This window comes from Salmo trutta, chromosome 21, assembly GCF_901001165.1.
Source record: "Salmo trutta chromosome 21, fSalTru1.1, whole genome shotgun sequence".
Lineage (NCBI taxonomy): Eukaryota > Metazoa > Chordata > Actinopteri > Salmoniformes > Salmonidae > Salmo > Salmo trutta.
This window is the reverse complement of record NC_042977.1, coordinates 25122909-25194997: the sequence shown is the minus strand read 5'-3', so window position 1 is coordinate 25194997 and position 72089 is coordinate 25122909. Positions and strand designations below refer to the sequence as shown.

General features: G+C 45.3%; 3 protein-coding genes across 5 annotated transcripts in view; 2 read left to right on the top strand and 1 right to left on the bottom strand.

The window, feature by feature from the left end:
- The window catches only part of lyn (LYN proto-oncogene, Src family tyrosine kinase), a 12526-nt gene extending 11596 nt beyond the window's left edge, over positions 1-930 (top strand). Inside the window, exon 13 of the mRNA XM_029704884.1 lies at positions 23-930. Coding sequence (XP_029560744.1) covers positions 23-225 — 203 coding nt within the window. The 3' untranslated portion in view covers positions 226-930. The remainder of the gene's footprint in view (positions 1-22) is intronic.
- A 343-nt stretch (positions 931-1273) lies between these two features.
- On the top strand, positions 1274-6373 carry LOC115157026 (uroporphyrinogen decarboxylase). The gene is made up of 10 exons (XM_029704885.1): positions 1274-1456; positions 2195-2307; positions 2461-2540; positions 2632-2694; positions 2928-3125; positions 3294-3455; positions 4296-4430; positions 4990-5090; positions 5345-5411; positions 6099-6373. The coding sequence occupies exons 1-10, from the start codon at positions 1434-1436 to the stop codon at positions 6258-6260; spliced, it is 1104 nt and encodes a 367-aa protein (XP_029560745.1). The 5' UTR covers positions 1274-1433; the 3' UTR covers positions 6261-6373.
- A 6141-nt stretch (positions 6374-12514) lies between these two features.
- Positions 12515-71699, bottom strand: LOC115157024 (zinc finger SWIM domain-containing protein 5). 3 transcript variants are annotated; one of them, XM_029704882.1, is made up of 13 exons: positions 71162-71699; positions 28040-28396; positions 26971-27119; positions 26247-26397; positions 24748-24873; positions 24272-24448; positions 23610-23801; positions 23247-23384; positions 19045-19302; positions 18187-18322; positions 16817-16974; positions 16475-16638; positions 12515-16350 (listed from the first exon to the last, which is right to left on the bottom strand). In XM_029704882.1, exons 1-13 carry the CDS (start codon positions 71658-71660, stop codon positions 15406-15408), a joined length of 3450 nt encoding a protein of 1149 aa, XP_029560742.1. In that variant the 5' UTR covers positions 71661-71699; the 3' UTR covers positions 12515-15405. The 3 variants fall into 3 exon arrangements, with proteins under 3 accessions (XP_029560742.1, XP_029560740.1, XP_029560741.1); XM_029704880.1 differs by having other exon boundaries at positions 24697-24873; positions 71162-71698; XM_029704881.1 differs by having other exon boundaries at positions 23655-23801; positions 24697-24873; positions 71162-71697.
- Positions 71700-72089: the final 390 nt, after the last annotated feature.

Below are 72089 nucleotides of genomic sequence, written 5' to 3'. Positions count from 1 at the left end.
TGTTCCCTTTTTCCTTTTCAAGGGATGAGTAATGGTGAGGTGATGACTTCAGTGCAGAGAGGTTATAGAATGCCCCGTCCTGAGAACTGTCCCAACGAGCTCTATGACATCATGACCAGCTGTTGGAAGAGCAAGCCAGATGACAGGCCTACATTTGACTACATCCAGAGTGTTCTAGATGACTTTTACACCGCCACAGAGGGCCAGTACCAACAGCAGCCATAGGAAGTCAATGTTTGAGTCCCAATAGGGCTCTGGCCAAAAGTAGTGCACTATGTAGGGGATAAAGTGTCATTTGGAATGCACATACATCTGCCAATGTGCTAGTTTCATTATGAAATAGTCAATCCACCAGCAACAATACCAGCTATTCAGCGGAAGTAGAGATATTGTCGGACAAGTTGACTGCTTGTTTATTTGTTAGGCAAGCTAAAGATGAATCTATGAATTCAACTTCATATTGAAGTATAGTCCTGCTTGTGCATTTCAGCATTTCACGGATAATGATCGAATAACAAATGGCTTACTGTTGACTGACTCTGATCAAACCTGTAGAATAATTATCACATTGAACAGCACAAAATAGACATTCTACCACATATTTATTATCACTTTAGCCATATCTGTTAGCCATGTTGAATTCAATCATACATTTTACCAGTACAGATGCTTACCTTTTCATCTATTACATTCCTATTTTTCTTTGTATTTCAAGGTACATTGATTTATTTTAGCAGCTGATCTTTTGGGTTATTTTCTGAATTACGGAAATAATGAGACTAATGATTTATTTCATGTATATTTGTTGTATTTTAGTTTTTTTTGCAATGAGATATTGACGTGTGACATCACGTGTTTGTGATTGTATTAACCCGAATAAATGCAAATGATCTGTATCAATAAAAATACTTATTTGCAGATATTTCATAATTTTGGCCTATAATAAGTCATTTGAAAAATGTCATCAGCACTAGAAAGTTATATTATATACGATCTATGCCAGAAATATAAGTATTTATCTTCAGACAAGACAAGTGGCGTTCCATGTCCTCTTTTTGTACTAGCGCTTTTCAATTAATTCACTTCTCCATGCGATGTGAGATCTGATTTAATATCAGATCATTTGAGTCAGTGAATTGACTTACAAAACATGAAAAATATAAATCAAAAGATGTTATAAACGACAACTACCGATATCACAGTGCGCAACATACAAGATTCGGGGATCGAGAGGCAAAAAGTTGAAACGTAACCGCCGTGGTCACGTGACTTTCTAAAGATGGCCGCGCCCTGTAGCCGAGGGGTGTGACATCATTTTAGTTGTACAACATTCTGGATGACAGTTAAGAAGCAGACCGCATTGTGCCACTGACATCTAGGACAAGTAAACATCATTTCTACACTTTCTCAACCATTGTATCATCTGTCCCATCATGGAAAATGACGATCTATTACTGTACGTATATTCTGTATACCTAGCTACTGTAAAGCAAGCAATTGTTAGCCGACTAGCTAGCTTACCATTTAGCTTGTATAGAATAATATACATTTTATTCGTAGCGTTACAAAACACTGAACCATTGGCTATCTATCTATTACGTCGACATTCAAGTGCATGTAGTGTTGTTTGTGTTCTTCTCATGCTTGATTGTAGCTAGCTAGTTCTTTTTTTAATTGTGTGCTAAGAAGCTAGCTAGTTAGCTACCCACCATTAACAGCTAACTGGTCCAGGCAACTTTGCCTCAGTCACTAAAGGAACACGATGAAGACTTGCAACATGTCACATTGAAGTATTGTCAGGGGTTAGGCTTGGTACATAAAGCATTTGTGACAGTGTCACTATGAAGTTGCATGAGAAAGAGAGAACCTGCATCATTTCATTCAACCGTTTCACAATGTGCAGCTGATAACAGAGAGGGGGAGACTTATCTTTTTCGATCACATGCTCCTACAGCACTCTATAGTGGGTGGCCAACACGATAGCTAGGATAAGGGGAGGAGTAGGCCTTGCCTCTGATAAGAATATGACCTCATTGTTAAAGTGGTGAAGAATATTACAAACTAAATGTGTCTGTACCTACCTATCTACCTGTTTGAGTGAATGGGTGGGTTGGGAGGGGGAAAACTTCATGTTCTGTTTACATTGCTTTGACTATGTCTCATTCCATCTTTGACATGATATTTCGTTTTTTAGCCCCAAAGACTTCCCTAAGTTGAAGAATGATGCATTCCTCCGAGCATGCCAAGGCCAGGAGACCAATCATGTGCCTGTGTGGTGTATGAGACAGGCTGGACGCTACCTGCCAGGTGGGCCTCACTACACCCTCATATTCACTTCACTGACATAAGAGACTAACATTAACAAGCACTAGGCTAAATCAAATATGAGTAGGTTGTTATTGTTTGAATGGAACCATCCATCTTCTAATGAGTTGCTGGTATTGACATGTCTGTTTGTAGAGTTCCGTGAGTTCAGAGCTGGGAAGGACTTCTTTGAAACGTGTCGGTCACCTGCAGCCTGCTGCGAACTCACTCTCCAGGTAGCTAAGCAATACAGGTATAAAACTATCTACAAAACATCTTAGCCTTGATTAATAACATTCACCTATTATTTTTTTTGTCTTCTCACAGCCATTGAGACGTTTCCCATTTGATGCTGCCATCATCTTCTCAGATATCCTGGTTATCCCACAGGTAAGAGTAGTCCTCGTCTGACAAATCATTTTATTTGCCATTACTTTACTCACTTCAATTACAAGTGTTCTTCCTCCTCTCTACATACTAGAGAAAGAGATGACCTTCTGAGGTACAGTAAGAAGGTCATCTCTTTGTGTAGTATGTTGAGAGGAGGAAGCACATAACTCAGATACAGTATGAGGAATGGAACTGCCCATTGAATGTCTGGGTGTATGTGTTCCTGCTACCAGGCCATGGGTATGGATGTCCAGATGGTGGCAGGAAAGGGCCCTACGTTCCCAGAGCCCCTAAAGGAGCCAGAAGACCTGCTGCTCCTGCAGCCCAAGGTGGACGTCAACAAGGAGCTGGGCTATGTCTTCAAGGCCATCACATTGACACGCCACAAACTGGATGGCAAGGTCCCTCTGATCGGCTTCACTGGTGCCCCGGTGAGATGGCTGGCATACACACACACACACAGAGAGAGACAATACTTTTCAATAAAGAATCCATTGGTTGCTTCAATAGTCAGAAGAAAAGAATGTGTTGTATTTTGGTGTTCTTAGACTAGTGGCTTCGGTAAAGTGGCCCATATCATCATCTGTTTTCCCCTGTAGTGGACCCTAATGGCCTATATGATTGAGGGGGGAGGCTCAACAACCCACTCCAAGGCTAAGCGCTGGCTGTACCGCCACCCTGAGGCCAGCCACAAGCTGCTAAAGATGCTGACTGATGTCATCGTAGAGTACCTGCTGGGACAGGTGGCTGCTGGGGCACAGGTAAGCAAGGCATCATGGGAGATTGAGTTCCAGCTGTATCTTACTATAGCTTATCCTCAGATGCACTGATAGCTCAGAGTTCTTGCACATGGGAAAATTATCAGGTGAATAGAGGGTAGATCATTTTATTTACAGCACTTAATTGGAGAAGATGTTACACTTGCCAGACGACCATTAATTATTTGATAGCTCAATATCTAGGAACTGATAGAATGTTGATTTTATTCATGTAGGTCTCTTATAGGGCTCCTGCCATAGGCACATTATACAAAAGACATACACTGAGTGTACCAAACATTATGAACACCTTCCTATTGCGTTGAACCCCCCAGCCTCAGTTCGTCAGGGCATGGACTCTACAAGTTGTTGAAAGCGTTCCACAGGGATGCTGGCCCATGTTGACTCCAATGCTTCCCACAGTTGTCAAGTTGGCTGGCTGTCCTTTGGGTGGTAGACCATTCTTGATACACACAGGAAGCTGTTGAGTGTGAAAAACCCAGCAGCGCTGTTTTTTTTAACACACTCAAACCGGTGCGCCTGGCAACTACTACCATACCCCGTTCAAAGGCAGTCAAATCTTTTGTCTTGCCCATTCACCCCCGGAATGGCACACAATCCATGTCTGTTGTCTCAAGGCTTAAAAATCCTTCTTTGACCTGTCTCCTCCTCTTCATCTACACTGATTGAAGTGGATTTAACAAGTGACATCAATAAGGGATCATAGCTTTCACCTGGGTTCACCTGGTCAGTTTGTGTCATGGAAAGAGCAGGTGTTCCTAATGTTTTGTACACTCACTGTAGTGCTATGCAGATACATCCCCAATCCCTGTGTTTCCCCAGGCCTTGCAGGTGTTTGAGTCCCATGCTGGCTGTCTGGGCCCAGTGGAGTTCCAGGAGTTCTCCCTGCCCTACCTCCGAGACATCGCCCGTAAGGTCAAAGACCAGCTGAAGGAGTCAGGCCAGGATGTCCCCATGGTGAGCCCACACAGACTATCATTCACACAACAACACAGACCTCCTTTTTGTGGATTTTATGTCACTAGATTTTCAAGACAAGCTTTTGTTTATCATCTCCTACATTGTCCTTATAGAAGGCTTGCCGTTATTGCAGTGAGATGTGTTGACCAGTGTGATGTGATATTTCACCAGTAGATGGAACTAAACTGTCAAAGATTTTTCTCTACAGACGTCATCTTGAATAATCCGAAATACATATGAGTTTTTTTTATTATGCCTTGAATCATTATATAGCATGTCATAGGTCTCATAATCAGCAGTGTAGTGGCGGGTAAATGCAAGTTAACACAGTTCACCCAACTTTTTCTTGCCCAACAGTTAACCCACTTTTTGCCGAAAAACGCATTGAAACAGTTACCCTTTTCTTTCACGCCGACCTGAAGTCTTTTTTACCTGTACATCACTGCTCATAATTAAATATTTCCCAATTGTTTTCTAATTTAGTTTTTCATTGGTGTCTTTTAAGTTCCCTGGACCATTCTGTAACCCCCCCCGTGTCCTGTATGTTCTGTTCCAGATTGTGTTTGCCAAGGACGGCCACTATGGTCTGGAGGACCTCTCTCAGTCCCACTATGAGGTTGTTGGTTTGGATTGGACCATCGATCCACGCTCAGCACGGTAATGGACATGAACCCTTTCCACAGAAAGCAATTGATGATTATGAATAATTCCCAGAGAGTTAGCTTCCTACACAGTCAATGGCCGAGCCAACGTTTGCAAAAGACGTTTTGTGTCATAAGTTTAAATTGTATTGGATTCACTCTTATAAAAGTGTATCCTGTCAACAATAAAAATGGGGATGCCTGGCTTTGTCCACTGAACTCCTTGTAAATGAACTCTTCTTGACGAGCCTATTGTCTCTGTGATTTCAGAGAGCGGACGGGAGGAAAGGTTAGTCTCCAGGGGAACATGGACCCCTGTGCACTCTATGCCCCCAAGGTAAGCACTGTGTTTTTTCTGGATCAAAATGGGGCTTAGGTGGTGGGCGTGGCCAATGGTGCAGTCGCCAACTGAACATTTAAGGGCCCTCCTCTTTGCCGCAGAGACAAACTTTTTGCTGTTTTAAAGCTAATTTCCTGCAATTTTACACATTTTGCCATGGGGTGAAGAGAACATTTTACAGTTTTAAAGCAAATTTCCTGCAATTATACACATCTTGCCATGACTAATGATGTGTTCTTACGCTATATGAGTGACTCAAAATCAATGGGGGCCCCATGACAAAAATACTTCTAAATGCATAATTTTTTTGAATTCTTGATTCTCCCTGACTCTAGTTTTTTGTTTTGGTGATTGTTAGTTCTCAAAGATTATCTTATTTAAAAATATATAAGTCCATTATCCTTTCTACATACTTCATATCTGGTTTTAGTCTTTTAAGTTTACACTGAAAACGTTTGACCATTCCGAAAATGATTATATTATTTACAAAATATACCTATAATATTGACAATAGAAAACACATGGTACAGAGAGATGTTTGAGTACAAAGGTACTGTACAGTACAAGCACATGACCCAGCAACCGTTGTGTTCTTGAGCCAGGCACTTGCTAACCCCAAAACCGCTGTTCTTACTTATACGGCACACTTTCAAAAGTGATGCTCATTTGTCTCTGTCTCTGCAGGAGCGTATATCAGAGATAGTGAAGAAAATGCTGGAAGGTTTTGGGACCAGAGGGTACATAGCCAACCTGGGCCACGGGCTGTACCCTGACATGGACCCAGAGAATGTGGGTGCCTTTGTTGAAGCTGTCCACACTCACTCTCGCCACCTCAACCTCAAGTAACACCCCCGTCACCCGGCAACACTGACCACAGTCATCATACTAGCAGAGAGCAGCGCCCAAAGAACAAAGCAACATTGCATTGGATTATAGAGACAATGTATCATGTATTCACAGAAATCCAATCTACCAACAGGTCTTATCAAGTACGTTATCCCAGGACAAATCCAGACTTACGCTACCGTTCAAAAGTTTGGGGTCACATAGAAATGTCCTCGTTTTTGAAAGAAAAGCAATTTTTTTTGTCCATTAAAATAACATCAAATTGATCAGAAATACAGTGCAGACATTGTTAATGTTGTAAATGATTAATGTAGCTGGAAACGGCAGATTTTTTTATGGAATATCTACATAGGTGTACAGAGGCCCATTATCAGCATCCATCACTCCGTTGTGTTACCTAATCCAAGTTTACGGGATGCTGGCCTTCTAGGCAGAGTTCCTCTGTCCAGTGTCTGTGTTCTTTTGCCCATCTTAATCTTTTCTTTTTATTGGCCAGGAATCGCCTCTTCACTGTTGAGACTGGTGTTTTGCAGGTACTATTTAATGAAGCTACCAGTTGAGGACTTGTGAGGCGTCTGTTTCTTAAACTAGACACTCTAATGTACTTGTCCTCTTGCTCAGTTGTGCATCGGGGCCTCCAACTCCTCTTTCTATTCTGGTTAGAGCCAGTTTGTTCTGTTCTGTGAAGGGAGTAGTACACAGTGTTGTACGAGATCTTCAGTTTCTTGGCAATTTCTCGCATGGAATAGCCTTCATTTCTCAGAACAAGAATAGACTGACGAATTTCAGAAGAAAGGTCTTTGTTTCTGGCCATTTTGAACCTGTAATCAAACCCACAAATGCTAATGCTCCAGATACTCAACTAGTCTAAAGAAGGCCAGTTTTATTGCTTCTTTAATCAGAACAGCAGTTTTCAGCTGTGCTAACATAATTGCAAAAGGGTTTTGTAATGATCAATTAGCCTTTTTAAAATGATAAAAAAAATGGATTAGCTAACACGTTGTGCCATTGGAACACAGGAGTGATGGTTGCTGATGATGGTCCTATGTAGATATTTCCAGCTACAATAGTCATTTACAACATTAACAATGTCTACACTGTATTTCTGATCAATTTGATGTTATTTTAATGGACAAAAAATATGCTTTTCTTTCAAAAACAAGGACATTTAAGTGACCCCAAACTTTTGAACGGTAGTGTATGTGATTTTTCCTTTGTAAATAATATTTTGGTTATGTTCTGTAGATAGTCCTTGGACAAAAGAAAAACATTGAAGTAGTGCACGACCGGGTAATATTCCCTATGTGTACCTCTGATCCGTTTTTTCATCTTACAACAACATGAAGGGTTTAATGTGATTATCTTGAAAGGTTGTGTGTTGGTCTCATGGCAAACACTGTTGTTTGACTGTGACAAATGTACTAAAGCATAAGCACTAGTGTTTATTTCGCTGTTTGTTTTTAATTCAGTCAAATTTAAGAATGATTGTATTTGGAAATGGATCTGTATTTGAAATGAGATCGTATAAAGTATATATTGGATTTATATTGGTTGTTTTTGCCTTGGTAAAGCCTTCAACCAGGACTGTTGGTTCAGCTTGTTGTGCTCCATAGATTTTGACCTCTGCAGTTCACCAACGCTCTCAAGGAAAGCTCCCAATTAGAGATGAATTAGCAATCCTATGTCCACACATCTACCACTATGCTTGATATTATCAGGGGAAACTGTTAAATTACAAATGAGATGTACAGTCATGGCCAAATGTTTTGAGAATGACACAAATATACATTTTCAGTCTGCTGCCTCAGTTTGTATGATGGCAATTTGCATATACTCCAGAATGTTATGAAGAGTGATCAGATGAATTGCAAGTCCCTCTTTGCCATGCAAATGAACTGAATTCCCAAAAAACATTTCCACTGCATTTCAGCCCTGCCGCAAAAGGACCAGCTGACATCATGTCAGTGATTCTCTCGTTAACACCGGTGTAAGTGTTGATGAGGACTTTTTGTGCAAAGCAAAAAAGTGATCTGCTGATTGAGTTCGAATAACAGACTGGAAGCTTCAAAAGGAGGGTGGTGCTTGGAATCATTGTTCTTCCTCTGTCAACCATGGTTACCTGCAAGGAAACACGTGCCATCATCATTGCTTTGCACAAAAAGGGCTTCACAGGCAAGGATATTGCTGCCAGTAAGATTGCACCCAAATCAACCATTTATCGGATCATCAAGAACTTCAAGGAGAGGGGTTCAATTGTTGTGAAGAAGGCTTCAGGGCACCCAAGAAAGTCCAGCAAGTGCCAGGACCGTCTCCTAAAGTTGTTTCAGCTGCGGGATCGGGGCACCACCAGTACAGAGCTTGCTCAGGAATGGCAGCAGGCAGGTGTGAGTGCATCTGCACGCACAGTGAGGTGAAGACTTTTGGAGGATGGCCTGGTGTCAAGATTGGCAGCAAAGAAGCCACTTCTCTCCAGGAAAAACATCAGGGACAGACTGATATTCTGCAAAAGGTACAGGGATTGGACTGCTGAGGACTGGGGTAAAGTCATTTTCTCTGAATCCCCTTTCCGGTTGTTTGGGGCATCCGGAAAAAAGCTTGTCCGGAGAAGACAAGGTAAGCGCTACCATCAGTCCTGTGTCATGCCAACAGTAATGCATCCTGAGACCATTCATGTGTGGGGTTGCTTCTCAGCCAAGGGAGTGGGCTCACTCTCAATTTTGCCTAAGAACACAGCCATGAATAAAGAATGGTACCAACACATCCTCCAAGAGCAACTTCTCCCAACCATCCAGGAACAGTTTGGTGACGAACAATGCCTTTTCCAGCATGATGGAGCACCTTGCCATAAGGCAAAAGTGATAACTAAGTGGCTCGGGGAACAAAACATCGATATTTTTGGTCCATGGCCAGAAACTCCCCAGACCTTAATCCCATTGAGAACTTGTGGTCAAGCCTCAAGAGGTGGGTGGACAAACAAAAACCCACAAATTCTGACAAACTCCAAGCATTGATTATGCAAGAATGGGTTGCCATCAGTCAGGATGTGGCCCAGAAGTTAATTGACAGCATGCCAGGGTGGATTGCAGAGGTCTTGAAAAAGAAGGGTCAACACTGCAAATATTGACTCTTTGCATCAACTTCATGTAATTGTCAATAAAAGTTTTTGACACTTGAAAAATGCTTGTAATTATACTTCAGTATTCCATAGTAATATCTGCCAAAAATATCTAAAGACACTGAGGCAGCAGACTTTGTGAAAATTAATATTTGTGTCAATCTCAAAACTTTTGGCCACGACTGTAGTGAGGGATTGGGAGTCGGGGATGTAGTGAGGGTCTGGGAGTCGGGGATGGGTATGGTTGGCATACTGTACATGATTTTGTTCAAACCAGTACCAGAACAAATCTATCCAGACTTCATTTGTTTCCATTTTGAACATACATATAAAAAATGGCATAATTGTATTACTTCTTTTGGCTTTAAAGAAAGTGATTATCATTACAGACTGATATTTACACGAGGAATAAAGACAGTTAATCCCAACGGGTGTTTTTCTCTGAAAGGAAGCTAAGCACTAGAGATAAGTAGAGCGGTATAAATCCAGTTGTTTTTGTTGTGGGAATTGTGGGAATTGGATTCAACAAAAATGCATCACGTTTTGGTTAGTTGTCCTTTACGGATGCTCCTTGATTTACGGTGTGAAACATTGATAGAGGAGGGAGGAAGTAGCTCTGCTTAGGAGTCTCCTGACTGGCTGGATGTCTGACCCTCAAGCCGCGGCGCACTCCTTTTCAGCTGGACCCAAACGGCAAATTGTTGTGACAATGCAGAATTAGCCCGATTTTGTGTTGTGAGGTGCTGTTCCCTGTAAGCCGATGTGAAAAAAGAAAAATTCAACATAAAAAAACAATTAATTTCTTGATTAGGGCTTTAGGTTTCTAAAGGTGCTGTCATTTTACACTTCGCTGTTTAAGGACCAAGTAGAGCAAGGCTATGTTTTCTTCTTTCTCCCCATGTGCCTGCGTTACGTCATGGGCTTTTCAGGCATTATTTTTAAATGCAACAATGAATCTGGTGCTTAAAAAAAACTCAGTGCCTCCTTACAAAGAGGACCAGGGGGATGGATTGTGGGGGTCTCAGGCACAATCTCTCAGCAAATCAGCAGGCCTGAAAATCCAATCTGCTCCTGGAGACAGCAGGCTGTACATCATTTGTCAGGGACTGGCACCATCAGCGCTTTATCGTATGGGCTGCCGTTGACTGTGATTGATTTGAAATATTAACATAGGGCAACGGAGAAACCCAAATCAGACTTCTCAGTGAGGAGTGGCTGGCTGGCTCCAATGTTTCATACTGTAGCCGCTATGGAAAAAGTGAAGACAATATTTTGTGGGAATGTGATATTGGCACTGTCGCTACACAGCCTTTGTGTGGATTCCATCTTGTGACCTGTACTTTAGAAAGCCACTGACATGTCCATGTCACTGTCCCTTAAACCTTAACCTGTTTAAAAGATTCACATTGTATGAGTTGTGCCATTACACAAAGGGGGTGTTGAAAAAAATATGCTTGTCAGTCCCCAACTAGGTCAGAGAGTAATGTGCTGTTTGTTCCAGTCACCTTATCGCTAGTTAACATGGAGCCAAATGATAGTGGAGCTGGATGACACAGATACTATCAGAGGGAGCCTAACTCCCTGTGGTCCAGCCTTGACTCATCCATCATCATCTCTATTGTTCCACAGCTAAGACCACAGTCATTCATCTCCCCAGTCCCCACACCCCAGCATTTCTCATTAAAGGATTCAATCCAATCCAAAATGTTTCAAAGAATCACTGCAGTTACTCCTTTTCATTAGCTCTCCCCCAAACTCCCTTCCTCCCTGATCCCTCCTTCACCCCACCCTCCCTGCCCAGCCCCTCACACACCCCAATTACTGAGGGATGTTAGAAAGCCAGAGCGGCAAGACAAAGCTCTCCAAATCAGCTCCCTGAAGAACGAGATGTTTGATAATGCTGACAGCACAACCTACCATCCAAGGTGTAGAGAGAGAGAACTTAAGACTCAACTGCCAAACGGTTCGTAGACAGACAGTCAGAGTGCTCTCGGAGCATGAGTCTGTGCCAATTTGAGGTGGACTTGACCACCGGAGGAATTTCCTCCACCTGTTGGTCCTTGCTGGGGTTTGACTGACCAATTGTCTACTAATAAACATACAGCGCAGCCCTAGTGTTCGAACGAAGCACCTGCCTTCAGGACCACATAAGCAATCTGGTGCTATGTCTGTGCAGCCCAGCGTTCGTCTCACATCGATGCCTGTTCTCTCCACTCTTTCCCCCAGCTGACAGCCTCAGCAGCCGACACAGGAACCACACAGCAAGGTGGGGGAGCCAATTACTCGTCTGTCTCTTCCCTACATGTCACTTCAGCTAAATCACCCCCCTCTACAGGAGCACAAACACTCCCCAGTGGAGCAGAGGGAGGGGGGGGGGGTGCCAGGCCCAGCCGCCATCCATATTTCAGCAGGCAAACTCTGTGCTCCCTGTCCAAAACACAATGACAGAGCCCATCTGTGAAGCACTCCCCCATGGATAGGCCAGGGGAGAAGCCGTGTAGTTTGTACAAGCAGGTCCAAAGAGTATTGGGCTTGTTGACAGCATCACCACCCAGCGCTACCAATCACTCTGACATTTGGTCTTCATGGTGTTTACAGTTGTAACAGATTGGCTCGTACAGCAGCAGCAAAAAAAAAAAAAAAACACCTCCCGCCTTTAACCCAGGATAAAATTAGAGCTATACCAACCTGTCAGTCAACATGCACGTGCAGCACGTTCAGTATCAGCCAACATATATACCGGTTTTTGGTCACCACTGAATCCCAAAAATCGATTCATAGAATTCACTGTCAGCCCAATCCCATGTGTGGGAGGTAACAGAACAAATTGAGGTGGTGTTATATTAAGAACAGAATGGGAATCAGACAGTTGTGAGCTGTCTGCTGCGATAATTAATAAGCTCATTTAGAGAGGCAATCAATCTGGGCCCAAGACGTGCTGCCTGCCTCTCACACACACTTAGGATTCTTTATGACCTGATTCACCGGTTTAGCTCCATGAATGCCCTAATGAATGAGAATTGCAATGAGATAGATAAGATAGAGTCATATTAGAGGAGAAATCACAACTACACCGACAGGAATAGAGTGGCACCTAAAGTGAGAGAAGACAGTTTTTAGAAAGTAGCAGGAGTCAATATACGTGTTTCACACTTTATTCATAGAAAAGCACTGAGATTCCAACACAAATGATATAAAATGGTAGTAGCGTTACATAAATAGTAATAAATTGTTTTATAGACATTAGCTCAAGAGGTTGCACAAACAAACTGTTGATAAACTATACTTCTGTGGCAACAAATACTGGATACCTTTTTTTTTTATAAATCAGTAGCACAAAGAGGCAACAAACACTTTCCCTTAAATAAAAAAAATAATCAAACCGTAGATGAACTAGTGAACAATCTACCAGCGATTATTATTACTTCCTTCTAAATTCTAGTGACGGGTCAAAACACTGGTACAGTTAACACAGACACAGAGTATGGGAGAGAGAAATTAAGCCAGAGGAGTTTCCCCCCCACTTTTTTTGCAATGCCGTAGAACCAACTAGTTTGACGTGTGTGTATAACAGGCAGGTTTACATTAAACTGCAATCTTGTTTTGTCCACTCGTTGTAACTCACAAATCTCAGATTCAAGTAGTGGTTAATATTTGTGGCAGCTAGTGAATGACAAAACAGAGGAGGCTGCCGTAGGTTGGTAGGTTGGTTGGGAAAGCAGGTGTTATGTCGTGGTGCATATGGCACTGGTACAGGCAGTGCTGCAGTCTTACTGAATCCTGTGACTAACGTTTGGAAGGAAGTTAACAAAATCTCTTTAAAAGAGAAGGAATAAAGACCAGCGATGGATGGAAGGAAGGAAGGAGCAGAATAACTCAACTGCTCCGTAGGGGTTGTAGAGAACGGTTAAGAGCATGGCCATGGTCGTTCAGGTGAACTGAATAGGCTTAAAAGCATGAAGAAATACAAGGGAGGACGATAGAGAGGACGATAGGGGTTGGCAAAACAGACTCCCCCCATTCATATTCTCTGCCAGTTCTTTATTTTGCGTGGGGCATGCAGGGTTTTTATTTTATTTTATTTTGGACCATTGCTCTCCTTAAACTCTCGTTGCCATGTCAAGCGCTGACACGGGTACTTTGAGAAGACACTAAAGGCTTAAGTCCAAAGAGAGAAATTGTACATTAAATTGGTCAAAGGCAACGTCTGTCCAAATTTGCAGCATGTGCAGGCTACTTACAAATACAAACATGCCGTGTCTTGCCTCGTCTGTTCTCTTTCGGATAGCGGCTAGCCCCCCTCAGACATTCGTCTGGGTGACTCCAGAGAAGGGGACCAAACCACTAAGTGGTTTCTGCATAGTCAGGTTGCTTTCTGTTCATAATGGTATGCCTGCTTTTCTAAATAACATGCTTCCTCTTAGAAAACACTGCAAAAACTAAAGAAAACATTAAAAAAAAAAGAAAATCAGAAATGTACACAGGAGCACCTGAGAAATGTATTTTCATCTAACTGCCCTCACATTCCCAGCCCACAACACATTCAAGTATCCCACAAAAACAAAAACATACAGTTATCATAAATAATTATAACTTTACAATTTTCTTAATTGACACTTTCATATTTACAATATCTTAAATGCTTATGCTACTACTTTTCTTGTTTTTGTTTCTTTAAGTGATTCCCTGAGAACTGAGTTTAGCGTCTCTTTTCTCTTTTCTGTGGTTGTTTCTTTACTGTACTACGTCAAACGGACCGTGTACTTCTGTGGCCCTAGGTCACCTGGAATGTGGAAGCTGACATGGACCGCTTTTTATAGCCTCAACATTTATCCTCAAATGTTTTTGTCTAATATTCCTATTTTTGAATGTTAAATATAGTTATGCTGTTTGTATTCCTAGTATTCATTCACACACAGATTATTCTAATGATCGATAAATAATTGCTCAAGCAGACAGAATGGTGTTGAGTACATGACATTTGTGAAGTGCTTGTATAACAATAGTACTACTGCTAATATAAAACTTTCCCACAGGGTCTGAGAGGTTGATACTTATAGGTAGGCTTGTATGTGGAATACTAACCCCAACCGGCTACACCAAGGCATGTTGTCAAAAAGTACACGTTCATACACGTTTTGCTTTGAAAGATACAAGATGTTTTTCAGCAATGGTATTTCAACATGTTATAAACCCAAACTCTGACAACACAAGCCACTCCACACAGACCCAAGCCCACAGTGGCAGTATCACTCTCAGGCCAGTCAATCCATCTTTCCGTGATCGAATCCAAATACCAATCTGCCGCAACCTGTCTCTCTCGCTGTACATCTGTCTCTTTTTGAAAGGTACCTTCACTAGAAATAGGAGATACCAGAAAAATCGATCAGGCTCCACTCAGGAAAGGTGGTAGAGAATATGTGAGAGTGTGAGTGGCTTGGTCAAGTCAGAGGATTCTGTATGTACCTGATGAGTCTGGCAGATTTAGGCTTGGCTTCTGGACCTGACACATCCAAGTTCAGCATTCCACCTCCTCCACACATAATGCCTTGAAACGAGGCCTTTTAACAGGAAAGGTTTAAAGCTGACCCTTGGAATACGATCGAGGTATAACAGTAAGTCAACACTATGTGCGTCAGTGTTTTTGGAATGACAGGTTTTCTTTCCTTCAAAAACCACTAGTATCTCACCACAGCAGACATCATTCCCTGGCTCAAAATACCCTATACATCATTTGGTTTTTCATTATTTGCCACCTCAATGTTTTTTCATCATTATCATAATCTTTTTCAAATATTTTTGTATTCAGATTTCCCCCCCCTCCGCAGTCTTTACCTAGCAGAGTAACGTTGAGAACAAACATTGGTTGTCGCTCACAAGAAGAAAACAAACTGACAACCCCCCCCCGGACAAATATAGAATTTGACACGTAAATGACAAAAGAAGTGGAAATGAAAACTTAAATAAATGATTAAGTAGAAATAAAAGGAGTTCCCTATATTGCCTGTCCTGTTGGGGGACCCCCGGGGGTCAGCCGAAGCGTTCCCGTACCAACATCATGAGTTTCTTCTTGCCCTTGTAGATCTGTTTCAGGTTGTCTATAAACTGGGCAAACTGGATGTGTCCGTCCTGGGCCAGTAGGAAGGTCTCTCTGGCCTTACTAAGAAACTCTATGAACTCTCCGTAGTGCCTGGGGCTGATGTGAGTGAGCCGGGAGTGGGTTGTGTTGATGTAGGCGCTGATAGTGGCGTCCAGCAGCTGCCGGAGCGGAGCCTTGTCCGTGGACATGAGCTTCCCAGAGTTCCGTCGCCCGGGGATACCGGCCAGGCCCGGGGCGGTCATGGTGCAGCGGCGCAGGATGTCTGAGAGCACGGTGGCGCAGTGCACGCTCTTCACCACCAGGGGGATGATGGCGGCCAGCTCGTTCTTGCCCAGCGAGTGGGACAGGGCGCAGGCCCAGAGCACGTCGTTGATGGCCGGGTGGGTGTCCTGGTTGTAGGCCAGGTTGAGGTGGGTCATGGCCAGCGAGGCCAGCTTGAAGGCTCGAAGCGGGTAGCCGCGGTGCTCCATGTAGCGGGCGATGGTGAACAGCTGAGAGTACGTCATGCCTGTTGATGCTGCGTCGATGACGATCTGGTAGGCCGTCTCGAAGGCGATGTGGTCCTTCTCGCAGAGCGTGAGGGCCGAGAGGGCGCAGTTCTGGGGGTCCTTCATGGCACACTGCAGGGCCAGCGTCCGGGCGCAGCTAGCTAGCTCCTCTCTCTGGGGGTAGTCCAGGCTGAGGCGCAGGATGGTGTTGTGGGACATGACGGTGGCTGCGACGATGCTGGTGGCCTCGGTGGGGGTGAACAGGGTGTACCAGCTCTGGAGGATGCTCACCAGCGCTCGCAGACCCACCTCTGTGGCACAGGTGACCAGCCAGCGCACCATCTCCCTGCGTCTCCAGTTCAGAGTGGACAGAGTCATCCTCATTACCTGCAGAGAGAGAGAGAGACATGTTGAAACATGTCAGACAAGGCAGAGTGCACAGTAATTCAACACCCAACAGCACATTTTTTCAATGTCACACACTGCTTACTATCCATCTAGCCGTCAGTACCTGCAGGCCCAGCTCCAGAGCTACATTGAGCAGGGTAATGTCTGGGGGGTTGTCAGCCGGAGTGGCGATCTTGAAAGCATCTTGGGCCAGTTTGAAGATGAGGGAGGAGGAGTGGATGTTCTTCTGGATGGCCTCCAGCACCGTCCGCAATCTCAACATATCTCCTGGAGGTACAAACAATAGAGTATTAGATTGAAAAACAACATTTGTCATCCAACAGTTTGTATGTGTACTGTGGTGTTCTGTAGTGGTGGACAAGGCCCAGCGAGTGTTTATCTGGTAGTGGCATGGTTAAATGTTTTGGGTGTGTGTGTGCATTGTTGTAACTAGAGCGGAGCTGACCTTTGGCTGCGGTGAGCATGGTGGAGGCCAGCTCACACTGCTGAGACTCCAGGTGGCCCAGGGTGAACCAGCGTGGGTAGCGGCTGGGCACCATGCTGATGCCATGGTGGGGGTGACCCAAGTCTCCCGAGGGACCAGTCGACTCTAACACAGGGAGCCTAGAGGACACACACAGAGAGACAGAGAGTGATGAGATGAGTTATTATGATAAAGTTTCCTATTCAAAATTGAACTGAAAAAAGGTTTCCCAGCCTACAGCATTATTATACTGCCTCGTCCCATCTCAAGTCTGTATAGCTGCATTAGAGGTCTCTGAAACACACACCAGTCTGTATAGCTGCATTAGAGGTCTCTGAAACACACACCAGTCTGTATAGCTGCATTAGAGGTCTCTGAAACACACACCAGTCTGTATAGCTGCATTAGAGGTCCCCCCCCCCCCCCCCCCCATATACATATGCACGCGTGTGTGTGTGTGTGTGTGTGTGTGTGTGTGTGTGTGTGTGTGTGTGTATGCATCCGAGCTTGCACGTGTGTGCTTGTGTGCAGCCCTAAGCCCTGTTATGGATTGTGTATTAGCCAGGACCCTGAGGAGTCTCAGTAGGATAATCTCACCGCAGTACAGATGGGGATTATTCAGTCAGAGATTCATCATCCAGCCTCTTAATATATAGATACAAGTAGAGGGAGGGAGCCCCCAGTGTCCGGTCTGGAGTGTGAAGTCACGAGCTCGGCTGGTCGGCTAATGCGTAGCAACCTAGCGGTGCCAAAAGCCCTGGTCTGCCCTAAAAAGCCTATATAAATGATGATCGCCAGAACGGCCCAAACAAATCATTTTGACGGCAGTTTTGGGCTCTAAAATATATTATTAAGTTTGATGCCCACGGTGAAGTCGCTCCAAATGGAGATATTTCATTAAATAGTGATCCATTCTGACACTACATTTGTCGTCACACAGGACCACGTGCTGACACAGACCAATCAGGGGCCGGCAGGCTACGAGGAGGCTCCCGGTTGACCCCGGCAGGATTAAAACGACTACGTCGACCATGACTCTTTGCTAGTTACGGTCAAATTCAAATCATTCCCGACTTCACGCGCCCCCGGGAGTTTTCCATAGGAGTTCACGTGGATGACATCAGCGCTATGACCATCTACTGGTTTGAATGTCTATGACTCTGACGCAGTGACGCAGCCAGATAGAAACGTGTCAACATAATGTGATGCGTCTAAGTGTTAATAGTAAAATGGTGTGTTCTTTTTGTAATAGATGCTAAATGGTTTTGAATGCCAGAGACACACACAGGTGCTTGAAACAGAGCAATGAGCCTGAATAGGGTTGGATAGGAATGTAGGTTGGGGGATCTTACCTCATGGCCCGCAGTGCTAGTTTGTAGGCCAGGTCTGTGTCATGCGGCAGCAGGGCTGAGAACAGGTACTTGGCAAAGGTGTGCATGGGAACGCTTTCCCTGTGGATGACTTCACCCAGGCCACTGAACGGACCTCCTGAACACACAGACAGAGTTGTCACTGTTTGTTGTCACAAAGTACATCAGAATTGTCACAGTCATTCATATCTTGGAGTCCAGCCACACACACACACACACACGATTTGGCTCTGTTTTTGGTGAATATTCAAAGTATACCAATATAAACAGCTAATGGCTCAAAGTAGAGCAGTGAATAAAAGCAATATTAGGTTATACCTCTCCCAACCTGATGGGGGCGACAGAGCAGACAGAAAACCATACACACACTGCCCATTGGGTATTAACCAAATCTCTCCTCCCTAGCAGCGACAGATGTCTGCTCTAGGATTACACAGCTAACATTCCCTAAAGCCCCGGATGGGGGAGGGCTATAGCATAGCTAGCATGGGGAAGCGGGAGAAAGGGGGTTAGACCGTGTTAAAAGGCCAGGGTTGAGATCCATTTTCAGCTGGGTGTTGCGAGGCAGGACCAGTGGAGGGGAGCCAGGTGGGAGAGAGGGATGGGATGGGACAGCTAAAGAGAAAGGGTGACATGAAAAGAGATAGAGGCAGGGAGGGAGAGGTGGAAGGAGAGAGAGAGGAAGGAAGCAGGGCAGATAGAGAGAGGGATATGGAGGGTGAAAGAATAGAACTGGACAGCGAGGGAGGATAAGTGAGACAATTGAAGGCAACAGAGAAGAGATAGACAATGAAATGAGACGAGTGGAGGACAATAATATAATACAACTAGCCTTCATACCTTCCAGTAGGAGGATAGCCTGTTTCCTCAGCGTCTGGACCAGCAGATCATCCAGCTCCATCTCCTGCAGCTTGGCCACGATCTGCTCCTCGTTCCGACACACCTTGTCCTGGGCATAGAGGCCTTCAGGCATCACACGCTGCTGCCCCATGCCCATCAGCGCCACCTCCAGGGCCAGTGCCAGATAGGACTCCCCGCCATCCGGGCAACCCCACACGGGCACATGATGGTACACAGGCGGCTTGGGCTCTCCAGAGTCTGAAGAGACAAAGAGAGGTTTTTAGTTTACACGGATGGTCATGGAAGTGAGACTTTGTTCTACTAAACCTTTATTCAAACTGTTAGGTCAATTAGAACCAATTCTCAATTGCAACGATGATCTAGCAGGATTATGAGACATTGCTAGAAGCTAACACTAATCCAAAACGGCTGTCTGGTTTCACATTTCTTTTGCCTGGAAGGTGCTAGGTGTGGAAAGCAGCTGCCACAGACAGGAATTTCTCTCTAGTGCCACATCTACAGGAACCTCTCTCTAGCGCCACATCTACAGGAATCTCTCTCTAGTGCCACATCTACAGGAACCTCTCTCTAGTGCCACATCTACAGGAACCTCTCTCTAGCTCCACATCTACAGGAACCTCTCTCTAGCGCCACATCTACAGGAACCTCTCTCTAGCGCCACATCTACAGGAACCTCTCTCTAGCTCCACACCTACAGGAACCTCTCTAGCTCCACATCTACAGGAACCTCTCTAGCTCCACATCTACAGGAACCTCTCTCTAGCGCCACATCTACAGGAACTTCTCTCTAGCTCCACACCTACAGGAACCTCTCTAGCTCCACACCTACAGGAACCTCTCTCTAGCTCCACATCTACAGGAACCTCTCTAGCTCCACACCTACAGGAACCTCTCTCTAGCTCCACACCTACAGGAACCTCTCTCTAGCTCCACACCTACAGGAACCTCTCTAGCTCCACACCTACAGGAACCCCTCTCTAGCTCCACACCTACAGGAACCCCTCTCTAGCTCCACATCTACAGGAACCTCTCTCTAGCTCCACATCTACAGGAACCTCTCTCTAGCTCCACACCTACAGGAACCCCTCTCTAGCTCCACACCTACAGGAACCCCTCTCTAGCTCCACACCTACAGGAACCCCTCTCTAGCTCCACATCTACAGGAACCTCTCTCTAGCTCCACATCTACAGGAACCTCTCTCTAGCTCCACATCTACAGGAACCTCTCTCTAGCTCCACATCTACAGGAACCTCTCTCTAGCTCCACATCTACAGGAACCTCTCTCTAGCGCCACACCTACAGGAACCTCTCTCTAGCGCCACACCTACAGGAACCTCTCTCTAGCGCCACACCTACAGGAACCTCTCTCTAGCGCCACACCTACAGGAACCTCTCTGTAGCGCCACACCTACAGGAACCTCTCTGTAGCGCCACACCTACAGGAACCTCTCTCTAGCGCCACACCTACAGGAACCTCTCTCTAGCGCCACATCTACAGGAACCTCTCTCTAGCGCCACATCTACAGGAACCTCTCTCTAGCTCCACATCTACAGGAACCTCTCTCTAGCTCCACATCTACAGGAACCTCTCTCTAGCTCCACATCTACAGTAACCTCTCTCTAGCGCCACATCTACAGGAACCTCTCTCTAGCGCCACATCTACAGGAACCTCTCTCTAGCTCCACATCTACAGGAACCTCTCTCTAGCTCCACATCTACAGGAACCTCTCCCTAGCTCCACATCTACAGGAACCTCTCCCTAGCTCCACATCTACAGGAACCTCTCCCTAGCTCCACACCTACAGGAACCTCTCTAGCTCCACACCTACAGGAACCTCTCTCTAGCTCCACACCTACAGGAACCTCTCTCTAGCTCCACATCTACAGGAACCTCTCTCTAGCGCCACATCTACAGGAACCTCTCTCTAGCTCCACATCTACAGGAACCTCTCTCTAGCTCCACATCTACAGGAACCTCTCCCTAGCTCCACACCTACAGGAACCTCTCCCTAGCTCCACACCTACAGGAACCTCTCCCTAGCTCCACACCTACAGGAACCTCTCCCTAGCTCCACACCTACAGGAACCTCTCCCTAGCTCCACACCTACAGGAACCTCTCCCTAGCTCCACACCTACAGGAACCTCTCTCTAGCTCCACATCTCTCACCTAGGCAGCTGTGGATGCCAGGCAGCACCAGAGGTAGAGGTGTCCCTGAGGTCCCAGAAAAACACTAACATCTGCTGACAGGGACTAAGATCCAACCCACGGCCGGCTTACGCTTAAATCCCCCTGGCAAATTATCCCTCCCCCCTACGACAATCCTGTTTATTACGGGGGGAGGGGAGAGGATATCAGTAATTTTCCCTTCATGCCGCTGGATCAAAACAACCTCTAGTCACCAATGGAGCGTCCAGGAGCTTTTCAATAACACGCCGCTTTGTTGTCATACCTCTGGAAATATTTGACCTCTCGTATTACATGTAGGTCTGACCCATTTACACTGTCTATGTACTGTACCCATCTATGTACTGTACCCATCTATGTACTGTACCCATCTACTTAAAAAAATATACAAACATGTTTTAGGCAACAATGGATAGATGCTATAGAACTTCTTTGTCCGTAGGAGTTGCTAATTAGATGTGAAGGAGGTTTAATATGAGTGGACGTAAGCCTCGGGCTTCTAGGTTTTTTGGCATGTGTTGTGTGAGATCAGTGCCAAGGTGGATTTAACCATGTGGAATCCCGGGCGACCCGGGTTAGTTCTCATACGGCAACCACAGTAGTTAGCCTCCATGTTTCCCTCCCTCCACTGTTATGGCTCAGGCTCTGCTGGCCAGCTGCTGCTACTGATGATGTGTAAAGACTGTGGAGAGCTGCTCCCTGATTGGTCAGAATTCAAGTTAAAGTCCTGCCTCCATACCAGATGTTTCCAGCTACTCACCAGAACCAAACAAAGGACTGTGATGATGATGGCCCTATAAGCCATAAGCCACACACTTCCTCGCTCCCTCTCTTGGTCTCTCTAACACACTCACACACTCTCCCTCTCTCTAAACACTCCCACACTCTCTAACACTCCCTAACACTCTAACACTCTAACACTCTAACACTCTAACACTCTAACACTCTAACACTCTAACACTCTAACACTCTAACACTCTAACACTCTAACACTCTAACACTCTAACACTCTAACACTCTAACACTCTAACACTCCCTAACACTCCCACACTCTCTAACACTCCCACACTCTCTAACACTCCCACACTCTCTAACACTCCCACACTCTCTAACACTCCCACACTCTCTAACACTCCCACACTCTCTAACACTCCCACACTCTCTAACACTCCCACACTCTCTAACACTCCCACACTCTCTAACACTCCCACACTCTCTAACACTCCCTAACTCTAACACTCCCACACTCTCTAACACTCCCACACTCTCTAACACTCCCACACTCTCTAACACTCCCACACTCTCTAACACTCCCACACTCTCTAACACTCCCACACACTCTAACACTCCCACACACTCTAACACTCCCACACACTCTAACACTCACACACTCTAACACTCACACACTCTAACACTCACACACTCTAACACTCACACACTCTAACACTCACACACTCTCACACTCTCCCTCTGCCCACCCAAATCACCATACCACTCGCCAGGATTCTTCCGGCACACAATGCCTCCCTGTAGGTTTGTCACAATAGGCCGTATCAAATCCCTGCTCTCTGTTTGGCTGGGCTAAAGAATGTATGGAATGCAAATGTTGTTGGACTTGATCCATTTTCCACCACTGTGTAGGCTGGATGACCTTTCTGCAGCACAGCCATTCATCTCAGGGCTGCTTACAAGAGGACCATGAGGGGGGTGATAGACCAGGACTGGATTGAATGGGTGAATTTACAATCCGATGGCCTTGATTAGTTGTGGGACAACACGAGATTATTGACTGAACAAAAAATAAAACATTTCGACCAGTTTGGTTAAAGTTGAGTGAAATGGTTGCTGGTTGCCTTGGCCTCTGCCAAATTGTATGGGACTGTACTGTATGGGTGATCAGTTATGGTTGCTGGACTGACACCATTTTGACCAGTTCGATTGAAGTGGAATGGAAACGTTGCCTGGGTAGGCCTGGACCTGGCCAGATGTGTACCTCCAGTGTCCATAGCGTTGTCGTCATCTACCCGGCAGGTCTCAGTGAGGGTGGTGAACAGACAGCCGATGGGATCCAGGGGGTGTCCCACCCAGCCCTCCAGGTTAGTAGTGCTGGTCATCCCCTTCTGGAGCAGCTCTGACACACACAGGAACACAACAAGATCAGACCCGCATCATACTATACATCTTATCACATGAACAAAAGTAGAACAGTATTCATGTTATGTAGGGCTAGGATATTTTCCTAACCATATAAAAATGCAGGGCCCCAATAATAGGCTACACAACAAGATGACACCAACATACTGTACATTGTATTATAAAATGCATTAATTCTGTTTCGTATGGCCCATAGGCTCACCTAATGAGAACAGTGAACTGTCTCCAGGCAGACAGGGGGCGCTACCTTTCTTTTGGTGCTTGTAGATGTCCAGCTGGCGGTGCTGCTGCAGCCGGAGGGTGTTGATGATGGCCACGCCCAACCGCAGCGCCTCGCGGGGGTAACCATGGGAACGCAGGGCATCGACCCGCGCGCACGCCGTGGGGACGTGATCTACAGCACAAATCACATGACACGGGCTCAGCACAACACAATGTCCAGGCAGGCTGACAGGCAGGATGCAGCCTCAGCAGAAAGAACCCTACTACTCTGATACCCAGGCTTAAGTTGCATAATGAGGACAAATCTTCCCCCAGAACTTGCTTACTCCAGCTCCAGGATTCAGTGGAAGTGGAATTAAAGGAGGCTTAGAAAACTAAACAGTGGTGGTGTTCAGAGACGAACATTTGAGCCCCAAACCCAAGAACTGGCACTGAACAAACGGGCCACTATCATGGCACAGAGCTTAAACTACCGGGAGCTTGGCCAGTGTGTGTGTGAGGTTGTATGTGCGTGTTTCTGTGTATATGGTTTAAAAACATATACTGAGATGGCCTTCCAATACCATCTGGAATTGATATAACATCTGGTGCTAAGACTGTGTACTGTGCAGACCAGATCAAATCAGGTTGTGTAATTCTCACCTAGCCATAGAGGCAGGCCCTGGGGGTTGAAGAGGAGACTCTCTCCCTCTCGCTGGTAGGCTGGGGACATGTAGTAGTCACAGCTGATGATCCTCTGCAGGTGGCTGTCCTGCCAGTGGAGATCACAGGCCTCCATGGCCCGCTTGAACACTGTCCGTCTGGGCCGGGCCAGGGAGTCTGGAGGGGGACATACAGGGAGGGAGACAGAGCACAGTGCAAAAAAATACCTTTTATTAGTCATATTTTGAGTTGAACTACTTTTACTAGAGACAACCAAATCTGAAGACAACAAAAACAGTGCATCAGAACCATGGTTTGGGACAGGGAAGGGATGTAGCTGTAACTCAAGTGGAAGTGTACAGGCCCAGTGTGAGTAGTCTATGTCGGTATACCAGTGTGTGTTATTGCTACAGACTGCGACTGACCCTGGGCGAGGTTGCTCTGTGGTAGAGCGTTGGTAATGTTGGGCAACTCACTGCCGTAGTTGCCGTCCTCCAGGGGACAGATGTCCATGTCGCCCCACTTCTTCAGCTGCTTCAGCCAGCCGCTCTTCTCCTCACTCTTACAGTGCGGGTTCAGCACGATGCACACCCACAGGGCACCTGGAAAAGGACAAAGGTCAGGGGGCAAAGGTCAATGGGCGGAATAACCATTGTTTGACTATTTGGGTATGGAGGAGGAGTCATAACAGCAGTTAATTATCCTATGTTAATGTATATTTGGGTATGGAGGAGTGAGGAGTCGAGGACCTATACAATACAGAAAGCATTTTTAATCCAGCATAGAGTCCTCCTACGTTAATATTGCACGCGAGCCATAAAAGTAATTTGTAACCCAGGTTGGACTCTATTAAAGTCTAATTGTTAAGTCAAAAGGCCCAGGGTATATTGGGACATGTGACAGGTCTTTAGTACAGCCTAAGGAATGTGAGGGGTAAACTAGTTCAGTTCCTTTCACTACCCCATCACCAGGTAATACATGACCAGAATTCACCCCCTTCTGTTTGCTTCCTTTTAAACCCTCGTTTCAGAGCACTTTGTTAGGGTGCTCACTCCTGATCACACTGACAGCTTCTGGCACTAACAGCCCATTAGTGCAGGACGGTCGCTTGAAACCCTCCAACACCACCACCACCTTTGATTGGGCACTTTGGTGATCATGCTGACAGCCTGTGGCAGTCCTAGCCAATCAGAGAGCCCTGTCCTGTCGCACCCTGGTAACTAAACATAACCCCTGAGCCGGGGTTTATCCTGCGGAGGAGAGGGGCACAGCAAACCTCTCTCTGCTCTACTGTTGCTCTCCAATGAACTTCCTCAGGATGTGTAGTGTGCCGTCATCGACCCCTTTAAAATGCCCCGATCAATACTATGGAGGTTGAAAACCCCATTGATCCCAGCCCTTTTTCATGCAATCCCAATCGAGGTGAGTGCTTGGCCATGATGTATGCACTGCTGCACAGTCACCGACTGACCCACTGATATGGCCACACGCATGGGGATTTAACGGGCAAGCCGCAGGTCGCGCACACACACACACACACACACACACACACACACACACACACACACACACACACACACACACACACACACACACACACCATGGTGGCTTTACAGTTAGGTAATAGTTACATAGCTGTGCTGATCGAAGTGGTGAGGCCACATTCCGTTTGGAATTGCTCTTTTAGCAGCAAGGTTTTCCAGCTGTGTTTCAGTACCTGCCAGTACCCACAGTGCTTTGGACAAGGTTTTAAACGGAAGCAAATCAATAATATCCAAGCAGCAATGAGACAGTTGGTCAGTTACCATTTCTATGAATACCCTCTTCATAATGCATTATGTATGCATGTATAGCCTTCTGCAATGCATTATAATGCAGAACATAGGCGCTAATAGCCACTCATAATCACCTAGAACTGTGTTTTGTGTGAATTGGACCTCTACACTGTACATTTAAGAAAGTGAGAGGGACTTACCCAGTTCGTCCCATAGCTGCCGGCACTTGTCTGTCATGCCTGTCCCCTGCTGCCGCCACAGAGCGAGGCGAGGGTCGGCCATGAACTGTTCAGTGATCAGGGTCAACATCCTGGCACCGTTAGAGTCACGCATCCGCAGCATCTCCCGCACCTACAGAAAACTTGTATTAATACACAGTAATATACAGTGATATTTTTGTTTCTTTTACCCTTTTCTCCCCAATTTCGTGGTATCCAATTGGTAGTTACAGTCTTGTCTCATCGCTGCAACTCCCGTACGGAGGCAAAGGTCGAGAGCCGTGCGTCCTCCGAAACACAACCCAGCCAAGTCACACTGCTTCTTGACACAATGCCCATTTAACCCGGAAGCCAGCCGCACCAATGTGTCGGAGGAAACACTGTATACCTGGCGACCGTGTCAGCTTGCACTGCGCCCGGCCCGACACAGGAGTCACTAGTGCGCGATGGGACAAGAACATCCCTGCCGGCCAAACCCTCCCCTAACCTGGACGACGCTGGGCCAATTGTGCGCCGCCCCATGGGTCTCCCGGTCACGGCCGTCTGCGACAAAGCCTGGACTCGAACCCAGAATCTCTAGTGGCACAGCTAGCACTGCGATGCAGTGCCTCAGACCACTGCGCCAGCCACTTGGTGAGTGCTTGGCCATAAACCGGGATTGATTTTGATACTGAATGTTCAGACAGAGACAGACAGACAGGCGTACCTTGGCGAACATGGAGTTGAGCTGCTTCCCAGAGCCATAGTACCCTCCCTGGGACAGGAACAGTTTGACCTGCTCCCTGACCTGCTCCTCGTCCAGGTGCCAGCAGTTGTCGTCGTCGATGCTGGCCCCTGCCGTGGGGTCCGGGGCCCCTGGGAAGACAAACAGAAAGACACTGTCAGACCAAAGACTAATTAAACACATAACCAGAAGCTAGGCTACAAAAACATGCCTTATATCAGTCCCACCTCAAAACTAACCTCATAAGACATCAAACCAGGATTTTGTTCAATATTTTTCTAATTAAGCAAACACCTAAAGAACAGGAACAGAGGGTGAACCCTAGGTGTGTTGGCGTCCTATAGGTATCCCCAACACCCATTTGATCTGCCTAGAACTACCAACTGAAGTCCTGCCAAGGCACTGTTGCATCCGAACGTTCACATTCCACAATCAAAGCCCCAACACATAGCATTGTCAAGGGGGGCTCCTACTTCAACCCACTGACTCCCCACAGCAAACAACCTGGAGACTGGGAGATGGACTTCTTTGTTAAGAGGCTGGGGTGGGTAAATATTTAGAGAGTGATGTGGAAAGATGGCAGACTGCAGAGTTCCTCTGTTTTCCAGACTAGGAGGATAACAGGGGGGGGGGGGGGGGTTCATGCCGAGGTAGAGTAGTTAGCAACGTTAGAACGTTAGCTCGGAGTCTGACTGACTTTCTTCATTTGACTCTTTTTCAGACGTTCAGACATGCAAAGCACCAGCAGGCTGTTTGAAGCCTCTGAGTCCTCGCTGCTACTTTGGTACTGCAAATCAGGGCTCTGCCAGACTGGGTCCACCTTGCTCTTCAAGCCCACCAGAGGATGATTGGGGTGAAACTAAGGAGTGTAAGGGATTGGCAGAGGCTCTGGGTGAAGCACAATATGTGGCCATCTTGTGACTTGTAGGTCCTATAGGCTCTGAGACCCTGGCATTCCAGGTCTACACACCGGTGCTAAATGTGAACAAACTGGTCAACAAAACGTGAACAGAGGGACCTTATGTTATGTCCAACAACATGTCTTTCTTACCATGGACCTGGTTGATCTCAGAGTTGGATGAGAGGATCTCGTCGGCCAGTTTCTGGGCGGTGGGCAGCACCTCTGTGTGGTGGGCTGTGATGAGGTACTGCACCAGCTTCTGTAGCTGGTCTCTGTTCATCTGGAACAGGGTCTCTGAGATGGGCAGCCGCAGCTTGACCTGCTCCGGCTTCCTGATGCGGTACAGGGACAGGGCCACCACGTGGGCGCAGTAGAAGATGTCGCGGTTGCCACAGCCGCAGGTGACCGAGGTGATCTTGCAGCGGTCGAAGCTGATGGCCACCTTGTGGGTGACCTCAGGCTCCGACTGGGAGGCGGGCTCCATGACCGTGCCACTGAGGTGGAAACCTGGAGAGACAGAGAGAGAAGACTGGTGTCAGCAGACTTGATCAACATTTAAATGACAGCTGTGATTTCACACCTTCCCCTTTAGTTCAGATGAAGGACAGTTGTGACTCAGCACCCTAAAAAAGGTCACACGAGCAACGAAGGGTTTATCAGACCTTTCTGGCAACGTACCCACAAACCATTAGAAAGCATCCTGCATCGCACTATGTGATAGTTAACCTTTATAAAGAGAGCACCAATGGAGAAAAAAAACGATCTACCCCAAAGCACTCTGGGATTGACATAGCAGTATCACAATCAGTTCATGGGAAGGTAGAAGTTCAAGCCACGTAACACAATGGTCTTAGAATAATAAAAACAGCGAGGGCAGGTTACAGTTCATAAAATGGACTCGAAAAGTAATGGATTCTCTTACCAGTTAACTACAAAAAGGGAGTAGATAGTGAAGTAGAAAGCTGACTAGTTAAATACGTCTGGACCGCATGAAACAGCTTTTCAAAAGGAAATGCTCCTGCCTGCTAGCTGGTGACATATTTGTGGCTTGAAGTCAGTCATTCGGTCTGTGAGGGCCAAAGGGAGGGGAGAAAGGGAGCGCATGCAGCAGGGGGATGGGAAAGGGAAGTGTGTGTCTGATAGAAAGTCTGGCAGCTCACTTTGACTGGTAAATTATTAATGATGGAGGGAGGCCCAGAGAGGGGGCTGGGAGAACAGAGATGGATTACTATATCACAGTACCACACTAAACCATAGCAACCAGGCCTGCTACAGTCACACACACACACACTTCGGGGGCATGTTCTGACCTTAAACACACTCTACTCATTTCATTTCTATGCTCACTGGCTGCATGACTACGGTTCCATACATGACTACCCATAGTACACACAGGACAGAGGGTACACTACACACACACACACACACACACACACACACACCACTGATGATTTTATATATATATAAAACTTAGTGAGCTCAGCAAGTCGAGGCTGAGCTAATTAACACCAAATGGGTTCCTGTCTGTCTGGCTTCAGAAGATCACTGCCATCATAGCGAGTGAACTGTAACAGACCTGGAATGCCTAACACACACACAAACACAATTCATTCTAGGGTTAGAGTAGTGAGACAGGGGTGCCTAATAAGCATGAGTAAAGCCTGCCGTTCTCTTGCCAAATCCCACAAAAGGCTTTTCCAGACGAGTTCTTCTGAGAAACTAGCCCCCCTCTTACCCAGTTCTTTTTTTTCTTTCTCCGGGGAAAGAAACGCAACGTCCAATTTACTGCCAAGCCCTTTCAGGCAGAGCCAAAACCACAGGCCCATCTGATTAAGGGGAGTTTATGGTGATGTCTGTTTTCATTTTGATAAAAGAAAAGGAGAGGGGCTACCCCTATGTGTTGCAAATTACTCGCAGCACAATGCAGAGTTCAAAGTGAATTTGGTGAAAGACAACGATGCATTGAAGAAAATAGCGGACTTGTGTTTACCGCGTACATTTTTCTTCGAGGCATCGGCAATCAAATCTTGTACTGTACAAGTATGCTCTTGTCTATTTCCAAGGCAGTCTTGTAAAACTGGTGCCGTATATCAGTGTGACAGAAACAAGGGAACAAAGTAGTGAACAAAGTAGTGACATAGCAAGATGTGGGATACTATTCTTTCTGATAATCTGCTGGAGAATGATAGTTCTCATGTTGTAAGGATTTGAGTTATTTCACAGCAGACCTACAGTACGTATGTCATAACCTAACTAATAATGTTACAAACCTATGCTGAAACATTCCAACAATCCTAATGAACTCACCAGAGACTAAGGGGAAAAACTGGTCATCTCTGTTACTAAACAGGACTTTGTTCTCATGTCACCCCTCATGTCATCTCTGTTACTGCTCATCACCATGCTCCTCTATGGAAGCTCTGTTTGACGTAACAGTGAGCAATCGAAGTGGACGACATCGGGGTGGACAACACAGAGAGGTGACTAATGCGTTTTAATGCTCTACTGTCTTACAGCTCTGAAGAGATGGGCTCTAGCTCCCAGAGAGCTGATGAGAGGGAAGAACTGCTGCAGCGAAAGGTTTTGTTTACAGAACAAACGTGATCTTATGAATTGAAGCACGTACATGGAATACTGCTGACGGCCATCACCGTCTTCGGCGGTTGCCTTAGAAGAGACGTGCATGGGGTTTAGAATCATATCAAGAGGTCTCTTTAACTAGAAAAATAAACAAGGCCTGACAACAATAAGTAGAGTACTGCTACAATGTTCCACCTACGCAGGTCTTCAACAGAGTCATTAATTAGACCCAGGGGCCTCTCTCACCTCTGTGGTCAGTCAGTGTATGCAGACTGCAGTAAGGGGCCTGTGCTGGAGGTGATGACTTGGAGGCCCCATCTCTGTTCTGCAGTGTTGCTGCAGTGCCACAGCCTGCTGCTGGGGTTATGAGGGGCAGGTAGGATGGCTCCTCATCTCCTTTCACACGTCTCCCTTCAGTAGAGAGCCGGGCATCTGCCGCTGATGGACGTGAAGGGTCCTCCTCGCCTTTCAGCCAGGGGCTCCCGTTTCAACCCAGCCACCCCAACACCCGCCCCCCCGGCTCGTCTTTTGTTGGCCGGACACGATGCTGAATGTGATCCTGCCGTCCCTTTCCGCTGCTCTTTTCTTTATGGTCCTTCTCTAGAAGCTCAGAGAAATGCAATCCCACTCTTCTTTCAATCCGCCTTCCTTCAGCACTGTGTGTATGTGTCCTGCCTGTACCTGGCCCAGACCCTGTAAACGCTGATGCTCTTCTAGATGAGGTGTGTGTGTGTGGCCTGAGAAGGAGGGTCTGGGTGTCGTCAGCAAAAGGAGTGTAGGTGAAAGTTCAGTCACAAGACACTGCTGCTGCGTCAGTCAGTCAGTCAGTCAGTCAGTCAGTCAGTCAGTCAGTCAGTCAGTCAGAATCAACACACTGCCACTGCTAATATGGGTCAGACTGTCACTCCGTCTCAACTAGCAATTGGCTCCTTGAAGAGTCCCAGCAGGATTCCATGGCCAGCCAGGCATAGAAGAGGACAGCTGATTTTGGAGGTTGGGGAGGGATGACGAGGAGCAGGAAGAGGTGAGGGGGAGGAGGGACCATGTGGCATAATGTTTAACGTATACAAGCTTGTGCGGGCCTGGACCAAAACAGCACGGAGAGAGAAGTGGCTATAGAAAAACAGGTGAGGCCTACGTCAGAGACCGGGCCAGGGGTAGCAGAGTGCAGATGAATTAGCGTGGCGCCCGCCCTAGTCACTGCAGCACTAACTACAGTAAGAGGCTCTTGGCACTGCAGTGTAAATCACCAGCTCCCTGAACCTCCCTTTTCTCTTTTCCAGACCACGACTGGGGCTGCGATATCACACGTCACTACCCTTCTCACCACACTGGCTTTGTTCATTATGACAGAGATATGCAAAACCATCACAGCAACACAGTTAGATATGGCATTTTTTATCTTCGGTTATTCGGTACTGTTGTAATCGAGGGGCCGGGTGGGTAAAGCCCCTAATCAGATAAATTAATGTATGGTTCTGGGAGCGCTGCCAGCCCCACAAAGCTGATTTGATCCTGAGCAGAAGCACATGGTTGTCTGCCCCTGGGGAAGAGCTGTGAGGTGGGGGAGGAGCTTGAAGGATGCAGCCTGCATGAATGCTACATGAACAATATGAGTGAGCCAGGGAAGGGAGGGGGTTCCTTTCATCAATCTACCTACACTTTTACCATCCATCCATCCATCCATCTCAAGCGACTTGGTTTAAGCCTCTATAGGTACGAGTCCTGATATGTCTGAGTAGGAGCTAGGCGGAGTTAGGCAGTAAGACATTGAGACGGCGGAGATCAGCTCATTGATCCGTACGCTGCAATGTCTAATAGTCATAATTAATCTGAGGGGGATGCTGCTAATGCAGCTCCCTCAGCCTGGGCTAGCCTGGGCTTTTAGACTCATCCACCAACCATCTGTCTAATGCAGCTCCCTCAGCCTGGGCTAGCCTGGGCTTTTAGACTCATCCACCAACCATCTGTCTAATGCAGCTCCCTCAGCCTGGGCTAGCCTGGGCTTTTAGACTCATCCACCAACCATCTGTCTACTGCAGCTCCCTCAGCCTGGGCTAGCCTGGGCTTTTAGACTCATCCACCAACCATCTGTCTAATGCAGCTCCCTCAGCCTGGGCTAGCCTGGGCTTTTAGACTCATCCACCAACCATCTGTCTACTGCAGCTCCCTCAGCCTGGGCTTGCCTGGGCTTTTAGACTCATCCACCAACCATCTGTCTACTGCAGCTCCCTCAGCCTGGGCTAGCCTGGGCTTTTAGACTCATCCACCAACCATCTGTCTACTGCAGCTCCCTCAGCCTGGGCTAGCCTGGGCTTTTAGACTCATCCACCAACCATCTGTCTACTGCAGCTCCCTCAGCCTGGGCTAGCCTGGGCTTTTAGACTCATCCACCAACCATCTGTCTAATGCAGCTCCCTCAGCCTGGGCTAGCCTGGGCTTTTAGACTCATCCACCAACCATCTGTCTACTGCAGCTCCCTCAGCCTGGGCTTTTAGACTCGTCCACCAACCATCTGTCTACTGCAGCGATGGCTGCTCGCTGGATGCAGCGGTGAGGTTATACGCGTAGGCCTTCCATAGCAGGTGAGCGAGGAAGGGAACGAAAGAGATGAGGATAGGAGAGAGAGGGAGAACCCCCTCATTTGTATTTATTAAGGATCCTCATCAGCTGCTGCCAAGTCAACTCTTCCTGGGGTCCAAACAAATTAAGGCAAAAACAATAAAACAGTAGATAACATTATTACACCACTATCTAACATACAACATTTGTAATACCACCATTCATATATGTGCTCCCTCCCTCACCGCTCCACTCACTGGGTCTGCACCATCTGCCACTCCGCTGGCCCGCCAACCAATCAGAGGGCAGTCCCTCCCTCACCGCTCCACTCACTGGGTCTGCACCATCTGCCACTCCGCCGGCCCGCCCACGCGGGACCTGCCAACCAATCAGAAGGCAGTCCCTCCCCACTCTTAAACCATTAACCTCTAATCAGCCGTGGAGGCTGAGCTGGAGATCTGTATGGCAGGCAGGCAGGCAGGCAGGCAGGCAGGCAGGCAGGGAGCTGGGGCAGGGCCAACACAGCACACACAGTACACACAGTACAGCCTAGGACCCCCCTCTCTGTACCCAGCCTACCCCAGCCCCAGCCCAGATTACCCCAGCCCACCCTCCATCTGTTCCAGCAGCAAGGAGGTTAACACAGCCACCCCTGCCCCCCACCAGTCCATCTCCACACAACACGCATGTATATGTACATTCAGTATCACACAAGGCCCCGGCTCCGCTGAGCAGATAAAGGCCTGATTGATTCATTTGTGATTTCCCAACAGCACCATCATGGCCCCAGCACTGGGAGGCATGTGGGGAATGCTCTACTGGAAGTGAAGATAGTGTGTGTGTGTGTGTTTTTATGATCATGTTTTGTAATTGAAGTATTTTGTGTTGATGTGTGTGTTTGTATTGTGCAGGGCTCATTGAAAAAAAGAGACTTGGTCTCAATGGCACCTTGTTCAAATAAAAGGTTAATATTAACATTTGTCATGATCACATTCAATTTATTTCTGATTCGCTGGAATTATATGGCATGGAACAGAGGAGGGAAAAATGTTTAATCAACTCCCTTTCACTGGGCGTCCCTTAAAAACACAGGCACTGACGTCTATGGAAATCTAAGATAAGATGCCTCAGCCAATTTCCAAATACCTTGTGATGTGTATTAAGGTTGTAGGCCAGTCGTTGGGTTGGTAGCATTAGCATTAGCATTAGCTAGCAACGCAGCACTGTGGAAGATCAGAACAATCGTTCAGCACCTGATGCAAACCAGACCTGGCTGAAGTCTATTCTACTGCTGACCATTCATAGATGCAGGCAGGAGAGAAGTCTTAGAGGAAGAGAGAAATATGGGAGCTAGAGGGAGGCAGGTAGCCTAGTGGTTAGAGCGTTGGACTTGTAACCGAAAGGTTGCGAGATCGAATCCCTGAGCTGACAAGGTAAAAATCTGTCGTTCTACCCACTGTTCCTAGGCCGTCATTGAAAATAATAATTTGTTCTTAACTGACTTGCCTAGTAAATTAAAAGGTACATAAAATGAGAAGAAGGTCAAGGTCTTCATGCCTGCCATACAAAAAGCAGAGTTGAGAAAGCATATATTCAAACCCCTTTCCTCAGCCAAGTTAAGACTTTGTAGTGGGGTAAATTTAATTCCCCTTGAATGGCGTTGCAAAAGGGGGGGGGGAAAATATGTTTATCCAATGTTCCTCAGAAACAAACACCTGGGTTATTCCAATCAATGCACAGTACAGCACTGGTGGTGTGTACAGAAAGCTGGCCAGCCTTCTCCCCCTCGTGTGTGTGTGTGTGTGTGTGTGTGTGTGTGTGTGTGTGTGTGTGTGTGTGTGTGTGTGTGTGTGCAAACCTCTTACCCAAGGCCAAAAAGAAAAGAAAAAAGATAGAGATCTGGTGTTTTGCAGCCTTTGTTTGCGTACCTCGCATTGTGCCTTGGTGTTGTGTGTGGAGGGACGGCGCCGCGGTTAGCTGAGGGGCAGCTAGGGTGCAGAACAGAAGCTGACAGCTCCCAAAAGGTCACAAAGCTGCATTTATCCCCCAATTACTGATAGATCAGGCCAGCTCAGCCCCTCAACACTACCCTGCCACGATGCTCATGTCAACCGCCTCTAGTCTCTCCAGTCTCTACAGAATGGCCCCTAATGCACCCATCTAACGCTGGATCGCTCGTATTTTAAGGCACGTTGGCCTTTTGTTATGCGTACCCTTAAAATGTAAGGATTCCTGTTAACTACGCAAGCACGCACGAAACCATCTGCCGCCATCTTGTTGTGATTGACAAGGAGCAGTCAGAGCGGCACAATGCCTCTTTTGAGGCGTGTTTGTTCTTGAAGCACGGTCTGCAGAGCCAGATAACTGAGCATTAAGAGGCTTATATTTCATAAAACTCACAAAAGCAAAACATTGCCGTCAACGATGTGAAAATGTGCAAAGAATGGCAAGTGACTAAAGACCGAATCAGGCTCTGAAGTTAATGTTTGTTCTGTTGACAAAGCAAAACATTTGTTGCGCAAATACACAGAGCAAAAAAACATCATGAACACCTTCCTAACATTGAGTTGCACCTCAGAACAGCCTCAACTTTTCGGGGCATGGACTCTACAAGGTGTCGAAAGCCTTCGACAGGGATGCTGGCCCATGTTGACTCCAATGCTTCCCACAGTTGTGTCAAGTTGGCTGGATGTGCTTTGGGTGGTGGACCATTCTTGAAAAACCCAGCAGCGTTGCAGTTCTTGACACACTCAAACCGGTGCGCCTGGCACCTACAACCATACCCCGTTAAAAGGCACTTGAATATTTTGTCTTGCCTATTCAACCCTCTGAATGGCACACATACACAATCTAAGTCTCAATGGTCTCATGGCTTAAAAAACATTATTTAACCCGTCTCCTCTACACTGATTGAAGTGGATTTAACATCAATAAGGGATCATAGTTTCACCTTGTCAGTATGTCATTTAAAGAGCAGGTGTTCCTAATGTTTTGTACGCTCAGTTTTATAATCTCCATTTCTAACAAAAGTTAGTTACCTTGAGTTGGAAACCAGTCTCAGATGGACAAGAACTTTATAAGAAGCTTAGAAAGTCTAAATATACCGGGAGATTGTTGAGACTCCAACCTCATCCCACCTCACACGCCAAACCATTTCTCTCGTACAACAACATCCATAATGACACGGCAGTTAAGAACAAATGTACGGCTGAGGCGAGATGACGTCTCCATTGGTCCAATAACAAGCTAGCAATCTCCGATCCGCAATTGGGCTTCTGGTCGACTTCATAAATTGCTCATCAAGCCAAGCATAGCATATGGACCATGACAAAACCAGAGGGCCTGAAAACAAAGGATGGGGCATGATGTGAGGCTTTGTCTTGCATGCATTATGATGCTGCCTGGGACCTTGAAGGTGAGACGTGTTCTGTAAAGACAGGCTTCAGATCAGCAGAAGCGAGGCAATGTAATGGCGGCATCTCTAATTACCACTCCTCCCCTTATTCCCCCTCCAACTCAAACCCCTCCATTGTCTGCCCCCTTCTCTAGGCCGTCTTCTTTCACCCCTCCCTTCCTTTCTTTCAGGGGACTGTGAGCTGGCACGCACCCTGAAAAAAGCCCAATGATGCGCTCGCTCCCCGCTCCCCTCCACATGCACACAGTGCAGTCTTAATCTCACTGTGACCTGCTTTATTCCCCCTGCACCGGCTGCCCACTGGGCCCAGGATTCACAAGGACCCTTTGTTCTCGCCGGGTCTGTCTAGGCCTCAGGCAGAGGCCTGGCCTGCCATTGTTGCCCACAAAGCCTAAACAGCGGTTAGCAGGCGTCAGCTTGGAAGCAGGGCCCTGGAAACCACTGCTGCCGCCACTGAGATGCTGCATGGCAAAGAAAGAGGAGGAGGAGAAGAACAGAAATAAGATAGGAGGTGCCAAAGGACATTGATGGCGCTTGGAACACAATCCCCCACGGTTACCTAGCACTGCGGTGAAACATTCCAACAGTAATTCCGCACTAAACCGACCTTACATATTGTTGATATTTGCCGGCAGTTTCAGTAAGTGAAATATCAGTCCACAATGTAAAACTGAGAACAGTGAACTTGTCTCTGTTGTCAGTTTATTCTAAAGCCCAAAAAACAAGTCAGCTCAATAACCTGGGGGACACCAGCTCATTCAGGCCCGCACCAAATAATGTCAAGCGTTCGCACATGCGCATGCAGCCAGAATAAAAGGCTCAGTAAACAATACCACAATGCACTTTGGCTCTGCTATGTTTACAAAGAAAAGGCCCTATCCCTAGACAGCCATGATTCATTCACATGGCCCTGACACTCTGAAAAGAGCAGCTCACCAGTGACAGCCCCTCTAAGGCAAGCGCTGAGAGACACATAAAGCCAGCCCACTCAATGGACCCACATTCTAAAGTACCAAATTCCATCCAGACAGAGGGACGGTCATTAGTAGAAACTAGCCTGCATGGAGACAGAATTCTCTGTCTACCTTTGTATCCATCTACAAAGTCCTGTGGAATCTTTCCTTCGATTTCCCCATTTTCATACTGACCCAACGTTCAGAAAACAATGTGAACAAAAGTCCATGAGACATGGATGAGGAACCTCAACACCCACAGAGCGCGTGAGCCGGAGCCATGATACGAGTGTTGGGTGGTATGTTGTCTAGCTTCTGCTTACTCTTTCGTTCTCTGTCCTCCTTTCCACATAGACCGCCTACAAAGCAGAGGCGCCCTATGGGTAAATAGAGGCTTTCCATGGCACTCCATTCACGGCAGACAGAGGCCATGTCATCAGGGGTGGCAGATTGAGAGTGAGGGGGTGGGTTGCATTAAGTGCCCATTAGGCTGCGATGCCTGTATTGATAGGCACACCCCAAAAAACAATAGGCCAGTGGAGAAAGACAACTTCAGACTAAACCAACAATAATGCAAGCTTTACAATTCTGGATGTATAGACAATGGGTGCCAGTAAAAACAAGCATGGCCAGTGTTGAAATCCAAGAGCTGAGCAGTGTGTGTCATGCTGCAGTGTGGGAAGGAGGGAGGGAGGGAGCCTCAAACATCATTAGAAAAGCTAGAACAAGTGCCTTTTATCATTTGAGTAATTCAAATAGGCACTGCACTATACAGATCCAGCACCTACCATTTTCTCCACCCGTACTCCAATGATCACAAAAGTATGTGGACACCCCTTCAAATTAGTGGATTTGGCTATCATTTCAGCCACACCCATTGCTGACAGGGGTATAAAATTAGACACACATTGGCAGTAGAATGGCCCATACTGAAGAGCTCAGTGAGTGTCAAAGTGGTACAGTCATAGAATGTCACCTTTCCAGCAAGTCAGTTCGGCAACTTTCTGCCCTGCTAGAGCTGCTCCGGTCAACTGTAAGTACTGTTATTGTGAAATGGAAACGTCTAGGAGCAACAACGGCTCAGCCGCGAAGTGATAGGCCACACAAGCTCACAAAAAAAGGACCGCTGAGGGATAAAGTGCTTAGCACGTAAAAGTCATCTGTTCTCCATTGCAACACTCACTACCGAGTTCCAAACTGCCTCTGGAAGCAACGTCAGCACAAAAACTGTTTGTCGGGAGGTTCGTGAAATAGGTTTCCATGGCCGAGCAGCTGCATACAAGCCTAAGATCACCATGCGAAATAATAAGCGTCGGCTGGAGTGGTGTAAAGCTGGACTCTGGAGCAGTGGAAACACGTTCTCTGGAGTGATAATTCACACTTCACCATCTGGCAGTCCAACGGATGGATCTGGGTTTTTGGGGATGCCAGGAGAACGCTACCTGCCCCAATGCATAGTGCCAACTGAAGGTTGGTGGAGGAGGAATAATGGTCTGGGGCTGTTTTTCATGGTTTAGGCTAGGCAATTCTGTGCTTCCAACTTTGTGACAACAGTTTGGGGAAAGCCCTTTCCTGTTTCAGCATGACAATGCCTCCGTGTACAAAGCGAGGTCCATACAGAAATGGTTTGTCAAGATTGATGTGGAAGAACTTGACTGGCCTGCACAGAACCCTGACCTCAATCCCATCCAACACCTTTGAGATGAATTGGAACGCCGACTGCAAGCCAGGCCTAATCACCCAACATCAGTGCAGTGGTGGAAAAAGTACCCAATTGTCATACTTGAGTAAAAAAGACACCTTCATAGAAAATGCCTCAAGTCACCAAGAAAAATACTACTCAAGTAAAAGACAAAGTAAGCGGTTTTAAATATACTTAAGTATCAAAAGTAAAAATAATTTCAAATTGCTTATAATAAGAAGATCAGATAGCACAATGTTATTTTTTTAACTGATAGCCAAATGAAGTATTTTGTGTTTACAGAGTCCTCCATATCAGAGGCAGGTGTGACCAGGGATGTTTTCTTTCCTGTCCCTCTAAGCATTGAAAAAGGAACAAGTGCTTTTGGGTGTCAGGGAAAAATGCATGGAGTAAAAAGTACATCATTTTGTTTAGAAATGTAGTGAAGTAAAAGTAGCCAAAAATACAAATAGTAACGATACCTAAAAAAAAAAAGTTGTATTTTTAAGTATTTTTACACCACTGCATCAGTGCCCGACCTCACTAATGCTCTTCTGGCTGAATGGAAGCAAGTTCCAGCAGCAACGTTCCAACATCTAGTGGAAAGCCTTCCCAGAAGAGTGGAGGCTGTCATAGCAGCAAAGGGGGGACCAACTCCATATTAATGCCCATACTTTTAGCCATGTAGTGTATCTCATTTAAACTGTACGTGAAGAGAATGGACATTGATACAAGTGCTTTAAAAATGGCCTTTGGCTTCATCCAGCGGGAGCGTTTGAGTAGCTTTTGGACCAGCCGCAGCCTTCTCTCACAAAGAGAGCTTGATTAATAAGCATGGCTCCTTTTCCGGAGAGCAACAGAAAGGAAAAAGCCGTCTGAAAGGCACTTAAAGACAAATTATGTAGATTTAAAACACTGCCTTGGTCACCAGGGATGCTGGGGTGAATATTCATAAAGTAGCACTCCAGACTGGTTAAAGAGCCTCGCCTACCAGAGGACACCGTGCAGAGAGACGGCCAACCAAACAACTCCTCTGAGCTGGCTTGAACCCGCCTCCTCTCCACTGAATAATTAAATAGACAGAATGGCAGGAGAAAAGTTTGTCTCTTTAGCATGTAATAACCTTCCGTGCTTAAAGACCCATGGCAATCATACTGCAGTGGATGGAGACGTTTTCCAGCCAGTGTCACACAGACATAAGCTAACCCCAAGGGAAGTGGCATCAGAAACGCTGAGGACTTTCAGGTTATTGAAAGGTTAGGCTATCCTCATCCTCTTTTTTAAATACTTAAGCTGTCTGAGGACTAGTAACTAGTAATAACCTTCACTAGCTTCAGGCAGTAGTAAAGTGGATTCCTTCCGGTGCCCTAAACCACAGTGGCTCATCTCATCAACATGGCTTAGTTACAATACAGGCTGTTCGGTTCACCTCCTCCCAGTCCCTCCTTCCCTCCTCACATCAAGGTCGTTGCCATCACAAAAAGACAGCGAACGCTAACAACAATGTGTGCCGTGGACTGAATACTGAGCATGTTAAAACAAAAGCATGGGCAAGCGCCAGCTGGACCCGCCTGACTTGGCACACGTCGCTGTCCGTCCTTGATTGAGTTAGCTGGGGAATACAGCAACAACTCTCCAGGTACATAAAAGCCTGCTTTCAAAAGGGTCCTCACTCAAATAAACCTTTTCTTCTTTTCCTTCCTTGTGAGAAGTGAGGATGTTTTTCAATTCTACATTTTTTTCTTTACCGAAGTGAATGAATAGGAGGAAGTCAAAACAAAGGCTTTCGTTTGGGCTCTGGGCTGACTAGCTGCCCCTTTGATAAAATATATGTTTTTAAACCTCAGACTAGGACCTGGCTGGCAGTTAGACAAACACTGGCCACTCCAGTAAACACAAAACACAGCTAATAGTACTACACACTACTACCAGCACCAGGCAATTAAGCACACACACACACACACACACACACACACACTAGAGGACTATGCTCACGAATGTGGTCGTGAATGCAGATTATGAAACAACTTTATGATGCGGGGTAACGAATGCCAGGAAGCTCCACCTTGAACAAATGTTCTGTCTGTTCAGACATATCGCCTGGAGAGGAGAGCCAGGGTAGGGTTACTATGTGAAATGAGGGAGAAAAGGTTGATCCCACAACTAGATTAAACATCTGCGATTTCGGCAAAAAAATATTGACTTATGGGTGAGAAAGAAAAAAATGGAATTTGTTTAAGGGGGAGAGATAGACAGTCTGAACAAGCACACCACATGGGGTATGGAGGAGTGTGGTAATGAAAGTGATTGTTTCATCTTTCTCCTGCCCCCCCCCCCCACAGCCCTCCAGAATAGAAAATGATGGGCATGGTTGTAGCAGCGGCAGTAGCAGCCTATCTATTTAGCCTGACTACAGACAGAGAACAAAAGAGATGCTCCGTTCCTTACTCAGCAGGAGCTGTCTGCCAGGGACCAGCAGAGTCAGGCAGGGGGTAGAGGGGATGCAGGGTGGTGGGACACCCCCCTACCCAGGGCCACGTGTCTGCCAGGGACCAGCAGAGTCAGGCAGGGGGTAGAGGGGATGCAGGGTGGTGGGACACCCCCCTACCCAGGGTCCCGTGCCTGCCAGGGACCAGCGGAGTCAGGCAGGGGGTAGAGGGGATGCAGGGTGGTGGGACACCCCCCTACCCAGGGTCCCGTGCCTGCCAGGGACCAGCGGAGTTAGGCAGGGGGTAGAGGGGATGCAGGGTGGTGGGACACCCCCCTACCCAGGGCCACGTGTCTGCCAGGGACCAGCGGAGTCAGGCAGGGGGTAGAGGGGATGCAGGGTGGTGGGACACCCCCCTACCCAGGGCCACGTGTCTGCCAGGGATCAGCGGAGTCAGGCAGGGGGTAGAGGGGATGCAGGGTGGTGGGACACCCCCCTACCCAGGGCCACGTGTCTGCCAGGGACCAGCGGAGTCAGGCAGGGGGTAGAGGGGATGCAGGGTGGTGGGACACCCCCCTACCCAGGGCCACGTGCCAAACACAATGACCTACAGAGCTGCCAGGGCACTGGTTGGGTGGGTGGTGGGTGGATGTCTCCTGGGTGTGTGTGTGTAGGAATGCGCATGCTTGCATTCCAAAGAGGTATGCTGCCTCCCTCGACACAGCAACAGCGAGAGGAGAGTTTGGACTTTGCTGAAACCGAGGGAGCGAGGGAGGAAACAGAGCAGAGTAGGGAGGGAGAAAGAGACATCAATGGATAAAACTGGGCACTGAGCCAAGATTCGGCATTACAATACAAAGAAGAAGAAAAACGTAGAGGGGGAGAGAAAGGGACAAGAGGCAATGTTCTAGTCTGTTGTGTATCAGGGGGTGAGGGCAATTCAATCATCACTAGTCGGAGGTTAAGGGTTGCTCTCTGGTGGGCTATAGGGGACGGCTGGCAACACAGCCCCTCTACACAGAGAACCGCTGACTGGCCACGACTGGAATAGGAACAACAGAGGAAATACAATAGAATAACGTACAGTGCAGAGTACACCATTCTAAAATTACCTTGCAGCACAACCCAATGTTTTCAGTATTTTGACCCAAACTCCTTTGTGAAAACACAGTAAAGATCATCTCAGCCAATCTCTCCACCAGGCACCATGGCAGACAGTCAGTTAGCCTCCTTCAGTAACAAGTTGTTGCAGTAGCTATTAATTGGCTGCTCTTTCCCCCCGTGCCAGGCATTGGAAGGCAGGGAGCAGGCAGCGGTAGCGCTAGTCGAACTGGGTTTCATTAGCCTCTGCAGTATCTGACACTTCAGATGTGCTGACATCAAAACCACACAAGGGCTAGCTACAGCTGCCTGCCAGACCTGGCCAGCAGCACACAGAGCTAGATTAGAGGCATGTGGGATAGCAGACTACAGAGCAGCTCTATCTGCTGCAATCAGGTCAACCCTGGCTCTCACACTTAAGACACAGACCTACACATTCGCATATTCTAGGGGGGAAAAAAACGAAATCACGCCACAGGCCCAACTAAAACCAGTTTAGATGTGCTACACACCTTATCCTCTCTCCCCCTCTGAACAGACAGACAGACAGACAGATGGTGAGTAATGGTCAGACCACTAGACTGACAAGCATTGACATATAGCTTTGGAGGAGGATTATCCTACCTACTGCTGAGCCCTTCAGCACCTCAGCCCATACACTGAGAATCTAAGTAGGCCTTCTTAGAACGGGCCAAAGTCGAAGAATAAGCTTCAGTCCTAGAAGTGCAAATCACCCTCCAAAAATAGGGGACGTTACATGTCTATTTGGGTTGCATAGCGTTAATTACATTATCAGTCCCCGGTCTGTCTACTAGGTAGGCCTATTCTTTGAACTTGTGGCTAACCAGCCACAAGCAGAGACTGACGTACCTCATCCCAAATGTATGCGTCGGAGCTGGCAAGCCCAGAAAGCTAGCATCCAAGCCATGCAAGAATGATTGGACTTGGCCCAAAGAATAAGCTTGTCTCCTCCCACACCCGTGAAGAAAGAGAAGAGTTTGTATCGTGGTTGGCAGCGCAGGTCCCATCTGGCCTGCACATATACACAGGAGATCCCTCCTTATCTCCTAGCACTGGGACTGTCTTCCTGGCCTCATTTAGCAGCTACACACATACGCACGCAAACCCAATGTCTCAACCATTGTCTGCGGGAGGGAGCTTCACTCTTACAGTAGGAGGAGGGGAGCGCCTCTCTTTACACCGGCTCACAAATACAAAGACGACTAATCCTGTTATACACGTCCAAATAAGAAATGAATGAAAAGCCAGCTTCATCACAAAAGGGGAGGAGGCAGCAGTGGTGCTGGGCTAAGTGGGCCCGGGGGTTTGGGTGTCACAGACTCAAAAGTCATGCGCGTCTAGGCTAGTCAGCAACCCAGTGTGCTTTAGGTCTAAGTCTAATTTGTGCAGGAGTTGTTCCTTTAAAGTGGCCCCGGGGCCTTTGGGAAGGTTCTAATCAGTGTGTGAAGGCAGATCCATCAGATATGCTAATCAGAGATCTTACCTGATCAAATATCCTCAAGAGCAGTTTCATCCATTTTAATTGGTAGAGGGCTCGTTAATAATGCAGGCTAGGCAGGGAGAGGAGGCTGAGGGGAGCTCTGCAGATATTAATAGAGGGATACTGCCAGTGTGGTTTTGTTTCTAAATCCACAATATTCATATCGAGAAACCACAGTAGCCTAACATGCTGACCGCAAAATACATTTACACATACAGGTTATTCAATCATTTCATCCAAACTGCTCGCGCTCCCCCCCCCCCCCCCCCCCCCCCCCGTGCCAGGCATTGGAAGGCAGGGAGCAGGCAGCGGTAGCGCTAGTCAAACTAGGTTTCATTAGCCTCTGCAGTATCTGACACTGCGTAGCCAGGTGCTAAACTAGAACTTAGTTCTATTTTTGATGCTTGACGCACTGCAAGTCCCGCCTCTCCCATCTCCTCATTGGTTTTTAGGAGCATATATCCACATGGGTGATTGAAAGATGTAATGAGGTCTACACTCCAGTCCAGTTGGTGGTGGTAATGCTCCTTCAATTTGGTTGCCAACCACCATTTAAAGTCCAAAGAAGAAGCTTGAAAGAGGTGAGCTTACTAGAAACAAACTAAGTTTCCCCTTTTATCTGTGGATTCATTGTCGGAGTAGAGGACCTTGTGCATTTCAGGTAAAATAACAACCCGATGTGTATATCCCAGGACAAATTAGCTAGCAACAGCAAGCTAGCTAAATGGCCATGAGTGTTTCATGCCTTTCGACCTGTCCTCAAATGAATATAGTTGGTTCAGAGCTCTTTTTGATATTTCATCATGCGTGTCCTCATCATGTCTGATGTGGAAGGACAAAATCAACATGCGTGCGATGGCGCACATGTGCCCTGGTCTTGTCAGCATGTAAGTCTACAAATGGAGACTGGGGTTTACTACCGCTGATGGGGTGGAAATTAGCCTAGCAGCATCAAAAGGTCAGTTAGTAAATGGGCGGCTGGGGTTGAACATTCACTTTCAATGCCTTCAGAAAGTAATCACACCCCTTGACTTTTGCACATTTTGTTGTGTTACAGCCTGAATTTAAAATGGATTAAATTGAGATGTTGTTTCACTGGACTACACACAATGCCAAAGTGGAATTATGTTTATTAGAAATGTTAACAAATTAATAAAAAATGAAAAGCTAAAATGACTCGAGTTAATAAGTATTCAACCCCTTTCTTATGGCAAGCCTAAATACGTTTTAAAATGGGGCTCCCGAGTGGTGCAGCGTCATTGCATCTCAGTGCTAGAGGCGTCACAACAGACCCTGGTTCGATTCCAGGCTGTATTACAGCCGGCCGTGATTGGGAGTCCCATAGAGCGGGACACAATTGGCCCAGCGTCGTCCAGGTTAGGGTTTGGCAGTCATTGTGAATACGAATGTTCATAATTGACTTGCCTAGTTAAATAAAAGGTTAAATAAAATTCAATGAAAAGTTCAGGAGTACAAATGTGCTTAACAAGTCACATAATAAGTTGCATGGACTCTGTGTGCAATAAGTGTTTAACATGATTTTTTTTATAAATACCTCATCTCTGTAACCCACACAGAATTATCTGTAAGGTCACCCAGTTGAGCAGTGAATTTCAAAACAGACTCAACCAAAAGACCAGGGAGGTTTTCCAATGCCTCACAAAGAAAGGCACCTATTCGTAGATGGATAAACAAAAAATGTAAAAAGAAGACATTGAATATCCCTTTGAGCATAGTGAAGTTATTAATTACACATTGGGTGTATTGATACACCATCCAGTCACTACAAAGATACAGGCGTCCTTCCTAATTCAGTTGCCGTAGAGGATTTCACCACAAGGCCAATGGTGACTTTAAAACAATTGAGTTAAATGAAAACTGAAGATGGATCAAAAACATTGTAGTTACTCAACAATACTAACCTAATTGACAGAGTGAAAAGGAAGCCTGTTCAGAATAAAAAATATTCCAAAACATGCATCCTGTTTACAACAAGGCACTAACGTAATACTGCAAAAAATGTGGCAAAGCAATTCCCTTTTTGTCCTGAATAAAAAGTGTTATGTTTGGGGCAAATCCAATACAACTCATTACTGAGTACCACTCTCCATATTTTCAAGCATAGTGGTGGCTGCATCATGTTATGGGTATGCTTGTAAATCTTAAGGACTGGGGAGTTTTTCCAGGATAAAAAATAAACGCAACGGAGCTAAGCACAGGCAAAATCCTACAGGAAAACCTGGTTCAGTCGGCTTTCCACCAGACACTAGGAGATTAATACACCTTTCACGAGGACAATAAAACTAAAAACACGAGGCTAAATCTACACTGGAGTTGCTTACCAAGAAGACAGTGAATGTTCCTGAGTGGCTGTGATACAGTTGACTTAAAATTTATACTGAACAAAAATCTAAAACGCAATATGCAACAATTTCTAAGATTTTACTGAGTTCATAAGGAAAAAAAATCTGTCAATTGAAATACATTCATTAAGCCCTAATCTATGGATTTCACATGACTGGGAATACAGATCTGAATCTGTTGGTCACAGATAACTTTTTTGTTGTTGGTGGGGGTGTGGATCAGAAAACCAATCAGTATCTGGTGTGACCACCATTTGCCTCATGCAGCACGACACATCTCCTTCGCACAGAGTTGATCAGGCTGTTGATTGTGTCCTGTGGAATGTTGTCCCACGCTTCTTCAATGGCTGTGCAAAGTTGCTGGATATTGGAGGGAACTGGAACACGCTGTAGTACACATCGATCCAGAGCATCCCAAAAAGGCTCAAGGGGTGACATGTCTGGTGAGTATGCAGGCCATGGAAGTACGCTTCCAGGAATTGTGCACAGATCTTTGCAACATGGGTCCGTGCATTATAAATGTTGAAACATGAGGTGATGGTGGTGGATGAATGACACAACAATGGGCCTCAGGATCTCGTCACGGTGACTCTGTCCATTCAAATTGCCATCAATAAAATGCAATGGTGTTCGTTGTCCGTAGCTTATGCCTGCCCATACCATAACCCCACCATGGGGCACTCTGTTCAATGTTGACATCAGCAAACCGCTCACCCACACAACACAATTTTTTAATTTCTTTATTTTTATTTAACTAGACAAATTCTTATTAACGGCCTACACCGGCCAAACACAGATGACGCTGGTCCAATTATGCGCTGCCCTATGGGACTCCCAATCTTGGCCGGTTGTGATACAGCCTGGATTTGAACCAGGGTGTCTCTAGTGACGCCTCTAGCACTGAGATGCAGTGCCTTAGACCGCTGCGCCACTCAGGGGCTATACACTTGTTCTGCGGTTGTGAGACCTGTGTAATGATAATGCTGTTTAATCACCTTCTTGATATGCCACACCTGTCAGGTGGATGGATTATCTTGGAAAACAAGAAATGCTCACTAACAGAGATGTAAAGAAATTTGTGCAAACAAAAAAGCTTTTTGTGAGTATGGAACATTTCTGTGATCTTTAATTTCAGTTCATGAAACATGGGACCAGCACTTTACATGTTGAGGTTATATTTGTGTACAGTATACTTGAAAATCTATGATAAGATCTGTCTAACAATGCTCAACAACCAATTTGACAGAGCTTGAAGAATTTAGAAAATAATAAAAAGTGGGCAAATGTTGCGCAATCCAGGTCTGAAAAGCTCTTAGAGACCTACCCAGAAAGACTCACAGCTGTAATCACAGCAAAAGGTGCTTCTACAAAGCATTGACTCAGGGGTGTGAATACTTACGTAAAGGAGATATTTCATTTTTCAATAAATTTGTAAAAACATGTTTTGACTTTGTCATTGTGGGGTAGTGTGTGTAGATGGGTGAGAAACAAAGCAATTTAATTTAGGCTGTAACAACAAAATGTGAAATAAGTCAAGTATGAATACTTTCTGAAGGAACTGTATGATATAACCCATTGACATTACTATAATAGGAATCCAGTGTTCCAGAACTGGTGTGAAACTACATACTTTGAATTAGGGGTCGGCACAAAGGCTGCCTGATGTACAAAAGAGGTTTCTCGGTTTTCAAACTAGGGGAATTTGAGAAGCAGGCGGCCATTGTAGGAGCTCAATTGACTTCAAAGCTCGGGGAGTGTTTATCACACATGTGCACCATTTGAGGCGGCTTTAACCTCTATTGGAAGTGAGGACCCGAGGGAGAGCAGGGAGACAGGCAGGGAAAACCCCTTTTCCCTAGACAGACATGACCAGGAAGACTACTAGGAATAAAAGAGGTTGAGAGATTAACTCACACATTAGCTTTGTCTTACTTGAAGCTCAGATATAGCCTCCTGGACTAGTGTCCACGGTCAGACAGTGGTACTGAATGGAGATACAGTTGAATGCGGAAGTTTACATACACTTAGGTTGGAGTCATTCAATCTTGTTTTTCAACCACCACAAATTTCTTGTTAACAAACTATAGTTTTGGCAAGTCAGTTAGGACATCTACTTCGTGCATGACAAGTCATTTTTCCAACAATTGTTTACAGACAGATTATTTCACTGTATCACAATTCCAGTGGGTCAGAAGTTTACATACACCAAGTTGACTGTGCCTTTAAACAGCTTGGAAAATTCCAGAAAATGATGTCATGGCTTTAGAAGCTTCTGATAGGCTAATTGACATCATTTGAGTCAATTGGAGGTGTACCTGTGGATGTATTTCAAGGCCTACCTTCAAACTCAGTGCCTCTTTTCTTGACATCATGGGAAAATCAAAGGAAAGCAGCCAAGACCTCAGAAAAATAATTGTAGACCTCCACAAGTCTGGTTCATCCTTGAGAGCAATTTCCAAACGCCTGAAGGCACCACGCTCATCTGTACAAACAATAGTACGCAAGTATAAACACCATGGGACCACGCAGCCATCATACCGCTCAGGAAGGAGACACGCTCTGTCTCCTAGAGATGAACATACTTTGGTGCGAAAAATGCAAATCAATCCCAGAACAACAGCCAAGGACCTTTTGAAGATTCTGGAGGAAATGGGTACAAAAGTATCTATATCCACAGTAAAACGAGTCCTATATCGACATAACCTGACCTGAAAGGTCGCTCAGCAAGGAAGAAGACACTGCTCCAAAACCGCCATAAAAAAGCCAGACTACGGTTTGCAACTGCACAAGGGGACAATGTTTGGAGAAATGCCCTCTGGTCTGATGAAACAAAAATATAACCATTTGGCCATAATGACCATCGTTACGTTTGGAGGAAAAAGGGGGAGGCTTGCAAGCCGAAGAACACCATCCCAACTGTGAAGCAGCATCATGTTGTGGGGGTGCTTTGCTGCAGGAGGGACTGGTGCACTTCACAAAATAAATTGCATCATGAGGAAGGAAAATTACATCATCAGTTTCAACATCAGTCAGGAAGTTAAAGTTTGATCGCAAATGGGTCTTCCAAATGGCCGATGACCCCAAGCATACTTCCAAAGTCTTGGCAAAATGGCTTTAGGACAACAAAGTCAAGGCAATGGAGTGGCCATCACAAAGCCCTGACCTCAAACCTGTAGAATATTTGTGGGCAGAACTGAAAAAGTACATGCGAGCAAGGAGGCCTACAAATCTGACTCAGTTACACCCGCTCTGTCAGGAGGAATGGGCCAAAATTCACCCAACTTATCGTGGGAAGCTTGTGGAAGGCTTGCCGAAACGTTTGACCCAAGTTAAACAATTTAAAGGCAATGCTACCAAATACTAATTGAGTGTATGTCAACTTCTGAACCACCAGGAATGTGATGAAAAAAATAAAAAGCTGAAATAAATCACTCTACTATTATTCTGACATTTCACATTCTTAAAATAAAAGTGGTGATCCTAACTGACCTAAGACAGAGAATTTTACGAGGATAAAATGCCAGGAATGATGAAAAACTAAGTTGAAATGTTTTTGGCAAAGGTGTATTTAAACTTCCAACTTCAACTGTGTGAGCTGGTTGTAGTCTATGTCAAATGCATTCTTCAAGCCTTGAATCACATTGCCAAGGCTAGCAGTAGCAGGACAGCCCTCTTTTCACTAATAGTGACCTAGCAAAAGCACCTAGCAACAGACAAACGCTATTCTATTTCACAAGGCCGTTTCCAGTAGCAATAACTACATTTGTTCAAGAAAAGGCAAGGTTAGTACCACAGTTAGCTAGGTGTTTGGCTGGCTGGCCCAAATATGTTGGACTTGACAGAAACCCAGGGAGGGAGGAAGGAAGGTGCAGGACTTGACAATTGAGAACGTCTGATGATAGTTCAAGGTCTCCCCCACTAAGCTCCACTATTGACCCCAGACTGCAGACTGAGTTCCCTGGGGGAGTTCCCAGCATGACTGCTTTTGTTCCAGGAGTGGATAGCATGGCACAACTTAACTTTCAAAGCCTCAGTCATCACAGCTATTTGAGCTGTAATACTGGACCAGCCTAGAGGCACATCAGTTGCCATTGGAGGATGACTGTTCTGATACACAAAAGGACACCACACTAAAATAAGACTGGATTAGCCATAATTAGATTTGCAGATGTGTTGTTGTTTTGCTTGTTGTTGAGCGTGTTAATGCAAGTTGAATGTGATGAAGAGATAATCTACTCAAAATGGAGCATAATAGCCTGTTTCCTCAAGTGTATGGGTTTGTGTGACAAATAGGACAAAAGTAGATGGAGAAACAGATTAAGTAAGCACCAGGTGAGACGAAATCACCAGACAACCACAGAAAAAGTCACACTTCAATATGCATGGCTTCCGTTAAGATGGTCAAAATGCTGTTCACTGAAAAAAAGACGGAAACATTTCTTTCTGGAAGCAGGAAAGAACTGAAAACAAACCCTAAAATCAACTCTAACTGCAACTATTGTGCCCGTGGTGAGCTCTACCATCAGGATGCATGCGGAAGTGTATTCCTGCTAACTCTAATGTCAGAGCCCAGTCGTGATGGACAGAATACTGTGGTGATGAGGGGAGGAAGCCAAGGAGAGGACAAAGGGGCCAGGGTGAGGGCAGCCGGGTATAGCAGAGCGAGAGAGAGAAGCGGTCTGCCGGGCATTTAGGCATGGGCCTTCCTTCTCCTCTCCCTGTTGGGCAGGGCCAGTAATGAGAGCCTGAGTCTCCAATCAAACGGAATTATCCAGGATAGGCCTCTTCAATCACCCACTGATTTACTTGCTGAGGTTTCTTTTTCCCCTCTTTTTTCCTCCTTTCTTTTCACAGCCCCCAGAATCAAGAGATGAAAAACGATGAAAGGTAGCAGTCATGAATATTAGCTAAAATTGTTTTTTTCCCCCTCCGTCAGTGTGAAAACTCTTCCCCCCAGCCCCATGCAGCCACGATCGGTCATGGAGGAACACCTGTTTTCAGCCAGGTTTAGTTGTGTGTGTGTGATGAGCAAGGCCAAAGCCATAGCCTTTCATTAGCCAGCCATTGTGTGGCTCTAGGGTAATCCACCACTTACTGTTGATGAAAACAAAAATGTGTATGGGGCTGCTTCAATGCATACCCAGATGGATCACCTCGATGTACAGAATGTACCGCCATAGAAAAGTATCATTCTGAAATGTTCTCTGTATAGGTTTCCATGAGGACTAATATCACATTTAAGTCAAAGTAATGGTTTTTCACTTGGACATAAAGGTAAGAGATTGCAGAACAATTCTAAAACACACACGCAAGCAGTGGCACACACACACACTAGCATTGAAGGTTCTGATCTGGCCTCCACAGCATCAGAGGAACTCAGAGAAAGGGTAAATGATTGGTGTGTGAATTTACATTCATGTATTCTCTTGATCACTGCATTACTATAGTATGAAATACGTTCCCGAGCTCACAGCCTGGTCCTTTCATCAAGACATGTGTCTTACCTGTCAGAAACTCTCCCCGCGACCACTATGGCTCAAGAGGATGTGGAACACCTTATAAGAAGAGGTGGAACCTCAGAAATAAAGTGCCTTTCTGAGGTAATCTTATCAGATGGTGTTTAATTGCTTCTTTCATCCGTTGTGCTTTAATCCTATTGTTGCAGCAGGCAGTTTCATCCCCAAGATAACGCACAACACTTTCAACACTGATTTACATTTTCCAGACGCACACTGGCTGCTTCTTTCTGCTGCCGCAGCACAAAAAGTGCTTAGCGCGCCCCTCTCCCTCTTTTGAGGCAAAATTAAACTAAGTAAAAATTTGAATTTAAAATCAAAAGTGGTGGTGGAGGGATAGAGTTTGGGACTGCATGGGGATGAAAATAGATGGGTAAGGGGGAGTCAGATAAGAAGATATCGCTTCTCTTCTACCCTCAAACCCACCACAGCAAGTGTCAACGGAACAAGTTGGACCACTGTATTTAGCTAGCTACTTACACTCGGTGCTCACATGGCACCATTGATTAAAACGGCTGCGTGGCCTCATTGTTCAAATGTTTCTACAGCTGTGAGTAGCTACTAAATGGTAGTTATTACCAGGAACATCCATATTTCTAATTTAAATAAGCACCTGTGGAGTGTAGCTGATGAATGATTGGCTAGTCTGTCGTTGTGGCAGGGCTTGCTCAGCACTTCTGACATCATGAGACCAGAGACGGTCAGTATTGTATGCAATGGGCGTAGCACATTTCTACTAGGCCTAAACCTTACCAGTCAACTAATAACTAGGGTTCAAGGTGTATGTAGTATAACTTTCTTTACAACCTTGCTTATAAAACACCAATATCATCATCTCCACTGCTAGTGCTTTTCATAATACCACTACGCTAAGAAAAAGAGGCTTAGGGAGTGAGGTGGTGGTAGTGTGTGTGTGTGTGTGTGGGGGGGTAGCCTGATCCTGTTAGACCATGACATATACCAGAATCCCTCCATTCAAACACACACTCACCCGGGTGGGTCGCCCCCCTTCCCCTTCCCCTCTGGCCATCAGCAGCGCTGGGCAGGCAGACCAGGACTATCCATGGTTGTCTACCCCCCTTACTCCACATACATGACTTCTGTGCAGCGCAGACACTCTGGAAATTCAGTGTCAAATGTAGGACAGGAAACTAGGCACACATTGGGAGCAGAGGGGGAATGTTCTCAAGTACCAGTTTGGTATAATGACAGGGGAGTACCAGTACCATTTATAAACGTCCAGAGGAGTCACTATACTTCCTGAGCTCAATTTAAACAGCCAACCTTGTGGTTTGGTTTCACGGTATTTGTGGGGGGAACGGGAGGTGAACTGAGCCAAGCCAATGGCTGTTTCTGAAATTGCACCTTATTCCCTATTAAAGTGCACTACTTTTGACCAGAACCATATATGTGCACTATGTAGGGAATAGGATGCCATTCATACACAACCAGTGACTTCCACCTCCGTCTCCTTTTAATGCAGGGCAGCTAGGCTGCAGTCAGAGGCCATATTGGATTACAATTCCATACTGCGTCTTCAGTGGCACCACCTTTGTTAGTGAGCCGAGCGACCGGGGAAAGCTGGGATGTTGGAGGGGAGGAGGAGGAGGTGCAGCTTGGGGTTAGGGGGCTGTGAAAGAGAGCGTGGGGGCTAGGGGTTCAGATGCAGCCCACAGCCCCGCGGCTGTTGCCCACATTAATCATGTTGCAGGGTAGGGCAAGAGGCGTACTGGCTGTTTCTGTCCGTGTCCCCTCTCTCTCTCTCTCTCTGCATGTTTGCGTGTCCCCTCGCCCTCTCTCCCCGTGGCATGCAGTGTGTCAGTCAGGGCTGTGGGAGACTAATGAGGTGTCTCTGACGCCAGCTTCCTTCGCTGGGGTGCCGTAGCTTTTTTTGTCACGACTGGTGGGGGAGGTGACAGGTTGCTTATTTACTCTGCCTTTCATATTTGCCTTTCAGTTCTTTTTTCCCCCTTACCCCTCCTCCTCAACCCTCCACCCCTTTTTCCTGCAGTCATCTGTTCATTCAGCTGCCTGGCTGTGAGAACCAAGTGCCTAATGGGCCGTATCAGCAGAACCACTGCAGGGAAACGCAGCCCTGTCATTAGCCCATATTGAAAAAGAGAGCCGGTAGGCAGAAGGAGAGAGAGGAGAGAAGAGAGACCAGAGCAATTGGTATTTATATTGTGTTCATTTAATAGACAAGCCTGAGTAATGAGTAGCAGCCCCACAATACAATTATGCACCATTTCTACTTAGCCAGGCTTTAGCTTGAGGAGGCTATCAATATTTAACAGGGAGTACAATTTTTCAATGCAAAAACAGGGACTGGTTTTAACTGCTTTGAATAACTTAGAGCTAGATATTCACTCCCCCGTCTCTGGTGTAGGCCTAATAACTGACTATTGAGCGATGCTGGCGTAGAGTTACTGCGTATTTGTTAATGGACAGGTGTGGGCATGTATCGGCTGTGGTGATTGTGTCATTTCTGTTTCTTTGTGTTTATAAATAGAGTTGCTAGCAGACCCTAATGCTCTATGACAATAATAAGACCTCACTTACATGAACACCTATGAACTCAGAGAGGACACAGTCGGCTTGGACAAATGACCATTAAGACACAAGACAACAGAGGTGGAATCCGCAGTCTTTTTATTCCCGCTCGCTTAACTATCAGCAATTGTAACGCTGAAGAAGCTAATAGACATTTTCCATGACAACTGGAAATGGCTTAACAGAACGTCATGCTAACGTGCTCCACAATGAGGAGCTATGGGCTGCAGTTACTGTCTTGCTTATAGTAACAGCACCCCATTGTCAAGGCCTCCTGTGCAACACGTGACCATCGCAATAGTAACTGCCGGTTTTTGATAAGTGAAACGGACTTTCTGACCAATATCTGTTCAAATGACTACAAATAGCATTACCCATTGCCTTTCAGGTCTGGGGGGGAAATTGTTTCATTTCTATGGAAAGGTTGAAGAGTTACCACTGTAACGGCCCTAGGTCCGTGACATTGACATTTGCTGTTCGACACAGAACAAACAATGGTGACCAAACACAGCTATAATGGACAGAGTTAAAAGGCCAAATCTAATTGGCTCAGAAAATCCTTGATGCTCAATCTTGCAATCTCATCCCAGGCTGCACCCCAAATGGCACACTATTCACTATATAGTGCACTATGGTAAAAAGTAGTGCACTATAGGGTCCCATTTGGGGCGGCGCCTCAGTCTCTAGAGCAGTACGGAGACAAGGCCATACTCTAACATTTATATGGACAGCAATTACAGGACATATCCCAGACAGAAAAAAGGTCATCAAGTTGCTTCGAAAGAACAAAATGTGTGCAAATGCGACCTCCACTTTGTGGATATACAATGAATGTTATAGTAGAGACGTGCCGTGGTTGAATCGTTTAGTTTACATCAATATTCAGAGCTGTTAAAACAGCCCATTAATTCAATGAAACACTGGAAAATATTGTCTGAAGAGAAATTACATTTTTATGTCAATAAAATGAAGAAAGGATCTTGAAGTGCACCGCCTCAAAATGATCCCTCGGTGATCCGGACGACGGTGATCACGCTCTCCACAGCCGATGTGAGTAAGACCTTTAAACAGGTCAACATTCAAGGCCGCAGGGCCAGACGGATTACCAGGACGTGTACTCTGAACATGGACTGACCAACTGGCAAGTGTCTTCACTGACATTTTCAACCTCTCCCTGATTAAGTCTGTAATACCAACATGTTTCAAGCAGACCACCACAGTCTCTGTGCCCAAGGAAGCGAAGGTAACCTGCCTAAATGACTACCGACGGTAGCATTCATGTCTGTAGCCATGAAGTGTTTTGAAAGGCTGGTCATGGCTCACATCAACACCATCATCCCACAAACCCTAGACCCACTCCAATTTTCATACCGCCCCAACAGATCCACAGATGATGCAATGTCTATTGCACTCCACACTGCCCTTTCCCACCTGGACAAAAGCAACACTTATGTGAGAATGCTATTCAATGACTACAGCTCAGCTTTCAACACCATAGTACCCTCAAAGCTCAGGACCTTGGGACTAAACACCTCCCTCTGCAACTGGATCCTGGACTTCCTGACGGGCCACCCCCGGGTGGTAAGGGTAGGTAACAACACATCTGCCACACTGATCCTCAACACGGGGAATCAGGGGTGTGTGCTCAGTCCCCTCCTGTACTCCCTGTTCACCCACGACTGCATGGCCAGGCACGACTCCAACACCATCATTACGTTTGCCGACGACACAGTGGTAGGCCTGATCACGGACAATGATGATACAGCATATAGGGTGGAGGTCAGAGACCTGGCAGTGTGGTGACAGGACAACAACCACTCCTCAATGTGAGCAAAACAAAGGAGCTCATCGTGGACGACAGGAAAAGGAAGACCGAGCATGCCCCCATTCTCATCGACAGGACTGTAGTGGAGCAGGTTGAGAGCTTGGTGTCCACATTACCAACAAACTATCATGGTCCAAACACACCAAGACAGTCATGAAGATGGTACGACAAAGCCAAATCTAAAAGATTTGTCATGAGTCCTCAGATCCTCAAAAAGTTCAACAACTGCACCAGAGAGCATCCTGACTGGTTGCGTCACTGCCTGGTATGGTAACTGCTCGGCCTCCGACTGCAAGGCACTACAGAGGGTAGTGCTTACAGCCCAGTACATCACTGGGGCCAAGCTTCCCTGCCATCCAGGACCTCTATACCAGGCGGTCAGAGGAAGGCCCTAAAAATTGTCAAAGACTCCAGCCACCCTAGTCACAGACTGTTCTCTGCTACCGCACGGCAAGCAGTACTGGAGCGCCAAGTTTAGGTCCAAAGGGCTTCTTAACAGCGTCTACACCCCAAGCCATAAAACTCCTGAACAGCTAATCAAAGGGCTACCCAGACCCCTCTTTTACACTGCTGCTACTCTGTTTATTATCTATGCAGTCACTTTAACTCTACCAACATGTACAGTTGAAGTCGGAAGTTTACATACACTTAGGTTGGAGTCAATAAAAGTCGTTTTTCAACCACTCCACAAATGTCTTGTTAACAAACTATAGGTGTTGGCAAGTCGGTTAGGACATCTACTTCGTGCATGACACAAGTAATTTTTCCAACAATTGTTTATAGACAGATTATTTCACTTATAATTCACTGTATCACAATTCCAGTGGGTCAGAAGTTTACATACACTAAGTTGACTGTGCCTTTAAACAGCTTGGAAAATTCCAGAAAATGATGTCATGGCTTTAGAAGCTTCTCTTTAACTCAAATGATGTCAATTAGCCTATTGGAGGTGTACCTGTGGATGTATTTCAAGGCCTACCTTTAAACTCTGTGCCTCTTTGCTTGACATCATGGGAAAATCAAAAGAAATCAGCCAAGACCTCAGAAAAAACATTGTAGACCTCCACAAGTCTGGTTCATTCTTGAGAGCAATTTCCAAATGCCTGAAGGTACCACCTTCATCTGTACAAACAATAGTACGCAAGTATAAACAGCATGGGACCACGCAGCCATCATACCGCTCAGGAAGGAGACACGCTCTGTCTCCTAGAGATGAACGTACTTTGGTGCGAAAAATGTAAACCAATCCCAGAACAACAGCAAAGGACCTTGTGAAGATTCTGGAGGAAACAGGTACAAAAGTTTCTATATCCACAGTAAAACAAGTCCTATATTGACATAACCTGAAAGGCCGCTCAGCAAGGAAGAAGCCACTGCTCCAAAACCGCCATAAAAAAAGCCAGACTACGGTTTGCAACTGCCCATGGGGACAATGTTTGGAGAAATGTCCTCTGGTCTGATGTAACAAAAATAGAACTATTTGGCCATAATGACCATCGTTACGTTTGTAGGAAATAGGGGGAGTCTTGCAAGCCAAGAACACCATCCCAACTGTGAAGCACGGGGGTGGCAGCATCATGTTGTGGGGGTGCTTTGTTGCAGGAGAGACTGGTGCACTTCACAAAATAAATAGCATCATGAGGAAGGAAAATTATGTAGATATATTGAAGCAACATCAGTCAGGAAGTTAAAGCTTGGTCGCAAATGGGTCTTCCAAATGGACAATGACCCCAAGCATACTTCCAAAGTTGTGGCAAAATGGCTTAAGGACAACAAAGTCAAGGTATTGGAGTGGCCATCACAATGCCCTGACCTCAATCCCATAGCAAATTTGTGGGCAGAACTGAAAAATGTGTGTGCGAGCAAGGAGGCCTACAAACCTGACTCGGTTACACCAGCTCTGTCAGGAGGAATGGGCCAAAATTCACCCAACTTATTATGGGAAGCTTGTGGGAGGCTATCCAAAACATTTGACCCAAGTTCAACAATTTAAAGGCAATGCTACCAAATACTAATTGAGTGTATGTAAACTTCTGACCCACTGGGAATGTGATGAAAGAAATAAAAGCTGAAATAAGTCACTCTCTACTATTATTCTGACATTTCACATTCTTAAAATAACTGACCTAAAACAGGGAATTTTTACCAGGATTAAATGTCAGCAACTGTGAAAAAGTGAGTTGAAATGTATTTGGCTAAGGTGTATGTACATTTCCGACTGCAACTGTACATATTACCTCGACTAATCTGTGCCCCTGCACATTGACTCTGTACCAGTACCCGTGTATATAGCCACACTACTGTTATTTTACTGCTGCTCTTTAATTTGTTATTTTTATTTCTTACTTCCTCCAGCTTATTTTTTACCGAACACGTATTTTTCGATAAACTGCATTGTTGGTTAAGGGCTTGTAAGTAAGCATTTCACTGTATCTGTTGTATTTGGCGCTTGTGACAAATACAATTATATTTGATTTGATCAATGCCAGACTGGTCACTTGACCAGCAAGCAAAAAGACTGGTCACTTGACCAGCAAGCAAAAAGACTGGTCACTTGACCAGCAAGCAAAAAGACTGGTCACTTGACCAGCAAGCAAAAAGAGGAGCATCTACTGTGTAAGAGAGCATTTTTACATAGTCAAAACATCTTAACAACAATCTGAGTCTCCCCATTAGAAATGTGCATAATGTTTCACACATAACTGACTGCCACAGAGGCCTCGCTCTCATTCTTTCTTAGTCTCTCCCTTTCTCCTGTTTCTACCCTCTGGCAGGATATTTGACCCCTTCATCAACACATTAGCCTTCCCTGCAGTCCAGATGGAGAAAATTAAGTTTCCATGTGAACTGGCCACAACTCCCAGCACACAAAAACTCAGCTGGATATAAGGCTTGTATGGAAGAGGCTGGTTGCTCTGTGGCTGCATTTCCTCCTCTCCAAGTTTTATGTTACATCCCAGTGCCGATGCCACTCTCTCTAAATTTGAAGACTTTGACAGAAGGGAAGTCGGAGGAGTTTTTGCTTGGCTTCACACAATCTTTTAGTAGCCCAGGATATGGGTTGATTGATGATCTCTCCCTACTCTCTATTCAATTTGTGTATCCCAACCACTTTTTCCATTCCTTGGGCTGATTTGCCTTCTCTTTCCATGGCCTTTTTATTACCCCTGGTGATCGTTTGTATTTCAAATCAAATTACATTTTATTTTTCACATTCTTGGTAAACAGCAGGTGTAGACTAACAGTGAAATGCTTACGGACCCTTCCCAACATTGCAAAGAGAAATAAAATAGCAAAACAATAGAAAAGTAAACCAAGTAACGATAACATGGCTATATACAAGGGGTACCAGTACCGTGTTAATGTGCAGGGGTATGAGATCATTGTGGTAGATGTGTACATATAGCTAGGAATAAAATGACCGATAGTAAACAGTAGCAGCAGCATGATGAGTCAAAAAAAGGTTGTACAAAAAGGTTCAATGCAGATAGTTAACAAAATAGATAGACTAACTATTTAACAGTCTTAAGGCTTAGGGGTAAAAGCTGTTCAGGGTCCTGTTGGTTCCAGACTTGGTGCCTCGGTACTGATTGACATGCAGTAGCAGCGATAACAGTTTACGACTTGGGTGGCTGGAGTCTTTGACCATTTTTAGGGCTTTCCTCTGTCACAACCAGGTATAAAGGTCCTGGATGGCAGGGAGCTTGGCCCCAGTGATGTTCTGGATTGTCCGTATTACCTTCTGTAGCACCTTGCGGTTGGATGCCAAGCAGTTGCCATACCAACCTGTGATGCATGCTCTCAATGGTGCAGCTGTAGACATTTTTCAGGATCCGAGGACCCATGACAAATCTTTTCAGAGACGTTCCACCTCTAAAAGCACAAGAAAGAGGATTTCGACCCCCACCATCTCAGATTGTTTTGAAATTGTTTCTGTGGTTAGGAACAGATAAGATTAGCATTCCTGCAACATTATTTTGTTGAAATATACATTTGATCTCTTAGAAATTAATTTGAAAGTATTGCACCTAAATCGATCATTTTACATTTATAGGATTCCTATAAATATAGTACCTAACATCCGATTTGGTCCAAACCTTTTTTCTAACAATGAGTAAGACATGAGGAATCCAAAGACAGAAGCCGGACGCCAATCCCACCCCAACAATCAGTATTAGCTCTGTAATAATAATCTCCAAGCTGGCCACAATAAGTCACATTGCAGCAGCAGCACCTTGTGATTACAACTGTATAATATATACCTGCTGGTGTGAGGACTAACAGGATATCCCAACACTGACGCATGATGACTTCAATAGGAACTAACTTTTGCAGTCATTCTCCTTGACCCTGTGTTATGGGTTTGACCAGGGAACAGTGTATGTGTGTGCTACGGAAAGTTGTTAGCTCCAATAAAACACGGATAAAAGGCAGAACGGTTAGTGACAGACGCACATGACACACCACCAGGTATGTGCATGGGGCCCTCGGCGCCAGCCAGGGAACGGAGAGGAGGAGGAAGCTAAACATTACCACTGGGCCCAACCTATCAATATGGTGGAAGCTAGAGATCAGTGATAGACAGTGGAATGAATAAACCCATTATCTCCCTGTAGAACAAGCAGCATATTCTTCCACAAGTCAGGTCTGTAAAAGTGTGGGACCTGGGCTGAGCAGTGTGTATTACTGATAAAGTCAAATCAATCAGAAGGTATTGCTGGGCAGGAGGCAGGCAACAAATGCAAAGGGGGCAAAGTCACATTGATTTTCAGTATTTGAGAATGCACCGAACCCAAGGTAAATCATTGTTATGAAACCCCTACAGACAACACATGTTAGATGAGAGGGGTGGAATGCGAATGGTGTTGTAGCTGGTTAGCATCTTGTTCCAGTGTAAACATGAAAACAAGCAACAGCAACTGGGGACTAGATCTGAATACATGTGGCACATGAGAGGAAGAAGCATGGCTATACATACAGTCAGTCAGCATGGCTCCTCTTTACAAGGTCTGTCCTCAGGGTCAGTCACTAAAGCTTATATAACACATTCCCACAACTTTACAGCAACATTGTGTTGGCCTAGCAACTATAGAGCCTGTGTGTATGTGTGTATGTGTTCACCTTGCTTTATCAGAAGGAGCATTTTGTACTCTCCCCTGATTAATCCTTTTGCATACTTAAGCCCCACCGCTCCCTTCCCCTGACCAAATTAATTTCTCTCCTTTGATAGAGACAGAAAAGGATTTTAATGGCTGTGCCCTTCAAACCTGAGAGTTCTAATAAGTGTGAAGAGAAGATCTGTTTGACTGATTTTCTTTAAGGCTTGCAGGCATGGAATTAATTGTCTTGAATAAATATTATCTGTCTGGGCGATGAGAGACGGAGCAGAACTTGTGGTCCCTTTTTAAAAACTTGTATAGGTTCTGAGGTAATATTTGACCTAGAATACAAAGACCACAATGAGAGTTACCACTCTTAAGACAAAGACCTTCAGAAATATCCGCCTCATTTTCAAACGCTTTTATAACCACTTCCTCCGCACACTCACATTGTCATAATTCATATGTGTGCCACTAGAAATCCCTGCATTAGCATGTTTCTGTTATCCGATAGATCCTGACTAAACAAACCATATTACTGGCCTGCTAATGTGCCTGGACCTTGTAGGCTAAATTGACGATAAAAAGAATCATAACTGATCCAAATGACTGCCCAATCAGGCTGGCTAGATGCAGTTATTTCTAAATGAATATGCATTCAAAACGCCGGGCTTATGAGCGGTTATTCAAATGACATAGGCCATTCCCTGTGGTTTACAGACTAGAGTTTTGTACTCCCTTGAAAACAATAACATTCTGCATTATATTGTGTTGTTGTAGCCTAGGTAGGATACATTTATTGTCCCTAAAAAACTAGCTTTTCGAGCTGCGTGCCCGGGGACTGGAGTGTACATAACGAAATCATAGGTAGCCTATCTTATCACTTTCACTTTTTTTTCACAGTGTAAATTGACAGATATATTCTCTTCATAAATGGATGGGTTAATATGCATACGCTTCTAACTTCTACTTATTTATGCGCCATCGTGCATAAATATATTTTGTCCCCCCACGCCAAACGCGATCACGACGCGCAGGTTAAAATATTAAAACAAACTCTGAACCAATTATATTAATTTGTGGACAGGTCGAAAAACATAAAAAATGTATGGCAATTTAGCTAGTTAGCTTGCACTTGCTAGCTAATTTGTCCTATTTAGCTAGCTTGCTGTTGCTAGCTAATTTGTCCTGGGATATAAACGTTGAGTTGTTATTTTACCTGAAATGCACAAGGTCCTCTACTCTACTCTCCACACATAAAACGGTCAACCGAATCGTTACTAGTCATCTCTCTTCCTTCCAGGATTTTTCTTCTCCTGACTTTATATTGCGATTGGCAACTTTCATAAATTAGGTGCATTACTGCCACTGACCTCGTTCGTCTTTCAGTCACCCATTTGGATATAACCAATGAGGAGATGGCACGTGGTACCTGCTTCTATAAACCAATGAGAGATGGGAGAGACAGGACTTGCAGCGCGATCTGCGTCAGAAATAGAACTGATTTCTATTTTAGCCCTTGGCAACACAGACGCTCGTTGGCGCGCGTGAGCAGTGTGGGTGCAATAATTGAATAACATAGATTTCTTAATTTATTTTCCTACGCGCACGCAACGCGAGCGGTGTAGTCAGCCTGTTAGGCTATACGTCTCGAGTCTGTCTGTTTTCATTGTTCTGTTGCGCAATTACACAACTGGCCTCTCCACCGCCTAGGCTATTCCACTTAAATCTTGTGCAGTCCCAGTAAAAAACAGAGTACAAAAGCTTGTTGGACACTTATTTCCACATATTTTATTCACTGAGAGCCTATTGGAGGACAAATTCACTCTTGCTTGCGGAATGTAAAATAGGCTACAGCATTAACCTCTTTGCTATAGGGGGCAGTATTTTCACGGCCGGATGAAAAACGTACCCAAATATTGCAAAATGTGCTTTTGCCGAAAAGCTATTTTAAAATCTGACATAGCGATTGCATAAAGGAGTTTTGTATCTATAATTCTTAAAATAATTGTTATGTATTTTGTCAACGTTTATGATGAGTAATTTAGTAAATTCACCGGAAGTTTTCGGTGGGAATACATTTTCTGAACATCACACGCCAATGTAAAAAGGTGGTTTTTGATATAAATATGAACTTGATTGAATAAAACATGCATGTATTGTATAACATAATGTCCTAGGAGTGTCATCTGATGAAGATCATCAAAGGTTAGTGCTTCATTTAGCTGTGGTTTGGGTTTATGTGACATTATATGCTTGCTTGGAAAATGGATGTGTGATTATTTTTGGCTACGTACTCTCCTACCATAATCTAATGTTTTGCTTTCGCTGTAAAGCCTTTTTGAAATCGGACAATGTGGTTAGATTAACGAGAGTCTTATCTTTAAAATGGTGTAAAATAGTCGAATGTTTGAAAAATTGAAATTATTGCATTTTTGAGGATATTGGATATTGGCGAGGAGTTCCGCTAGATGTAAGAAGTTAACAACGGGCCGGGAGTCGGAAAGGAGAAGCCTATAGTAGGCTGCCTGTCTTAACACTGAAAGGCTACATCCTGACAAAATACACCATGAGTGGGCTGCTAATGTACCTTTCTGGACCTACTAAACTATCGAGAATAGACCCAAACTGATCCAAATACTTGCATAATCAGGCCTAGGCTGTAGGCTATGCAGTTATTTCGGCATGAAACAAAACAGGATGTTTGAGCGTTTATTCAAATTAGCCTATATCACTGCAGTTTACTAGTCTTGCTAACAACAGCCTCGCTATGTAGTCACATGGGTTGTGAGTCAGCCAGGCTAGCAGTTTACAGCCTATAGACAATAATTGTGTACTCACTTGTTAACAATAATACATTTCTCATTGCACTGTGTTGTTGTAGCCCAGGTAGAAATAATCATTTTCTTGTCTAGAAATGTAGGCCTAGGGCTAATCAATAGTGGACAGAGCCAGAACAAAATCAGTTGGAAGAGTATTGATTTCTATAAGCAGACCCGTTTTTTCCACAGGACCACGCATGCGCATGCACGAATTTAACATTTTAAATTATACTCAAGATACATTATCTTCACACATTTTAAATGCTTTTTACTGACAGACGCAACTCAGTAATCAACTAGGCCTGTTACCACAGGCGTTGTCCCTAAAGCTGGCTTGACAAATAGGCATAGGACTATGCAGTTGTGATTTGAAACAATCCACAGCTATGTTTTTTTAATAAGCTAAATGGTCCTCTGTGGCCAAGTCAAACTCTCTGGTAAAGTATTTTGAATGATTTTATTAAGTAATTATTATATACATTTTGGCAAAACATCAATATACTATAGGGGAAGCCAGCATCCGAACAGTGCATTGTTCACCTGCCAACTTTCCTTTTTTATTCGCAAGTGCCTGAAACCAGAGATCTGTATATAATGATAAGGTGATCATGTCTCCTCCCTAACAATGTGAGTCATTGTTCCAAAGCCGAGAATGCAGGCGACAAGCTTAGGTCTGCATATTATGCCCATAGAAACGCATTGTGCTTATTCAGACAGATTTAGGCAAAAGTGGGTTCTCTCGCTTCGTCTCTTCCTCTCTGCTGAAACTGGAGAGCAAAACAGCACCCCTTTGTCTTACTATAAGTGGCCCATGTATCTGATGCTGTCTGGCCAGAAAAAGTATGACATGCCATACTCTTTTTGTCCAGACAGCATCAGATACAATACGTGGTCTACACCAGTGGAGGCTGAGGAGGGGAGGACAGCTCATAATGGTTGGAGCGGAGGGAATGGAATGGCATCAAACACATGGAATCCATGTTTATTGTGTTTGATACCATTCCACTTATACCACTCCAGCCATTACCACAACCCTGTCCTCCCCAATTCAGGTGCCACCAACCTCCTGTGGTCTACACATACTGAGACAGAGGGGCACTGTTTCGCTCACTTGGATGCTTAAATCTGAGATTGATGAATCTTTGTCGGCATGCGTCTCGGTCAAATAAATGATAAATATTTCTATATTTATTTGGACGGGCAAGGAGGTCCGGTAGGGCGGGCCAGGCCCCGCCCATAACGCCGGCCCTGATAGTGGAGCAGACTTGCTCTTGCTGAATTTAAAAAAGGCCTACAGCAAATGAACTGTCAGGGAAAGTTGAGGAGAGAAAGTGCATTGGTGTGATCACTTTTGGCCGGTTATGATAACATTGTTTTACTGATTCATTGCAATTTGCAAATAGTTGCACAGAACAGACAAAGAGATGAGCACAGTAAAACAAGACTCAAAGGACTTGACAACCATTAGAAAAATGGAAATCACTTGCAAACAAACCATTTGAGCAACGAGGCAATGTTGACATGCTGTAAAATATGTGCAGGCTAAACGGCGTCATTTAAATACGAGTTGCTATATTATTTTTCATTAGGCCTACATGTACATTGAAGTAGCCTATTATTATCAGTTGTCAATATGACAAAAAACACACACCGAATGGACTTGTTACCACCTTATTAATAGGCAGCATGCAGTAGCATATGTTGATCAGATGATTGCAATGGTGGAAAAAGTATACTTGAGTAAAAGTAAAGATACCATAATAGAAAATGACTCAAGTAAAAGTGAGTAACCCAGTAAAATACTACTTGAGTACAAGTCTAAAAGTATTTGGTTTTAAATATACTAAAGTATCAAAAGTAAGTGTAAATAATTTCAAATTCCTTATATAAAGCAAACCAGATGGCATAATTTATTTTTTATTTTTTTACGGATAGCCAGGGGCACGCTCCAACACTCAGACATAATTTACAAACGAAACATGTGTTTAGTGAGTCCGCAGCATTAACATGGCATCATCTAGTTGAAACGCAACTTATTTTGCCATGTGTCATTTCTAACGAAACCCCAAAACACCCAAAAATGCCTTCCACAATACAGGTATTACAAATGAGATGCCAAGACGGAAAAACAAAAAGGCATGATCGTACTAGGCCCGCACCCTTCCACACAAGAGGTGGGTGACTCCTGTTTGACTCATGGCTGAGGTACATCATCGATGACTAGGAATGGACCTGGCTGAGCTCAATCACTTCCTTTTACTTACATTTTAGTCATTTAGCAGACACCCTTATCCAGAGCGACTTACAGGAGCAACTAGGGTTAACCTGTTGGGGGTAGGGAGCAGTATTTGCACGGCCGGATAAAAAACGTACCCGATTTAATCTGGTTATTACTACTGCCCAGAAACTAGAATAGAACTGTTTGAATGGTGTCTGTGAGTATAACAGAACTCATATGGCAGGCAAAAACCTGAGAAGATTCCTTACAGGAAGTGGCCTGTCTGACAATTTCTTGGGCTTCTTCACTCTCTTCATTGAAAACTGAGGATCTCTGCTGTAACGTGAAACTTCCTACGGCTCCCATAGGCTCTCAGAAGGCGGGAAAAAGTGGAATGATGTCTTTGGAGCCCCTGGCTGAAAAACATTAGCGCCTTTGGTAAGTGGTCGATCAGAGTACAATGAGACTGAGGCGCGTGCACGAGGCGACCCCATGTTTTTATTTTCTCTGTCTTTGAACTAAAACAGGGTTTCCCGGTCGGAATATTATCGCTTTTTTACGAGAAAAATGGCATAAAAATTGATTTTAAACAGTGGTTGACATGCTTCTAAGTACGGTAATGGAATATTTAGATTTTTTTTGTCACGAAACGCGTCGGGCGCGTCACCCTTGTTTACCCTTCGGATAGTGTCTTGAACGCACGAACAAAACAGAGGATATTTGAACATAACTATGGATTATTTTGAACCAAACCAACATTTGTTATTGAAGTCCTAAGAGTGCATTCTGACAAAGAACAGCAAAGGTAATCACATTTTTCTTATAGTAAATCTGACTTTGGTGAGGGCTAAACTTGGTGGGTGTCTAAATAGCTAGCCCGTGATGGCTGGGCTATCTACTCAGAATATTGCAAAATGTGCTTTCACCGAAAAGCTATTTTAAAATCGGACATATCGAGTGCATAGAGGAGTTCTGTATCTATAATTCTTAAAATAATTATGTTTTTTGTGAACGTTTATCGTGAGTAATTTAGTAAATTCACCGTAAGTTTGCGGTGGGTATGCTAGTTCTGAACGTCACATGCTAATGTAAAAATCTGTTTTTTGATATAAATATGAACTTCGTTGAACAAAACATGCATGTATTGTATAACATAATGTCCTAGGATTGTCATCTGATGAAGATCATCAAAGGTTAGTGTTGCATTTAGCTGTGGTTTGGGTTTATGTGACATTATATGCTAGCTTGAAAAATGGGTGTCTGATTATTTCTGGCTGGGTACTCTGCTGACATAATCTAATGTTTTGCTTTCGTTGTAAAGCCTTTTTGAAATCGGACAGTGTGGTTAGATTAACGAGAGTCTTGTCTTTAAAATGGTGTAAAATAGTCATATGTTTGAGAAATTGAAGTAATAGCATTTCTAAGGTATTTGAATAACGCGCCACGGGATTCCACTGGCTGTTGAGTAGGTGGGACGATTTCGTCCCACCTACCCTAGAGAGGTTAAGTGCCTTGCTCAAGGGCACAGACAGATTGTTTTTCACCTAGTCTGCTCAGGGATTCAAACCCAACAGGCCCAACAGTCTTAACCGCTAGGCTACCCGCCACCCTTAAACCCTCTCTTCATAGCAGAAGCCCCACATGACTTGAACCCCCCCCCCCAAACATTGTCACAGGAATCTCAAGAGCTAAATTGCATAATCCAGCATAAGCATGGCTTCGTCTCTAGTGGAAGTCAGTGAAGCTTCAAAGAGAGGGACCTATTACAGCTTTATGAAACAACGTGGTGAGGTAGAGAGAGGACCATGTTTATAACAATCCCCCCCACCACACACACAGACCCTCCTCCTCCCCCTTCTGTGAACAAGGGCTTTTTCTACAGCTGGGTAACAAAGCATGACCCAATAATCCTGAAGCCTGACTCAAAGTTGGAACCTCTCTGAGGACTTTATAAGATTCTGCCTGGCAATGAGGAGACTGCTGGGCATGTGTGGGGGATGGGGGGATTATACACAAACACAACTAGCTTTGATTATTCTAATTATGACTAAAGCCCTGAGTAGATTATGAGCACAGGCTAATATGTGCAATGTGATGAGTTCACATGCAATAAGGAACTTTACAGTTAAGCACACCAGACAAAGGCATATATCTGGGCCAAACTGGTATTCTTGTCTTCAACTGATTACGCACCTATACTAATTAATTTCAACAATCCAAACACTGAATTTATTTATGAGCCACTGCATGCCAACTGTCCTGACTGCAGATGAGTTTGCCCCCATTGACACAAATAAAAAGTGCTGAGTAAGGACTTTTGGGCTTACTGTTGCAGCATGTGAATTACAATTCTGGTGAAAAGAAGTGGTGGGCCCATCCAGACATGAGGCAATAGAGAGAGAGAGAGAGCTAGCAACAGGCCTGTTCCTGTTCTGTTCTGACAGTTGGCTAAACGTCTCAAGGCAGGTAACAAGGTTTTGGATGACTAGGAGAGGAATGCTCTGTCTGAACTATGAAACAATAAAGGAAGAAGTGCCAGTCGTCGAATCTAGACTCACTGAGTATACCAAACAGGTAGAACATAAACGGGCTGCATTCCCAAAGATGACATGTTCCATGGGTTTCTCCACAGCTTCATATAAGCTGTTAGTTTATAAACATCCCATCTGCTTTGCAGGCTGAGGCTGACCTGGAGCACCAGGCAGAACCCTCTAAATTAAAAATCCCACAGCATGGTTAAGATACAGGGAGCTGGTTAGTTCTGGCAGTCACAGAGAGCAAGTAGAAAACGATCCTAAATATTTTGAAGGCACAAGCAACCCTCATCTGTAGCTGGTTTATACCATAGGAATGTATGCACTTCGTAGAACGGCTTGGTGGTGTAAACAAAGTTAATGTACCGTATTCTTTTTTAAACTAATATAAGGTTGGAGAGACAAGATCCACAAAAAAAAGGCAGAAAACTATTTCATTTCTACTTTATAGAAATCTCAGGGACCCATCTGTGAACATTTACCTGCTTTCCATTTTGCTCATAAAAAGGTAAACACAGGCCTGTATTGACCCGGAGGGAAAGTACATTATTTACGGCTAACTCTGGTAAGTGTCTCTTTTGAGGCACATTACAGCCTATATTTCAAGGGACAACTCAGACTCCACTGTGCTGATGTTGGTTGTTTTTTTCATACTCAGCCACACATTTCCATAGCGAAATCACTTGAGTTCACAAATTGGCTGTCTCTTGTCGTACACATATCTGCATAATTCATGTGGATTTTATATTTCCACATGCTATCATATTTCCTTACGCCTTACTGAACTTTGGGATTTATCATCATGTTTTTAGAATATAATATTAATATGGTGTGCTTTATTCTTTTCAAGTAATATTGTACAGAAACAATATGAAATCAAAGCATTTCCACATAGGCCAATAACCCAGTCTTCGCTGTAACCTATAAAAACGTGTTCTAGGCCTATTCCGTTTCCAGTTGCCGGGATGTTTATCTGGCTCCTAGCCCCAAACAAAAGTTAATCAAACCCTCCATTGGTTTAGATAATGACGAGTTGATAAGTCTAACATTTTATGGTGGCAGATGCATGAATAAAACAATATTTCGTTGGAGAGAGGAGCATCTGAAGTGTCCCTTGGTCTAAAATAACCCTCAGTGGTGGCTATTTTGTAGTGATCGCATTGGAAATGCGAGACCGATATTGATCATCTCAACTGGAAAGCTATTGTGTAGCGGAGGAGCTACCCCGAAACACATTTTCCCAGCACTAATATGATTTTATAAAATATAAGGCATCCGGATCTATTTTAATACTTCCAAACGTGCGTTCGATGATTGGTTAACATTGCAAAAAAAAATGTCCATACTAGATTGGATACGAGTCCTTTGTCTTGTCCAACTAGAAAATAAACAAAAGATATAGGATTTGGATCAAAGCGGCTTATGTTGGCTTAATTATAATAAGATACCCAATAACCGCCTTTATCTAACACAAACTACCGTTTATCTATCAAAAAGACACAATCGAGTTGTAAAAGAATAAACATGTAAAACGGACTAATTGAGATCTATTTTATTCGCGTGTGTTAGATCCCCTCAGCGGCCAGTCCGGCGCACGGAAAGCTTAGCCTTCCATACTGTAGCCCTAGACGACGAACAAAAAGTGCTAAATGTTGCCAACACATAGCTGGGTCGGCTCAATCGACTCAACGCTATATTGAGGCTATGGAAAGTATACTTTGTCTCAGTTCGTGTGCGTAAAGCCAGTGTCACATTTGAACAAACGGCTACAATAAAGGCTCCTCAACTGACAGACCTTTAATTTATAAACAGCTAAACTGATACAGACCAACGTATCCTGCTTCCCACTGAAACAGAGTAGCCTAGCCAGACATCTGATTTTTCAAATCGAATGTAGATCATTCTGCTCACTTAATTCGATCCGAACCAAATTAATATTGGCGTATGCTAAAATTGCATCAACATAGACCAGGTTTTCAATAGTTTTGTTTGTATGGAAAAACTTATAATTCCTAGAAGCCATCCCACCCTTCCTTGACCGAGTTAGCTGGAACAGATTCATGTGAAAAGCTGTTTAAGAGGAGAAGCGGGACAAGGGCAAAGTGCTGCGTTTGTTCCACTTACCGACTTGTAAGACATTTTCCACACAACCAGTCTCCAAAAGCCGTATGCCTCGGCGGAAAGGCAGTCCATCTCCGGTGCCCGCTGCCCCGGCGGCGGCCGTCGTATTGGTGACCCCTCCGGGGACAGACCCGGATCCAGCGGGAGCCACCGTGCCCACCGCCGGACCCTCTTCGCCTGCGACGCGGCATTGAAACGATGAATACATACATATTTCCCTTTCGTTCCTCGGAAAGGACCAGTACACTATACGGCGCTGTACTGGCTCTGGGATCCGCTCGAAGCGCTCCTCCACCCTCTCAAAGGCCCATTTCTCCGCTACAGCCTTCGCGGCACAGTCCAACAGAGATTCCGGGCAGCGAAACCGAGAGTTCGGAAAACCCGGACCAGGCCCCGGACCAGGCCCTCGGGGAGCCGGGCGCAAGCACGGTCGCTTGCTGGCCGGGGGTAAAGATAGATGAAGTGGTGGCTGAGGCGGTAGCTCTCCACGTCCCTCCGCCATGACGTCCAGATAAACACTGAGAACAGACGACCAGCTTCAGAATTGCACAAATGAGACACTGCACAACGGGAGAGGAGGGAGTGGGGTTGAGGGGGTGTATACGTCACCACCAATAACAAACACTCCCCAATCGCGATACTGCACTGACAACGCGCCACCGCTACCGGCCTCTTGGTGTGTGTGTGTGTAGTGCCGCCTCTAGCCTTCTGCGGGCCCTAGGCGAGATTCTATCATTTTTGCCATGGTGAGAAAGTTTTGAAGCTAATTTCCTGCAATTCTACACATTTTCCCATGACTTATGCCATGTTCATATGATATCTGTTGGAGAGTGACTAACAAAAGCAATGGGGCCCCCTGGAGGTTTAGGGCCCCTGAGCACATGCCCTGTATGCCCGGTTGGTAATTTGGTAACAAATAGGCCTACTACAA

Coding starts and splice junctions, on each gene's coding strand:
- LOC115157026 (XM_029704885.1), top strand. CDS start 1,434: ATGGAAAATGACGATCTATTACT. Junction 2,541..2,631: donor GCTGCGAACTCACTCTCCAG/GTAGCTAAGCAA, acceptor GTCTTCTCACAG/CCATTGAGACGTTTCCCATT. Junction 3,126..3,293: donor TCGGCTTCACTGGTGCCCCG/GTGAGATGGCTG, acceptor TTTCCCCTGTAG/TGGACCCTAATGGCCTATAT.
- LOC115157024 (XM_029704880.1), bottom strand. CDS start 71,660: ATGGCGGAGGGACGTGGAGAGCTACCGCCTCAGCCACCACTTCATCTA. Junction 24,874..26,246: donor GCAGCTATGGGACGAACTGG/GTAAGTCCCTCT, acceptor GTCCTTTTCCAG/GTGCCCTGTGGGTGTGCATC. Junction 19,303..23,246: donor CAACGCTATGGACACTGGAG/GTACACATCTGG, acceptor TTGTCTCTTCAG/ACTCTGGAGAGCCCAAGCCG.